Genomic DNA, 71,903 nt, shown 5'->3' with positions numbered 1-71,903 from the left:
TGGTGTTTCCAATGCAGAGCAGTTAAGTTTCAATCTGCTTCTATTAACTAAAAACTTCCAAATAAACCACATTACTTTATGTAATTAACACTCCTAGAACTGTTGGGGCTATTTATGTGATTGTATTTCCTCACCCTGCGAAGCTATTGCAGAGGGCAACAAAAAAGGCAGACAATAAGAGCCAACAAGAAGAGGGTGCAATTTTAAGGTGAGATGGGCAAAGAATAAAAGAGATGTACAGTGCAAGTTTTTTTACATAGAGATTGGTGGGTGCTTAGAACGTGTTGCTAGGGGTGTTGGCGGAGGAAAATACAATAGTGGCTTTTGGATAAGCACATGGATATGCAAGGAATACAGGGACGTGGATCGCAGGCAGGCAGAGATTAGTATGGCTTAATGTTCAGCTTGAGCATCGTGGGCTGAGGAGCCTCTTCCTGCCCTTTGCTATTCTATGTTCCACATATCCATTTTATTTTAGGTATGTCATGCTCCTCAGGTAGTGCAAGGCGTTTGAAAGGTTAGCGCAGTGTATGAAAAAGACACCTACATGCAACCGACAATCTTTTTTGGTGTTTCCAATGCAGAGTGGTTGTTTCATTTAACTGCTACCCACAAAAATAAATTTTGTAAAACCATTTGTAAAGCACGCTTTTCCTATGTAATTCAGGCTCCTACATCCATTGGAGATGCGCATTTGATCATAAGCCCTTGATCTGAAGGTAGTACAAGATGTATCAAAAAAGTTCCCACTTGGTGTCTAATTTGAGTTTCCAGTACAGAATAGTAATGTTTCATTCAACTGCCACTACATTAAATGGAGTTTGAAATAATTGATTATAAAGGACTTTAGGTTAATTTATGTTCCATCCAATTTAATCCTTTATTTTATTGTAGAAACTTTACCCAGAAACGTAGTGCAAGATTTATCAGAGACTTCCACTTGTAGCAAACAGCCTAATTTGATGTTTCCATTGCAGTCATTGCTGTTTCATTCAATTTCCACTAAGAACTTTGAAATACCTGGTTGTAAAACACTTCATTTTATGCAAATCGTGCTCTTGCATTCAATGGAGGCATTTATTTGATTATACACTTAGAAACAGACTAATTTGCTATTTTCAATGCTGAGTAGTTATCTTGCATTCAACCACCACTAACTGAAATGAATTGTCAAACGACTGGTTGAAAACCACTAAATGTTATGTAATTCATGCTCCTGAATCCATTGGACATGTTTATTTCATTGTAAAACCATAACCTGAAATGTCAGTGTAAGTTGTCTCAGAAAACAACTCACTTGCCACATACAATTTAATCTGGTGTTTCCATTGCACAGTGGTTATGTTTCATTGAATGGCTACTACCTAAAAATAACGTTGAAATAACAGGTTGTAAATGACTTTATTGTGTGTAATTCATGCTGCTGAATTCCCTGGGAATGTTTATTTTATTGTGAAACCTTACCAAGAAACGTAACTGTAAAATGTACAAAAAAGATTCCCACATGTTGTAAATGATCTAATTTGGTGTTTCCAATCCAGAGTAGATGTTTTTTCAACTCCCACTTAGTAAAAATAACTTTGAAATGACTAGTTATTAAAGTGTGATTCTACATAATTAAAACTCCTGCATTCATTGGGCAAGTTTATTTGATGTTAAAACTTAAACCTGAAAATGTTCAGTCATTTTCGTCATTTTCAATTATCTAACACCCATTGTCTCCTTTTCAGCTCTAGTCTTTGTCACTTGCTCTACCCATCTGACAATCGCGACCACTCCCCAACCCCCCTCCCATCTTTCCTGTGTGCACTTATCACTTGCCAGGCTGTGCCCCATTCCACCTTACCGTCTAATTTTCTCCCCCTACTCCAAACTGTTTGAAGGTTCTCATCCAAAACTTGTCCATTCCATCCACAGATGACCCGCTGAGTTGCACCGGCACTTTGTTTTTTGCTTCAGTCATCCCCCTGTCACTTTCAAACATTTTCAGTCACCTACAGTCATTTGCTTGTCATTTGTTTGTCATATTCCAGACCCACTACCTGCTCCCTCGACCCTCTCCCCACTCCCCTGCTGAAGTCCTGCCTCCCCGTTCTCTGCCCCTACCTCACTAATCTCTTCAACTCCTCATTGTCCCAAGGAATTGTCCCCTCCACTTTCAAAACTGCTACTGTCACACCAATCTTAAAGAAACCTGGTCTTGATCCCTCCTCTCTCATTAACTACCACCCAATCTCAAACCTCCCCTTTCTTTCAAAAACCCTGGAGCGTATCGTTGCGTCGCAACTTCATTCCCACCTCCTTGCGTATAACCTACTTGAACCCCTCCAATCTGGCTTTCGCCCCCTCCTTAGCACAGAAACTGCTCTCCTCAAAGTCCTCAACGACCTCCTCACCTCTGCTGACACTGGTTCCCTCAACATCCTCATCCTCCTCGACCTGAGCGCAGCCTTCAATACAGTGAACCATAACATCCTGCTCACCAGACTCAAAGACCTCGGCATTGAAGGCTCTGCACTCAGCTGGCTCCGTTCCTACCTTTCCAACAGATCCCACTTCATCTCTCTCCACAACCACACCTCTGCTACAGCCACAGTCACTCAAGGCGTTCCCCAAGGCTCCGTACTCGGCCCCCTCCTCTTCATCATCTACATCCTCCCCTTTGGTCAGATACTCCGCCACTTCAACCTGGACTTCCACTGTTACGCCGATGACACCCAGATCTACCTCGGCACCAAATCCCCCCACAACTCCCCCCACTCTCCAATATCAACACCTGTTTGTTAGCTATAAAAACCTGGATGCAACATAACTTCCTCAAACTCAACAGCGATAAGACAGAATTCCTCCTCGTAGGCTCCAAAGCCACACTCGGCAAAATCAATAACCCCACTCGAGGGCACCACTGTCTCCCCATCTCCCCAGGCCCGCAACCTTGGCGTGATCTTTGATTCCACCCTCTCCCTTGAGCCTCACATCCGCCATGTCATTACAACCTCCTTCTTTCATCTCTGCAACATCGCCAAACTCAGACCATCTCTCACACCTCCCGCTGCTGAAAGACTCATCCATGCCTTCATCTCCTCCCGACTGGACTATTGCAACTCACTTCTGCTTGGCAACAGCTCCACCTACATCAACCGACTCCAACTGGTCCAGAACGCAGCCGCCCGACTCATCACCCACACCAAATCCTGGCATCACATTATTCCAGTCCTCAAACAACTTCACTGGCTTCCCATCTCCCACCGGATCACCTACAAAATCCTGGTCCTCACCTACAAAGCCCTCCACCATCTGGCCCCCCCATATCTCACTGACCTCCTCTCCCCCTACCAACCCTCACGGTGCCTCAGATCTAGGTATGTTACAAAACCTTCCTGAATCGTGGCTGAGAATCTGCCCTACCCCGTGTGCGCGATTTTGGCGCTGATTAGAGGGGGCGGGTTTAAAACGCGATTTTTACTAGGCTGTTGCAATCGAAAATGTTCAGCCTAGTAAATCATTAACGGAAAATCGCTGGAAGACCCCGTCGCAAAAGGTATTATTAGTTTTTATGGCCTTGTATAATAGTTATAGTAGTTTAAAAATCACTCTCTCAACCCGCAACCTCTCGCAGCCCCAGGGTTTTATAAAGCAAACAATTAAAGGTATGTACCTTATTTTTACATTAAAAGGGGCTTCTTAAGAACCCTGGATATAAAGTTTTCTATAGCGAGTAGCTCATTTTGGGCTCTTTATATCTCGCAGTATTTTTCTGGGCATTTGAGGGCACAAATCCAGCGCAATGTGAACGTTCTAAACCAGCGCATTCACAGGAACCCACTAGAAAGCTGATTTAAATTGACTTTAATTTACAGCAATTGAACACTAAATTCCTTCCATTTGGCCTATAAATTGATGTAAATGAGATTCAAAAATCATGTTTTATTGTGAATTATTTGTGAATATTATTTGGACACTTAGGCTATTTAAAAATGTTAATCATTTATTAAGAAATGGATAGATGTTTAGATCTAGTAATTGAAGTTTGAAATTAGCTACAATTGGGTAACTAACTAATTATATGCTTTAATTTCAGGTCATCCAAGTAAGATTATTTTATATTTGTTTCAGAATGCTTCAATCTATGATAACTGAAAATTTCATTCAGTTCTCTTAATTTTTAAGAAGGTTATGGGCTTTTGACTGTCCATGATCACAGCTTTTTTGTTATGTCCATAGAAAATCAATAGGGAACAAGATGCTAATTTCCGAGTATGAAAATGGCCATAACTTTTTTATTACTTGAGATATGAAAGTGAATTAGGTGTCAAATTAAACTTATTGTTATGCTTTATCTGATGGGATAAATTGCAGACTTGATTTTTTAAATCTCAAAATTTTGTAACATTGCTACTCAGATCCACATCAGCCGGTCTCCTCTCCATCCACAAGTCCAATCTCCGCAGTTTTGGGGACAGAGCCTTCTCCAGGGCAGCTCCCAGGCTCTGGAACTCCCTCCCCCAACTGATCCGCAATTCCGTGTCCCTCACCATTTTCCAGTCCCACCTCAAGACCCATCTCTTCACCTCTGCCTATCCTTAACCCCACGTCCCCCTCCCTTTTCATCTGTGCATTAATTGCCTCATATTGTGCTTTGAATTGAATTCTGTCTTTACTTTGTGTACTACTCATGTCTCTACTATTTATTTCATTCCCCTTACATGTTTTTCCTCTACCTGCTAAATTTTTGTAAGGTGTCCTTGAGACTCTTGAAAGGCGCCCATAAATAAAATGTATTATTATTATTATTATTTCCAACCATATTCAGTCATATCCATTCATTGGTTAGTCTTATTCAGTAATTCTCAGTAATACAGTCAATTTCAGTCACTTTCATTATACCCAGTCATACACAATCATTTTCAGCAAAGCCCAATCATTCTCAGTGAAACCCTTCGTTTTTCATTCACATTCAGTCATACTAAGTCATATTTGGACATTGTGTGTCATATCCGAGCATTCTCAGTCATTGTCAGAATAAGTTATTTTCACAAATTTACAGTTATACCAACTCTTAGCATTTTCAGACATTTTCAGTAATTCCTAGCCATTTTCAGTCATAGCTATTCATATGCAGCCATCATCAGTTATCTCTAGATATACCCAATCATTTTCAGTGGTTTTCAATCACTATCTTCCTTTTCAGTCAATTTCAATATTTTCAGTCATATGCAGTAATTTCCAGTTAATTTCAGTCTTTTTTAGTCGTTGATTCACTTTCTGTCATTTTCAGTTATTGTCCACCATTCAGTCATTGTCAATCATTTGTTGTCATTTTCAATCTTAACCAGTCATTTTTAATAATTCTCATTCATAGCCAGACATTTCTGCTCATACCCAGTCAATTTCGGGCATTTGCAGTAATATAACATTATTTTCAGTAATTTTCATTCATACCCAGTAACTTTTAGTCTTACCCCATCGTTTAAAGTTGTCATTTTCATTGATTTTCACTCATTTTCTGTCACGTGCAGCTATTTTCAGTTACATCCCATTTCAGTCATACCGTCATTTTCAATCATGCCACGCCATTTTCAGTCTTTTTCAGTCATACCCTACCATTATTAGTCATTTTCAGTCCTTGTCAGTCATACTAGTCATTTTAAGATATCTCAGTCATATCCTGACATTTCAGTCATTTTCAGGAGTTTTCAGTATAATCATTTACTGTGATTTGTAGTTATTTTCTGTCACTTTCCTCATTTTCAGTCATTTTGATTGATATGTAGTCATACTTCAGTTCTTTGCAGTCTTTTTCAGTTATTTTGTGTCGTACTCAGTCATTTCCAACCATTTTCAGACTTTCCCCAGTTATAACCATTCATTGTCTATCATTTATTTTGGTTGTACCCAGTTATTTTCAGTAATTTCAGTCATCACCTGCCCTTTCAGCCTTTATTTAGTCTTTGCTGTCATACCTAATAATTTTCTGTGATGTGCAGTCATTTTCTGTCAATTTCAGTCAACTGCAATCATTTTCAGTTATTCTTAGACTTTATAGTTATATCAGTCCCATTTTCACTCAGACCCCATCATTATCCATCATGCCCAGTCATATCTATTCATTGTCAGCTATTTCCATTTATTTTCTATCAGAACCAGTCATTTTCAGGCCTACCTGGTTATTTTCAGCCAAATTCAATCATATCCGTAATCATATTGTACAGGGTCTTGGTGAGGCCACACCTGGAGTATTGCGTACAGTTTTGGTCTCCAAATCTGAGGAAGGACATTATTGCCATAGAGGGAGTGCAGAGAAGGTTCACCAGACTGATTCCTGGGATGTCAGGACAGTCTTATGAAGAAAGACTGGATAGACTTGGTTTATACTCTCTAGAATTTAGGAGATTGAGAGGGGATCTTATAGAAACTTACAAAATGCGTAACGGGTTGGACAGGCTAGATGCAGGAAGATTGTTCCCGATGCTGGGGAAGTCCAGGACAAGGGGTCACAGCTTAAGGATAAGGGGGAAATCCTTTAAAACCGAGATGAGAAAAACATTTTTCACACAGAGAGTGGTGAATCTCTGGAACTCTCTGCCACAGAGGGTAGTTGAGGCCAGTTCATTGGCTATATTTAAGAGGGAGTTAGATATGGCCCTTGTGGCTAAGGGAATCAGAGGGTATGGAGAAAAGGCAGGTACGGGATACTGAGTTGGATGATCAGCCATGATCATATTGAATGGCGGTGCAGGCTCGAAGGGCCGAATGGCCTACTCCAGCACCTAATGTCTATGTTTCTATCCCATGTTTATCAGTCATTTTCCACCATACCCAATCATTTTCTACCATACCCAGTTATTTTCTGTCTTTTATAGTTATAACCTGTCATTTTCAATTCATTTCAGTCATCCCCATTCACTTGCAGCCGTTTTCAGTCAGTCATTTTCTGGCATTTCCTGTTATTTTTAGTCATGCCCAGTTATACCCATTCATTCTCAGTCATTTTCATTCAGACACAGTCATTTTCAGTCTATTTCTGTCAGCTTATATCATTTTCAGTCACACACAGTCATTTGTAGTGTAGCCCAGTCAAACTCAGCCAATTTCTGTCATAACCAGTCATTTCAGTCAATCATTTTACATAATTTTCAGTCATTTCCAATCATGTTCAGTTTTGCCCAGTCATAACTATTCATTATTCAGTCTTAAGCCACCCTGTTTGTAATTTTCGGTTGTTTTGTAGTCACATTGACATTTGCTGTAATTTGCAGGCATTTTCTGCCATTTTCAGTCAAACTGTCATTTTTATTTTTATTAAGTCGTTTTCAATCACCCAGTCATACTCATTCATTGTCAGACATTTTGAGTCTTACCCACCCATTGTCAGTCATTTTCAAGCATATTCAGTCTTGTTCAGTCACACCCAGTCTTTTTCAGTCTTGTCCACTCAAACCCAGTCTTTTTCAGTCATAACCTGCCATTTCAGTCATTTGTAATCATACCCAATTATTTTTTGCGATTTATAGTCATTTTCTGACACTTTCCATTATTTTTAGTTAAACGCAGGCATTTTCAGTTATTCTCAAGTCTTTTTCAGTTGTTCAATCATTTTGTCCCATTGTCATATACATTCACATTAATGCCCAGTCATAAACTAAGCTATATATAATCTTTTTCAATCATACACAATCATTGTCAGTCATTTTTTGTCTGTTTCATTCACTTTCCATCATTTTCAGTCATCCAGTAATTTTCAGTTACTTCAGTTGCTTGCAGTAATATTGCAGTATTATTCAGTCAAGCTCAGTCATTTTCAATTGTTTACAGCCATGTCCAGTATATTGCAGTCACTTTCAGTCATACCTATTCATTTTCCAATCATTGCTAGTCACTTTCCACTTAGATTCAGTCATTCCCAATCATTTTCAATCATATTCAGTCAGTGTCAGCCATTTTTCAATGAAATGCAGTCTTGTGCAGATATTTTCAGTCTTGTTAAATAGTTTGGCATATGCAGTTATTTTAAAATATTTCCAATCTTTTTCAGGTCAGTCATTCAAAGGTCCTTTTTTGTCACATGTATCAATTAAGGTACAGTGATATGCAAATTACCATACAGCCATATGAAAAATAGCAACAAGACACACAAATACATAAAAGTTAACATAAACATCCACCACAGCGGATTCTCCAAATTCCTCACTGTGATGGAAGGCAAGAAAGTCCAATCCTCTTCCTCTTTATTTCTCACATCGGGGCGATCAAAGCTCCCGCAGCCGGGGTTGATGCTCCCGCATCGAGGCAGTCAAAACTCCTACGGTTTGGAGGTCCCAATGACGGCATCTGACCAGAGACCGCGGGCTCCGTGATGTTAAGTTCGCAAGCACCCACGGTTGGAGCTCCAAGGTCAACGCCTGGAAAAGGGATCACGGGCTCCGTGATGTTACTGTCCCGTAGGCACCCGCGGTGGAGCTCTTAAAATCGGTCTCCAGCAAAGGCCGCTTACTCCTCCATCTTAGGCCGCAGTGATACGGATACGGAAATAAATCACATCTCCGTCGAGGTAAGCGATTAGAAATAGTTTCCCCCACCCCCCACATAAAATAAGCTAAAGAGCACTAAAAACATGCATTTAACACATACATTTAAACACAACGAAGGAAAGGACAGACACTGTTGGCCAGGCAGCCATTGCTGGCGCCACCCGCCATTCGGTATTATATTCAGTCGTACCCAGTAATACCCAGTCAATGTAAGATATTTTCTGCCATAGCCAGTCATTGTCAGTCACACCCAGTCATTTTCAATGTTTTTTGTCAGCATCATATTCAATCACTTTCAGTCATCTGCATTCATACCTAGCTATTTGCAGACATTTTTAGTAATTTCCTGGTGTACACAATGAATTTCAGTCATTTTCAGTCAGAGACAGTCATATCCCATCATTTACAGTTCAGTCATTTTTATTCACTTTCGCTCATTGTCAGTCATTCCCAGTCAATTTCAATCATTTTCAATCATGCGCATGATTACAAATATTATCCGTCATTCTCAGATATACTCTTTCCTTCTCCGTCATGCCCAGTCATTTCCAGTCAATTTTTATCATAACTAGTCATTGTCAGTCAGACCCGCTCATTTTCAGTCAGCTGTTTTAATCATTTTCAGTCACTTTCCATCATCAGTTATCCCGGTTATTTTCAGTCACATCTCATCATTTTCAATCAGTTCCAGTCATTTTCAGCCACACAGTCATTTTCAGCCATATCCTGTTACAGTCATTTCCAGTAACAGTGTCGCTAACAGTCATATATATAAAGTCATTTTCAATTATTTTCAGACTTTTTCAGTCCTGTTCAATCATCTTGCATCATGTTCAGTCATACCCATCAATTTCAGTCATTTTCTGACATAACCAGTCATTGTCAGACATTTTCAATCATACCCAGTCACCTTCATTCACGGTATTTTACAGACATTTCCTGTCATTTTCAGTTGTGCCTAGTCCTTTTCCATCATGCCCAGCACATAGCCAGCTATTGTTAGTCATAACCAGTCAACTTCTATCATGACCAATCATTCTAAGTCATTCCCAGTCATTTTCAGTTAGCTGTTTTCACTGTCATATTCTGTCATTTTCAGTCACTTTCTGACAGCTTCACTTATCCCAGTTATTTTCATTCACTTCCTGTCACCTTCAGTCACTTCCAGTCATTTTCAGCTATACAGTCTTCAGTTACTGTGTCATGTTTAAGTCATATTCAGTCAAACAGTCATTTTCAATAATTTACAGCCATACCCAGTATATTGCAGTCTTTAGTCACACCGAGTCATTATTAATCATTCCCACACATTTGTAGACATACCCAGTCATTAATAGTCATTTTCAGTGATGTTTTGTCATATTCAGTCATGTCTAGTCTTTCACATTCATTTCAGTCATATCCAGTCACATTCTGCCATATTCAATCACATCCAGTCATTCCCATTCAGTTTCAGTCACATCCAGTCATTATTAGTCATTACCAGCCATACTCAGTTATCTTCGGTTATTTTCAGTCATTTTGCATTGTATTCAATCACACCCAGTCATTTTCAGTCACACCTAGTCATTTCCAGTCACTTTCTGCCAAGTTCAGTCATGCCCAGCCATTCTCATCCATTTTACATCATAGTCATTATTAGATAATTTCAGTCATTCTCAGTCATACCCAGTCAATTTCAGTCAACCCTACAGCCCACCTTGTCCATGCCAACCAAGTTGTTATATTGGACTGGTCCCATTTGCCTGCATTTGGCCCATTTCCGTCTAAACCCTTCCTATCCTTATATTGATCCAAATGTCTTTTAAACGTCACAATTGTATCCGCTTCAATAGGTTCCTCTGGCAGCTAATTCCAGATTTTCACTCTGAATGAAAAAGATGCTCCTGAAGTAACTCTTAAATCTTTCTCCTCTCATCTTAAACCTCACCTTTTAATTCCTATTCACTCAACCTATTCATTTTCAATAATACTCAGATATTTTCAGTCATCCTCAGCCATTTGGCATTTTCAGATGTTTTCAATCATACCGAGTTATTTTCAGTCATCTCCAATTATTGTCAGTGCAGTCCTAGTCTTTTACAGTCATTTTCAGTCACACTCAGTCATCTTGCAGCCACATCCTGTCATATTCAATCGTACCCAGTCATTTTCTTTGACAATTTTCAGGCATTTTCATTCATTTAAGTCATTTTCTGTCAGCCCAATCGTTTTCATTCATACCGAGTCATTATCAATTATACCCCATGATTTTCCAACAGTTTCAGTCATACCCATAATTTTCGATCACACCGTAATACCCATAATTTTCAGTCATACTGGGTCTTTTTTTCATTGATAGTCATTTGCACACATTTTCAGACATGTTTATTTATTTTCAGTTAGTTTCAGTCACACCCAGTTATTTTCAGACATTTTCAGTAAAATCCCGGCATTTTTGAGTAATTGTCAATTATATCCATTAATACCTTCTCATTTACAGTCAATTTCAACATATCTTCAGTCCTTGTCCATTTTCAGTGATAGCCAGTCATTTTTAATCACTTTCAGTCATACCCAGTTGTTTCCAGTCATTTTATGTCATGTTTGGCCATTTTCCTTCATAGACAGTCATTTGCAGCTATTTTCTATTACTTTCATTCACTTTCCGTCATTTTCAGTCTCTTTCAGACATTTCCAGTCATCTCCTGTCATTTACCTTCGTAGACAATCATTTGCAGTAATTTTAATTCAGTCTGAAAATTACTGCCTATGACTGAAATCATGGAAAATGCCAGAAAATATCCAAAAATGAATGACAATGACTGAATGCAAAGGACTGGTTAGGAATGAAATGACAGAAACCTACTGAATTTGTGTTCAGTCAGAAAATAATTGTGACATAAAAGTGAATTGAATACTAAGTCAAGAGAATATAGCTTAATAATGAGGGGTAAGTGGTGTAAAGGGAATCTGGAGCACACTGCCTGAGGGGCTGGTTAAGAGAGTATTCTCACAGTATTTACAAAGCATCTGGATGAGTACCTGAATTGCCAAGTATAGTAAGCTATAGATCAGGTGCTGGGAAATTGATTTTGTTTAGATTGTTACTTGATGAATGGCATGAACATGATGGGCTGAAGGGTCTGCTTTTATGCTGCATGACCATGGGTCTGTGACTACCACTGCAGATAGGGCAGCTTCAAAACACAAGCTGAGGGAAGTGACATCATACAATAACCACAGGGTTTGCCAACGGTAATATTTTCTCTTTTATCCCCCCCATCTTCCAAGTAGATTTGCAAAGATATAAGGTGTGATAGAGCAATTGGTGCAATATTTCCATTTGATGAATGATAGTTTGCAAATATTAAATGGCAACTCGATTAATTTGATTGAGATTAGTTCAAGCATTGGGACACAATTCCACTCCGATGGTCGTATTTTCATCATTAAAATATGGTGTATCGATACAAGGTTAGCTTCCAGGTCACCCTTAATCAATACTGAACAGAGAGCATGCTAGCTATTGCGGCCTGTTGATGGTGGGCTCGGCACTGCAGACGCTGGTGTACCTTATAATCGTGTCAAATTGTAAAGAATTTCAAAATTAATATTTGATCCTGGCCATCTATATTTCAAACACGATGAAAGACTGGCTAACAGTAATAGAGGGCCCGCACGGTGGCACAGCGGTAAGGTTGCTGCTGTACAGCGCCAGAGACTCGGGTTTGATGCTGACTACGGTTACTGTCTGTACGGAGTTTGTACGTTCTCCCCATGACTTGCATAGGTTTTCTTTGGGAGCTCCCACACTCCCAGTTTCCTCCCACATTCCAAAGACAAACAGGTTTGTAGGTTAATTGGCTTGGTAAAATTGGGAAAAACTGGCCCTAGTGTGTGTAGGAGAGTGTTAGTGCACTGGGATAACTGTTCAGCATGGACTCAGTGGGCCGAAGGGCCTATTTCTGTGCTGTATCTCTAAACTAAACAATAGGCTATGGCTGGATTGTGTGAGTGAGAGCCAGCTCAGCAAAACCGACCGCTGGAAATTTCCAGGCCCGGCTGGCTGTGATCACATTGAGCCTAACATTGTCTGCTCGGACCAGCAGGACAAGCTGTGCCCAGGACACTGCAGGCTGGTCTCATTCCCTCTGGATCTGGTAACCCTCTGCAGCATCGCAAGGATCCGTTGTCTACTGGAATTGGGGGGAAGCACAACTAACCATTGGTCAGGTGAACTTTTTGGCTTTAGATATTTTACCAAGTTATAGTTCTGCAAACTTGTTTTAGCCTTGCACTACGTGACATTGTTAAAAAGCAACAACTTATCCCAGTGGAACTAAGACCAGCAGTGAGAAGATGACGATGTACACAAAACCATGAGTGAGAGGATACCTCTGCGGCACAGGAGATTGCAACTTGTCTGAAGGTTCTTTCATTGGAAGATGGCAAATTTTCTTTAACCACAATCGGTCACCGAGAAGCTGGAATCAGAGAGAGACGATTCCAAGAACTGGGAAAGGATGGAGAGAGAGGAGGTGAGGGAGAATCCTGGTCAGGAAGAGGCTGTGAGAGGGAAGAGTGAAAGTGTGGTGTGTGAAAGCGCTGGGGAGGTGGGAGTTGGCAAGGAAGTATATAGTGGGGAGGGCAATGGCGAAGAGGAGGGTTGTCAAGAGGGGGGGAATAGCGGGTTGGGGGATGGCCAGGAGGAGGATGGTGAGAAGCGTAATGGAGAGGAGCGGGCCGGTGAGGAGCGGGCCGGTGAGGAGCGGGCCGGTGAGGAGCGGGCCGGTGAGGAGAGGGAGGGTGTGGAGGGGGAGGGTGTGGAGGGGGATAAGGGCGAGGACAGGGCCAATGAGAAGGGGGATGGTGAGACAGGAGACGGTCAGGAGGAGGGGAATGGCATGGATGGGGCTGATGGGGTGGGAGATGGCGACGAGGAGGCAGAAGAGGAGAGGGGAGGTGAGAAGGGGGACGGCGAGGCCGGTTGCAATCAGGATGCGGATAGTGAGGAGATCAGAGAAGATCAGGAAAGGGTCGGTGAGGGGGGAGGCAGTCACGAGAAAGGAATAGGCGAGGAGGAGGGGGGCAGCCTCCTGAGGTGTAGTGTAGTTCCCTATGAGTCCTACACAGATGACCATCCTTTCTCAGTGACCCACAGCAAGCCAGGCGGTTTGAAGACAACTAGGTTTCCTGGGGCATCGCTGGATCTGCAACATCTCAGCACTCCCGGGACCCGGCCTTCATCCGACCATGAAGGCCGTCACTGGCAGCAATCGCTGACCTGCACACTCAGGTCAGAAGACGGGTTACTGAGGATGTTCCAGGTGAAGGGCAGAGCACCTGGGCATTACTCCCATCTACCACCCCACCCTGACCTCAGCAGGGCTGGGGCATTGTGGTACCAGGCCGATATGGTTGACGGGCAACTCATCAGCCACCTCCAGTGGCTGAGCAACGAGGTGGCACTGCCTGTCACTTCAGAGATGGAGGCAGAAGAGGCAAGACTGAGGAGCTTCGGGAACTGGCCATCCCACGCCACCATTCAGCCAATCCGTCTGGCCCAGGCAGGCTTCTTCTACACAGGTAAGGCAATGAAAATCTTCTGGTGGCCATGTGGTGAACTTGGATGAGAGAAGTAACAGAATGCAAGAAGAATATTAATAAATACACAGCAGTAGAGGATTGGAAAACATGGGTATGAAGGTTAAGAAGTCAACATATTCCTCAGAAATAAAAATTGTAAACCGGTTAATGGATCAATAGTCCCAGGTACATAAGGGGAGATAAAGCCAATGAGAGGTCATGATGTGACCAGGGTCCATTCCTTGATGAATTAGAATGAAGAGTAATGTTAAATTCATTCAAAACCACTGATGGAGAGTACACAGGGAATATTGTGAATAGATTTTGTCTCTATGTTAAGGGAAGAGATAAAAAGTACTGGTAAGACTCCCAAAATCTTCAAAAATATGATTTCAGAATTCAGAGGTTATCACTGGAGCAAAGATTGGACATATGGTGTTTTTAATTAGAATAGATTAGATTATATTAGTTACATTTATTGTCATATTTTATCATAAACACTTGAGTGCAATGAAAATTCATGTTCATATGAAGTCTATAATAAACAGTATACATGGTCATGGTAAATAGAATACAGAGATGAATGTGGAATGGCATAATGATTGTTGGTGCAATCTGAAAATCTGGGGGAAAAAAATCTAAATAAAAGAAGAAAACTTATAAAGGACTCGAAATATCTCCAAAATGTCCAAGTGTCATATGGCTCTCTGATGAAGAAACATTGCAATAAAGTTACGATGGAACTTTAGAAATGAAATTTTATAAACTCAAAGAATGGAGTGCGAGACAATAGACAATAGACAATAGGCAATAGGTGCAGGAGTAGGCCATTCGGCCCTTCGAGCCAGCACCGCCATTCAATGTGATCATGGCTGATCATCCCCAATCAGTACCCCGTTCTTGCCTTCTCCCCATACCCCCTGACTCTGCTATTATTAAGAGCCCTATCTAGCTCTTTCTTGAAAGCATCCAGAGAACCCGCCTCCACCGCCCTCTGAGGCAGATAATTCCACAGACTCACCACTCTCTGTGAGAAAAAGTGTTCCCTCGTCTCCATTCTAAGCGGCTTACTCCTTATTCTTAAACTGTGGTCCCTAGTTCTGGACTCATCCAACATCGGGAACATGTTTCCTGCCTCTAGCGTGTCCAAACCCTGAATAATCTTATATGTTTCAATGAGATCCCTCACATCCTTCTAAACCCCAGAGTGTACAAACCCAGCTGCTCCATTCTCTCAGCATATGACAGCCCCGCCATCCCGGGAATTAACCAAGTATAATTAAATCACAGGAGATTGGATCACAGTAACAGTAAGGATGCCTATAGTATGGAAAGCAGAGAACAGTATCAGAGGAACAGACAGAGAGACAGATATGGGGATGCAGAGAAACAGATACCAGGATATGGAGAGATGGATACAGGGATACAGAGAGCTGGATACTGGAATATGAAGAGACTGATAAAGAGAGAATCTTACCGCGATACGGAGAGATGGCTACAGGGATATGGAGACACAGATACGGAGAGACAGTTACTGGGATATTGAGAGATGAACACCAGAATGTGGAGATGGATACCAGGATATGGATACTGGGATATCAAGTGAAGGATACCGGAATATAGAGGACACCCGGATAGGTAGAGATGGATGGTACATATGGTACTGGAATAAGATAGATACCTGGAAAGACTCAAAATGCTGGAGTCATTTTCCAGACTGAGAATGGGTAGATTCCTTCTATCCAGAGGTGCTGCCTGCCCAGCTGAGTTACTCCTGCATTTTGTATCTACCTTCAGTTTAAACCAGCATCTGAAGTTCCCTTCTATACAGATACTGGATATGGATACTGAATGCTGGAATCATAGGTACTGAGAAACGGAGAGATGGCTAAAGCAATACGGAGAGACATGACAGATGAAATTTAATGTAAAGCGTGAATTATATTTTTGTAAGAAGAATGTAAATTAAACCAGTGCTAAGGAAGTACTGGAATGGTGAAACTCTGTGCTTCCATATGTTTGGACCAGTTGTGGTTCAGTGGGCAGATCAACACTCCACAGCTCTGGGTTCTGCAGACTGCGTGAGGGAGTGTGTCACCCTGCATATTACCGCTGGGCTTCTCTGTCCGACAGGTCACCAAGACAACGTAAGGTGTTTCCATTGCGATGGAGGACTCCGAAACTGGGAGCTGGGCGATGACCCGTGGATGGAGCACGCAAAATGGTTCCCTCGGTACTTTCTGTGTCTGTGTGTGGCAGGCTGTAGTGTGGCAGCCTTGGCTGAGTGAGTGTCTGCCTGACAGCTGTGTGAGCATGTGTATGTCTGGATGGTCTCGAGTGGGATCAAACTGTGGGCCTACATCTAGGTGCGCATTTGAACCTGTGTGCTCACATTTCAGCCCTGCAGTTCCAATGCACCAAATACTTGCACAATTGCTTATGATGAAGAAGGAGGATATTCACCCATCAAGTCTATACTAGCTCTCCAAGCATTACATTAGTCTCATTCCCTCAGCTCTATTTCCATATTACTAATATTTCTCATCCGCCTCCCCCAACACCTCCCCATTCTCCTGTCCCCACCAACACTGAGAATAATTTCCAGCACCCAATTATACGACCAGCGATCTTTAGAGAGTGGGAGAAAACCTAATTAGCTGGAGAAGCCCCCAGCATCACAGGGAGAGCAGCAAACTCCACACGGATAGCACTTGGGGTTGGGATTGCACCCAGGTCTCTGGTGCTATGAGGCAGTGCCTCTACCCGCTGTACCATTGTTAAATGTGGTCAGCCTTTCGCCAGCTTATCCAACTCTTCCTCATCATTGCATTGCTTGGTTCTGAGAAGATTCTAAGACAAGTACCCAGAACGGGCAAGTTGTCTGGGAGGTGAGGGTGGACAGGCTGAGTTTTGGATCAGCAGAAGTTAAACACAATGACAGGGACTTGTTGGCATGATTTTACTTCGGAGTCACGTGAGTGACTACATGAAGAGCCCGCTAGTACGCTTGCGTGTCATTATCGCTACACGCATTGCAACGAGTCATTGGGGGAGGAAGGACGTTCCTCCCAAACGGCAGGTTTTTGGAAACCTGCAACAGTCGGTAAGAGAACTTCGTTTCCTTTTTACTTACCTTTGTTTACATGAAGGCTGTGGAAAGCTGGCGGGGGAGAGCTGCTATATAGGAGCAGGCAGCCAGCAACGGCCGGTGGCACGACAATCTCCCTTGGCGGGAGCCAGTGCGACTTCAGCTCCAGTAAAGGTACAGGTCGCCGACAACCGGTGGAGCACTCGGGAGCCGTCAACCTGACGACTCGGAAAACAGCCCAGGGACCTACAGGGTAAGGAGCGCTACGTGGGTCCGTGGGGCTGAGAAGCTAAAAATAGCAGCGAGCGGTCGGTGCCCGTGAGCACCGGGTACGCGTTGGAGCTGCTGGGCCTGCGTCGCGAGCGGGACTACACCGCGTTGGAGCACCGCAGGCCCGAGTGAGGAAAACAGCGGCACAGTGGGGAGCACTGCACCGCGTTTAAACCACTTTACCTGCGGTTGCGAGCGGCCAGTTCCCCGAGAGGACTGTACCGCGTTGGAGCACCGCAGGCGCAAGTGAGGGGGGAGCGGCACAGTGCAGAGCACTGCACCGCGTCCAAACCAACATACCTGCGGTTGCGAGCGGCCAGCTCCCCGAGAGGACAGTGCCGTGACCACTGCACCGCACTTTGGAGCACCGCAGGCCAACGGCACTACAGGGAACTCAGTGCCCGTGAGCACTGCGACGCGTGCGGGACCTGCACCTGCGAGAACATACCGCGTTTACAGCGATGCAGGTCCAAAACAGAAGAACAAATCCTCGAGTGGGTAAGTCCCATAGCAGCACCTTATACAGGGCTGTATCTCACTTCTACTATTATAGGGAAGTGCTGGAGGAAAAGACAGGGAGAAGGAAGCAGCACCGTTTTTCTTAGGGCTATAATCATGCTTCTCTCCCTCCAGTAGACTCTTTTGTCAGAAGAGTGCTGGGGTCTAGTCTAGGGCAAACCTAGAGCTGTAATAATGAGGTAATGCTTTTTCTAAGTCACAAAGTACATAGAGTGCATTATTGGTCTTTTCCTGATAGAAATACAGGAATACTTATGTTGTGACTGAAGGATTTAGCAGTCCAAAAAATTTACTGACAGATTCCATTCCCATCTGGGAAGTCACATGGGAATGTCTGTCTATGTTTCAGGGGGAACAACAGTACAGCTGTGAGTAAAGCTAACTGGGAAAGATCTACAAACCAGGTTAGAAACCAGCATAGACCATATGTTTTCTATCTACTGCATCATAGCGGTCACTTGCCACTGGGGATTGTAAATCCCTGAATGTACTAAACTAATCAATTTATGCAGCTGGTTACATCCAACCGGGATTGACACGGGCCTGTGTAAACCCGAAACCTAGCAATATCTTTTTATTTGGAGGGGACCGATCTAAAAGGTCAAGGAGTTGGACAATGAAGCCAAATTGGAGCTCATCTAAACGTCCAAACATCATCCTCAAAGGTATCGCCCCTATATCTGAAGATGTGTACACCCACAACACACAGCCTCGGGGATCCAGATGAAAACAGTAAAACCAGAAGGAAACAAGGAGGTTGGTGCGAGAAGACATCGAATAAATAATTTTTGACACTCGTATCTTAAACAGTATCCGGGGATACACAATAGAATTTTACAACACATAATCTTCTAGTCCAGCTGATACATCGAGAGAGGAATTTGGAGGAGAACACCAAAAGGATATTGGGCTATAGTATTTGCTGATGTTTCTACACGATATGGAACACCAGATGCCGATCTACTCGTATCCAGACATAATCACCAATTACAAAATATGTCATATGGGATACAGACACTGGACATCAGCAACGGATGGGTTTTAGCTGCATTGTAAGGGAAGAATTATTATCTACGCATCCCCTTCCTAACAAATAGGATATGGCGCTTGACGCATCAAACATAGATCAGATCTCGGCTTTTGGCCAAGATCAAGCATAATATCTGGGGTTTTTTATCAGTTTAAATATCTGATATGTCCCTTATCTAGGGACCATATATTAAAAAATAAAAATAAAAATAAATAAATAAATAAATAAATAATACGATATATTCGTTAAGAACGGAAACCTTTTCTATTGTTAAGTATATTCATTTTAAGAACGAAAATGGCAAGCATTGATTCAAAGGATGCTTACTATTTTCAGTACCCATAACAGGTGATCTAATTGGATGGCTCAGCTCTAGCAGTATAGAGCACTACCTAATGTGTTTACATTAGCACCTAGGTTATTTACAAAATATAACAACCAGCCACACAATGGTAATGGCTTCGTTGGATGACATACTAATTGTGCGGGAACTTAGGACGGGCTGAACAAATGGTAACAGCCACTTAACAATTATTGGAAACTAGGACTCATTATCCATCCAATTAAATCAAAATTGAAGCCTTCAAATTAAAGGGATTATTTAGGGTTCACCAATAACTCAGTTCCTCATGTCAGTAACTTTGCCAACAGAGGTTACAACCTTAATAAAGGCATACAGCAAAATCATTGACATCAGGATAAACCATCCATCAGACTGGTAGCAAGAATTTTGGCAACAGGTGGTACTGGGAATATGGGTTCCAGCCACATAATTCAGACCCTTACATTATAAAGATTTACAGAGGGCCAAAATATGAGCTCTTAAAATTAATGGTGATCATTTCGATAGAATGATTAAGCCATACAGAAGCCATATTGGAACTAAATGGTGGAAAGATAACATTGGGCATTGCTCCAATCCTATCATTGTCAGCAACCAGTCTATGGTCCTACATATGCATGCTATGCACTAGGATGGTGTGTTACCAATTCCATCTCCAGCTGTGGAGGAAGATGGAATACACAGGAAGCATCATTATTACTAACACTGGGCATAACTACCTGGAAATGTTGGGTGTTTTTTCATGGCCTAAAGTCATGTTGCTCTGGAATATGTTAAACAGGTTATTAGATTATAAATTAACAATACTACTGTGGTAGCACATATCAACTGTGGTAGCACATGGGTGAAAGGGAATCTACATCATGTAACAATCTGGCCAACACAATTTGGCAACCTCATCAGTAGGGGTGTTTTTAATAGTACCCCACTGACCTACCCAACTATGATTCTCGGCGGTACAGGGAATGAGATTAGAACCATGCAGCACCATCCTAAACAGACGATGAAGTATGGGGAAAATCACCCGTGCCATGAACATATAAATCGCTTAAATTGTAGTCTGAAAGCGCCGCTATTACATCTGAGACTGACGGCCAGAGCAATGGACATGATCACAGCGGGCCACAGACAATCAACCTAAAGACAGTGTCTAATATACATAAACTAATGGGAGATGTGTTGCAACCATAATACATCATCCAGCCTGTTTGGCAGCTTTGTTAACCTACAGGGGCTTAGTATTAGTGACATCAACTGTGCCAGAAGTGGTCCATCTACTTACCTATGGCAAGAGAACGGAACAACAGCTTATGGAGGACAATTTTATGGGAATTCCCCAAAGACCGAGTATTCCCAAATATGGGACATCAGCATCGTCTTAACGTTGTTAAAGAACTGGGCTCCAGCAACAGCGCTGTCATTACAGGTTTTGACATTTTTTCAAAACTATCATGCTGATGGCTTAGGTCACGGCACTAAGGACTCAGTCCCTACCAAATTAAGGCTGGATAACTAGACCAGTTCACCTGGCACTTACACTTCTATATTCAGGAATTAGGGAACTAAACAGACAGGGGTCAGCGGGCCTTAAAATAACATTTTTAGAGCCTACCCTACAGATGATTGACTGTTGTGAGACAACTACAAATATACATGGAACAAACCAAGACCATCAGTGGCACAGAAGAGGAACTTTTCATCAACTACAGACAGCCTCATTAAAGAATAACAGGCCAGGCCAGCTAAATGGCTAACATAGTATTGACCAAAGTTGGTGTAAACACTAACTGGGTTAAAATCTCACTCCACCAGGCTGCAGCAATGTCAGCAGCATTTTAATTGGAGGTTTCCTATGAATAAAATCCTCAGGACTGCAGGATGGCCATCGGAAAGAACATTCTAAAGATTATAACAAACCAGTAATGGAAACTGGAATTTTTTCAGAAACATTGTTAAGTTTCTATACCATAATTTACCCCAAAAAACAGGGGCTATCAATTATTATTAACTTTATGGATATTTATATATATCATATTGATGTTTAATATGTTATCACTATTCTCCCCAAAACCAAGGCAGACGTGATGATGGACTCGTTCCACGGCTTGAATCACAGAGCTTTGAAATCTTCATGTAGTCATTCACGTGACTCCAAAGTAAAATAGTAAGATTAAACGAGAACTTACCAGTTCGAAGTTTGATCTGTATTTTATGAGGAGTAACGTTGAGGGAATACATGCCCTCCGCTCCCACCCTTGATCATAAACACGACTGGTATCTTTTCTCTAATCTTACTACTCTTAAGTCATTACAGGTATCTGTGATTCACTCCGCTGCTTTGAATAATGACACGCAAGCGTACTGGCGGGCTCTTCATGTATTCCCTCAACGTTACTCCTCATAAAATACAGATCAAACTTCGAACTGGTAAGTTCTCGTTTAATCTTACTATTAAAGCATGGAACATTCTGAATCATATTTGCCCAGTTACCTTCTTACCCTTAACATACTGGTAAAATGCCTTGGGATTTTGGATGAGGTCTCTACAATCAGTCCATTGCCTAATACAGAGTTACAACTGTCAATGGCAATCCATTGGAAACCCAGCGTATTAATATTACATTTGGGAAAATAATTCAGGAAGGAGTATTAATTGTTAATAACATTTTGGTTGCTTTCTGTAACTTGTATTTACTGCTCTGTTTTGACAGCTGCCAATACTTACTCCAGGTGAAAGGGATCGATTATATTAACAGCATCCAGGAGTTGCACTCCAATATCTTGGAGTCAACGGTAGGCATGTTAACATTTGTGTGGCCTTAATCTGTTTGACTTTTAGTATTGAATTTGAATTTGATTCCTTTATTGTCATTCAGACCTTTTGGTCTGAACGAAATTACGTTGCCTGCAGTCATACACAGTAACAATAAATAACAAAACATACAATAAACACAAATTAACATCCACCACAGTGAGTTCACCAAGCACCTCCTCACTGTGATGGAGGCAAAAGTCTTAGTCTCTGTCTCTTCCCTCCTTGTTCTCCCTCTGCGCTGAGGCAACCGATCCAGGCCGAAGATGCCGCCCTCCAGGCCAGCGTACCTCCGTGGTGATGTCGCCGCTGCCGAAAGCCGGAACGCCGTCTCCGCTCCGAGTCGGCCCGCCACAGCCTCAGCTCCGAGTCCCGCTGCATTAGCTCCGAGACCCGCTGCATCAGCTCCGAGTCGGCCCGCCACAGCCACAGCTCTGAGTCCCGCAGCCTCAGCTCCGAGTCCCGCAGCCCCAGCCCCGGGCCGCTGCATCAGCTCTGAGTCCCGCTGCAACAGCTCCGAGTCCCGCTGCATCAGCTCCGAGTCGGCCAGCCACAGCCACAGCTCCGAGTCCCGCAGCCCCAGCCCCGGGCCGCTGCATCAGCTCCGAGTCCTGCTGCAACAGCTCCGAATCCCGCTGCAACAGATCCGAGTCCCGCTGCAACAGCTCCGAGTCCCGCTGCAACAGCTCCGAGTCCCGCTGCAACAGTCCCGCAGTCTCAGCTCCGGGCCGCTTAGTATTAACATGTCTATGTACATATCTCTGTAAACATATATGAGCATGTGTGTGCATGTGTTTTTTTACTGCGAAGGTATAATAAAAAACTCATGTCTAGTATGCGCTTGCAAATGCATGTATGTATGTCAGTGTGAATGTGTGTTCAGCTGAGAGCAAGAGAAAGAAGGAGAAAGGAATAGAGAGAGAAAATGTAAAATATATTGTGAATATGTTTGTATGTTTGTGTTTATATTGTGATGTGTGTGTGTGTCTGTTCATATGTATGTCTGTGATGGGTAGATGCATATTTGATTATTTTTATGCAAGGTGCTTCAGGGTGTGTTTGTGTGTTTATGCTGTGCATGTGCACACGTGTTTGGGGTGGGAGGATTTGTCTTTGTGCTGGAGCATATGCCTTGTACAAGGCAACTAACCCTGTGTTTTCTTGTAGTTTCAGGGTAGCTCACAGCCTAGAGCAACTACCAGCCAAGGTATACATCTCATACTAAGATTTTACACAAAGTTATTGTTTGCACCAAGTTATTGTTAAAATGCTTTCTTTTGATATACAAGATACAAGATACATTTAATTGTCATTTGGACCCCTTGAGGTCCAAACGAAATGCCGTTTCTGCAGCCATACATCTGGACGTTTGGGTAGTCTTCTGCTTCTTGCTCATGGCGTGCACAGCCTAAAGTTGTAGGTCAAGGGTAGACGTCCAGGCCAGGACAGCATCAGTTACTGGGTGGATGGGCTTTGATGCCACCAGGGAAAAGCCTCAGTGGGCAGTCATTCACGATGTGTGGGATGGTCTGGTCTGGATGTCTGCAGTCACAAGCAGGGCTGTCTGTCATCCACCAGCAGGTGATGGGCTGTTCTTGCATGGAGGATGCGGACTCTGTTCAGGGTTAGCCATTGCTTGTGAAGGAGGCCAAATCCCGGTCGTTTCACTGTGGGGTCTGTGGAGTATTGGAGTCAAAGTCTTCCAGGGATTTGACTGAAGACCAGAAGGGTTTGCGGGAGTTCAGGCGCATGTTTGGCAGATTGTTCAAGCCGGCGCGAATGGGAAGGTCAGTGTTAGGCTCGATGGTGCACCAATCTTTCAACATCCTCTCCCTTCTGTGTATGCTGGGAGGGGCGATATGAGAGAGGACAGGGAGCCACTGCAAAGGTCCCTGTCCTTATGCGTCCTGTGATGACCTGGTTTGCAGAGTTAAGGACAGTGTCAACTCGTTTGGTGTGGCAGCTATTAGCCCAAGCTGTTGAGCAAAACCCGGCCTCTGAGTAGACTAGTGCTAAGCTTATGTTATGGACGGTGTGTGCATTGGATCTGTTGCCTGCAGGTTTCCTGATAACGTTGACCCTTGCTCTCAGTTTATCAGCCACCCTCTTCAGGTGTTCACAATAGATGAGGGTACGATCCAAGGTGACTCCGAGGTACTTGGGGAATTCTTCATTCTTCACCCGCTTACCACAAAAGGACACTCGGAGCTTTCCATTGACGAGCCGACTGCTGAGGTGAAAGGCAGTGACAGTTGGCTTTGATGGGTTGGGGCGAAGTCGCCAGAAGGTGATGTACTCCTCCATCCCCTTCAAGTCTTGGGTTAGCACTCTGCTGATATCCTCAAGAGCAGCTCCCTGGTAGGCAAAGGCAATGTCATCTGCATATGCAAACTTCCTGGATGAGGTAGTTGGCATGTCACTCACATAAATGTTGCATCTGTCTGGGAGAGGCTGTCTAGGGAGAGATTTGGAGAGTGTGCTGGAAGAGTCTGTGCGAAGAGAATCTATCCGCGGAGTGTCCGCCCAGGGTATCTGTCCAAGGAGACCCTGTCCATGGAGAATGAATCTGGGGGAGACTCTGCCTGAGGAGAGTCTACCCAGTGCAACCTCACTCATTGATGAGACCATACTTGAGTAATGTGCTCCGTTTTGGTCGCCCAGGTTTGAGAAGATGCCATTCTGCTGGAATGAGTGCAGGGAAATGTTTCTAGAATGTTGCCAGGATGTAAGGGCCTGAGCTACATGGAGAGTTTGGGCAGGCTCGGACCGCATTCCTTGAAGTGCAGGAGTCTGAGGAGAGCATTGGTTTAAAGGGAAAGAGGAAAGATTTAATAGGAACCTGAGGGGTGCACACAGGGGATGGTGAGTAAATGGAACGGTCTGCCGGAGGAAGTAGATGAGGCAGGCACAATAACAATAATTAAGAAACATTTGGACAGGGACGGTTTAGAGGAATATGGGCCAACCGTAAGCACATAGGCTCTAGCTTATTTTCTACATCTTGATCGGCTTGGACAAATTGTGCCTAAGGCCCTGTTTCAGTGCTATATGATTCTATAACTCTATAACTACATAGGGCTTGGAGATGGAAATGTTTGGTGAAATAACCCAAGCAAATGTGTGAATATTTCTGTAATTCCTAACATGTTCCTCTTGTCTGAGGGCAAATGTAGTTCCAAGGCAGAGAGGAGAGAATGGAAAGAGACGATAAGAAGAGGAAGAAGTTGATGTCCTTTGTACATGTCTCATTTCAGCAGTAAGTGGAAATGCGCAGCTGCCTCCTCTCATGCACTCCACCGTAGTTCAGAGGGCCCTGCAGATGGGGTTTGATGGCTGTATGATAGAGGCCCTGGTAAACAGCAAGTACCTGTTAACTGGGGTACAGTACGGCTCAGTCAGTGAATTACTCTCAGACCTACTAGAAGCTGAGGAGGAAGAAGGAGAAAGGAGACAACCAGTAACAGGTACAACCAAAACCATTGGTACTTTTCCTAACCCAATGGAGAAAGAGTTATGCTCTATAGGTCAGTTACAGTCGCGGGTTTCTCTGTGATCCATTAATAATCCATTGCAAAATATTTAAAGTTATTCACCTAAAGGTATGTTCTTGCAAGACTTCATTCCAAAACCTCAATCTGATTGTCAGTTTTATTTCTTGCAGAGGTTAACCTGAAGTCAAGAGAAGGCAGCCGTGCTTCTAATGGAAGGAGAGAGCCGTCAGCTCAGGAGCAAGGTGAGGCTGCAGAGTGTCAACACAAAGCCCATGGCAGCAGGCCAGACTGTGAGGTGGTCTGATTTACTGAGCTCTATTGACCCGTCATCCCCAGGACAGAATGAGATTTGGATGAGAGAAAATGGATTAGGGGCTAGGTGGGATGTGCAGAATCAGCCAAAATTTATTTTTTATGATGCTAGCACTGACCATTCATCCAACAGCTCTACCAGTCCAGTTCTAGGGAGAGCACCATTGATATCAGTTATTCTGCTCTTGACTAAACAGCCTGCTTATGCTTACACATTTTCTTACAGATTACTTCTTCCACCAGAAAGTGTGATAATGACATTCTGTCAACAAATGCACCACCACATTATAAAGGCTAATCTAAGTTACTAAAAATACCATGGATGCCACATTGCTGTCTCATGAGTGAGGGAATTTGTTCTAATCACCAGCTACAGGATAGTGCCAGCAAAGATCAGCAAGGACATGGTATCATATTGTTACATTGAATGTGGTGGCTTCTCATCATTATAATTAGTCTGAATATAAATGCATCTCTATATTTTTGCAGGTTTGAGTGCTGAAGAACAACTCCGCCAGCTGAAGAATGAACGCACCTGTAAAGTGTGCATGGACAAAGATGTCTGCATTGTCTTTTTACCTTGCGGACATCTGGTGGTGTGCAGAGAATGCGCTCCAAACCTCCGGAGATGTCCCATCTGTCGAGCTCTCATTAGAGGAAGTGTGAGGGCCTTCATGTCCTAATGATCACAATTGGAGGAGAGCCTACACACAGAGACACAAGCGACTACAATTGGCAGAATCTGGAACAAAAAACAAACTGCTGGAGGAACTCAACGGGTTGAGCACCATCTACAGGAATTTTCACAATTATCCTGAGACAGACAATTAACACGAACAAAACGACACACAGAAATACGCACAGAGTTTTGTATGGTGCAAATGAATCCTGACCATTTAGAGGGAAAGAAGTGAATGTAGTTCTGAGGTATGATGAGGAATACAAGCATGTTTCAATGAAACATAGAACATAGAAGACAGACATTAGCAATCAGAGTGTCTTTACAATTGGAATAAGTATAGGATAATTGCAAATTGACCTGGTTAACCAAAGACCCAGTGCTAAAGTCATAGGATTGTACATCATAGAAACAGGCCATCTCAGCCCAACTCCTCAATTTGACCATGATGCTTGTCTAAGCTTGCTTTAGGACTATATCCCTCTAGGCCTTTCCTAGCGAAGTACCTATACAAAGGTATTTTAAACATTATACTTGCATTTGTGCCCTCCACTTCCTCTGACTGTTCATTCCAGATAATCACTACCCTCTGTACCCTTCAGATCTCTTTTAAATGTCTCCTCTCCCCTTAAACCTGCGCCTTCTAGCCTGCCCAGAGAAAAAAATTCAGACCATCTCTTATATCTATGCCCCTTTTATAAACCTCTATACTCTTCAATCTTCTATGTTCCAGTGTGAATAAACCCAACCTATGCAATCTCTACTAATAACTACAGCCCTCCATACCAGGCAACATTCTGATCTTCTTCTGCACTCTCTCTATTGCTACCACATCCTTGTTGATGGTTTGGCAACTGGAACTGTAAACAAGTGCGGCGTCAACAACATCTTTCTTTTAGGAAGGAGATGAGGAGCATTTCTTTAGTCAGAGGGTGGCGAATCTGTGGAATTCCTTGCCACAGAAGGCTATGGAGGCCAAGTCAGTGGACAATTTTAAGGCAGAGATAGATAGATACTTGATTAGTATAGGTGTCATAGAAACATAGAAAACATAGAAAATAGATGCAGGAGTAGGCCATTCGCCCCTTCGAGCCTGCACCGCCATTCAATATGATTATGGCTGATCATCCAACTCAGTATCCTGTACCTGCCTTCTCTCCATACCCCCTGATCCCTTTGGCCACAAGTGCCACATCTAACTCCCTCTTAAATATAGCCAATGAACTGGCCACAACTACCTTCTGCAGCAGTGAATTCCAGAGATTCACCACTCTCTGTGTGAAAAAGGTTTTCCTCATCTCGGTCCTAAAAGATTTCCCCCTTATCCTTAAACTGTGACCCCTTGTTCTGGACTTCCCCAACATCGGGAACAATCTTCCTGCATCTAGCCTGTCCAACCCCTTAAGAATTTTGTAAGTTTCTATAAGATCCCCCCTCAATCTTCTAAATTCTAGCGAGTACAAACCGAGTCTATCCAGTCTTTCTTCATATGAAAGTCCTGACATCCCAGGAATCAGTCTGGTGAACCTTCTCTGTACTCCCTCTATGGCAAGAATGTCTTTCCTCAGATTAGGAGGCCAAAACTGTACGCAATACTCCAGGTGTGGTCTCACCAAGACCCTGGACAACTGCAGTAGAACCTCCCTGCTCCCATACTCAAATCCTTTTGCTATGAATGCTAAGATACCATTTGCCTTCAGAGGTTATGGGCAGAAGGCAGGAGAATGGGGTTAGGAGAGATAGATCAGGCATGATTGAATGGCGGAGTAGACTTGATGGGCCAAATGGCCTAATTCTACTCCTATCACTTATGACTTCATAACAATTTGTACAACGGCAACATGACGTCCCATCTCTTATACTCAATGCCACGGCCTAAGAAGGCAGACATAACAAATGCCTTCTTCATTGCCTTATCACCTGTGTCTCCACTATGGTCTTGCAACCCAAGGTCCCTGCCAGTTACTGCCCCACAGAATTTGACTTTTCAAATGACAGGAAAGAGAGAACATATGGCAAGTGTGTGAGTCATAACAAAGGAGAAACAAGTTAAATACAGGAGAACTGAAAAAAATGACCTAGGGTATAGATTCTCAGCTACAAAAATCAAAATGATTTTATGAACGTATAAATTACAAAATATAAAAGAGCTGTCAAAATGTAAATCTTGGCGGGGAGCTGGAGTATTAGATGTATATCGGAAATGGGAATGTAATTGTAGTGGAGCGGGTACAGATGAGATTCACCAGCATCTTATGGTTCAGTTACAAGGTGAGAGTGAAGAGGCAGGGTCTGTTTTCCCTGGAGAGACGAGATTGAGGGGAGATGAATGAGGTGTATAAAATTATGAGGAATATGGATAGAATAGACTGCAGGAATCTTTTGCTCATATCAGTTAGATAAAGCTAGATGACATGTAAGTGGGAAGACATTTGGAGGTGCTCTGAGGGGGACCTTTCTCATCCAGCTCATAACCTCTGACACCTATACTAATCAAGTGAGCACCAGAGAATTGTGGCAGCTGGTCGCCGACAGCGTTAAAGCCAAGTGCTGGAAGATGGGATTAATACGGCCAGGTGCCCACTGGTCATTGTGGATGTGCTGGGCCTAATGATCAGTTTCCATGCTGAATGAGTCAATAACTACTGGAAATACTTAACATTCTCAACATCAGCAGAGCGAGAAACAGTGTGAAACTCGTGCAGCTTTCGGACTTTTATGCCATGAATATATCACGTTTTTGTAACAAAAGTAAATGCTTTGCAAGGTACCTGAGTGGGCAACGAGCAGGCTGACGATTTGCTAAAAGTGGATGAGGAGGAGGCACTCGAAGGGTTAGCACTTCAGAGTGGGTGAACTGAATCCTCGTTTTCTGAGGCTGGGCAGCTGGAAATAGGAAAGAATGCTGTTGCACTCTTCTTAAACACAAAGCCAGCCTGGTAGCCCAAACATGAAGCCTCTTTCCTAAAAAAAGATTGAAATAAGCTTGGAACGTACAGGCAAATGGTGGTGGAAAGATAGCCTCATTAATTTGGGTTAAAATTGCCGCATAAAATATGGTAAGCGCAATTTAGTTACAATTTGTTAAATGCACCTTATGTTTTATGAGTTCTTGATGAAGTGATGGGGTGGGTAGAGGATGGAAATAGTTTGCTGTTAATTATGGACTTTCAAATATGTCTGATGTATTGGACCATATAGTAAAATTAAAACTCATTGGATTAAAGAGATAATGACCACACTAATGTAAACTGGCTGTGGAACAGAGAGAGCACAATGGGGAATATGCAGACATTTACACTTTTTGATAGTGATAAATGGCCTTCATTGGACATACATTTAACATCCAAAGCATGCAAATTATACGTGTGGGAAATGTAGTAACATCGAGGAGGATAATGAAGTGGCCAGAAACAATGCAGAATAAACTTAATGCCAAATGCTTAACTGAAACAGGCACAGGATCACAGAGATCTGGGGTGTGTCATGCATTCTTGGTCCGTGGATGATGAGATGTTTATTGAAGGTTTTTTTGTTTCTAGGACTTTTGTAACTGAGCAGAGAGCACCAAAGCCCAGAGGTTTTCAATCCCCCCCCACCCGTCTCCCCACTTAATTTGCCCTGTCCTCCCCACACACTGGTCCCATACACCCACTCACATACATTCCCCCCACACCCAAGCGCAAGCATTCTACAGCACTGGACCCCATACACCCACCTGTACACATATTCCTCACACACCTATCCCATACACACACCTGCACACGTAGCCCCACACAGCCACCCCATACACCCACCCATACATATGGTCCCCCACACAGCCGCCCCATAGTCCTATACGCTTGTTCCCTGCACAGCCTATCCCCAAAACACCCGTCCTGTGCACCTATTTTTCACAACTCTTACACTTGTCCTGAACGACTGTTCCCCCAACCCTGTTCCACACACATCCATCCTGTGTACACATCCCATACTCCTGTTCCTCCCACGCCCTGGCTTCGTACACCCACCCTATACACCTATTCTCACAAGCCATGTCCCGCCCCATAGCTGTCCCATACACCTGTTCCTCCCACACCCTGTTCCTCCCACAATTTTTTCACACAGCCACAGTTCAGGAGACATGCGTGCGTGGAAAGAACAAGTTGAATAGAACTAAGGTAAGGATTCTCATGAGTCCACTTATCAAGTGGCTTCGACTTGAAGATCCTTACCAGAAAGGAAAATGAAGGAATGATTAACCAACAGTGACACTTAACAAGTTCAGAGAATTCCATCTACTGCAGCTGGGTAGTGAAACGAATGATCAACGTAAACCGCTCATGTATCTACTCTCGTCTGAAAATGGGCACAGGTATCCCAAGAGAAAGACAGGCCAAGGGAGCTGCAGTGAGTGGGTGTGAGAGGAAAGGTCCTTTATACTTGGAGCTCTGGCTGTTTGTTGTGATCAATTCAAACACAGAACTGATGTAAAACTGCTGCCACGTGTGCTCGGTGTGTCTGAGAGCTGCTGCAGACAGCTCATTCTGATGCATCAGCTAAACACTTAGTCCAACACAATGTAAATGTGTCAATGTACAGACATACCAGTCCTAGCATTATCAAGTATCAATTTCAACTGAGCTCTTGTAATTTTGTCTAGATTATAAGAATGGGCAGACGATCAGTTGCCGGAAAATCGGTGTTTAACCTGTAGTATGTAGGATATTTGATGGTTGTCGTGGACACATGATCAATGAAAACATTTATTGGTTCCTTTTTTTCCATATTTCCATGCTGTTTCTTCAAAGAATTCCAAAAAATTAGTCAAACATGATTTCACTTTCACAAAACTTTTGCCTGATGACATTGACATTTTCTAAATGATAATTTGTCTGATCTTTAATAATATTTCTAATATTTTCCCAGTGACAAATGCCAGGCTAATTGGACTGTAGTTTTCTGCTTTTTTCCACAATCAAATTGAATCTTTGGAATGCTCCTGGCGTTGAGCCCCAGGGTGAAGTTCAGCACAATCCTGAGACTTGTCAGCTCATAGATCCAATACCTTTCTCAGTAACATAAACATTTTTATGTTCTAAACGTTAATAAACGTTCTAACATGACAATAAAGGCTACTTTACTTTACTTTATTTTAGCATGATCACTCGGCAGGTGATTGATGTATAGGGCCGGAGAGGGGGCGGGGAATAAGGGATTAAGGTTTAAATAATGATTGACCCCGTTTTAAATGAAGATGACGATAATTTTTTTTGCTCAAAGGGTGGTCAGTCGTTGCAATTCTCCACGTGGAAGGCAGAGGAGGCAGGGCATTGGGCTCGTGGAAAACAGAGATGAATATATATCTGGACTAGTGCAGAAAGTGGATTAGTGCAGGAACCTGGCGCTGAGGTCAGCAGGCCTGGCTTTGAAGCGGACACAAAGAACCAAAGATCATAGAGTTCTATGATCTTTGCAAAGAACGACAGAGGTTCAACTCTTCAGCAAAAAAAAAAGTGCTGGAATAACTCAACCAGATTCGTTGAATTACTCCAGCACTTTGAAGCAGTTGAGTTGTCTCGCTGCCGCTCCAACTCACATCCAGCTTTCTACCCCCTTTCTCCTACAATGATCCTGAAGGATCTCGACTCGAAAAGCCGCCTGTCCAAGTTCTCCAGAGATGCTGTCTGACCCGCTGAGTTACTCCTCCACCACGATCTACGCAAGACTCGTCCTGCTCCTGTTAGAATTATGTTCTAACATCCTTACATTCCTGTACTTTGCCCGTACAACGCGTACAGGAACATTGGCTTCTCTTTGCTGTTTGTTCCGCACTCTCTCCGGGTTGCTCTCTGTCCATCTTTGCTCTCTATGAGATCTTTGCCTTCAGCGACGCTCTGAATTTCCCGGTGCGCATGCGCACCTCTTGCGCATTGTGATCCTCGGCTGACGGTGTAACCTCACTGCGCCTGCGCCCTCTTCCTCTCGTCGGAAGATAAGCATTCTGGGAAATCGTTGTTTGCTCCGGTTGTCCCTCGGCATTCTGGGAGTTGTAGTTCAGGCGCCATCCTTGCATCGGGGATGGGGCCACGCAGGCGCAGTGTGGCACAGTCGCCTGGGACCCGAATGAGCAGCAGCAAAGATCCTATAGCAAAGGATCTTTGAGCAGCAGTGCTCTGGGGTCGGGTGTGCGCATGCGCAATATGCTGGGGGATCGGGCGTGCGCAGACACACTGTACTGGGGGCCGGATGTGAGCAGGCGCATTGTGCCAGGGGCCGGATGAGCGCAGGCGTGGTATGGCGGGGGCCGGGTGCGCGCAGGCGCGGTCTGCCGGGGACCGGAGCCGGGCCGGGCCGGGTGGTGGATGGAAGAGGCGAAAGGCCCGAGCGGATCATTGATGGCTGGTCACGGCCCTGAGAACTGGCTGTCCCGTTGGGAGCGGCAGTGCCTGGACGAGGACGAGCGCCAGGGGCTCTTGCCGGAGAGCGGCGCCGAGACGGATCCTCAGAGGCAGCGGCTGTGGCTGTCGTTCCAGAATTCGGCCGGCGCCGTCGCCCAGCTGTACAAAGGTGGGGGGAGGGGAGAAGCGGGCGGTGAGGGTAGAAGAGGGGGGTTGAGGGTAGGAGAGGGGGGTTGAGGGTAGGAGAGGGGGGTCGAGGGTAGGAGAAAGGGGTCGAGGGTAGGAGTGGGGGGGGGTCGAGGGTAGGAGTAGGAGTGGGGGGTTGAGGGTAGAAAAGGGGGAAGAGGGAGGGGAGGAAGTGGGGAGGGGAGGGTGAGAATGAGGTTGTGGGAGGAGATGAGGTAAGAAAGAGAGAAATGGGGAGGGGACAGAACGGGCTGGGGGAAGGGACACAAAGGGAGGATGGGGGGAGCGAAGGGGTAGGTAGGAGTAGGTGAGTGCGGATGGGTGAAAGTGCAGGGTTGGGAAGGAGAGGGGGTGGGAACAGTTCCAGGTGGTGGCTGGACCCCATGGGTCTTCATCAATGCCATGGGACGGTTATTTGCAGGTTTTGCAGTGGTGCCCGTTTCAAAACCTGCGGTGGGGAACATCAGTAGTTTCATTGAGGCCTCCAGTTCATACAGTTCTACTTCTTTCAGATCGTGTTTACGAGCAGCAGCTGGGTATCCAGAGCCTGTGGAAACCATTTCAGGCTGCAGCTACTTCTGTCACCTGCCTCTATAAAGGTAAGTGTGCCTATTCACTGTGGAACTGCTGTGGTGATATGAAACTGCAGATACTGGAATTTTGAGCAAAACTCGTAGTGCTGGAGGAACTCAGCAGGAGAGGCAGCACCAATGTAGAGAATGGATAAGCTGGGTGTCATGGCAGAGGCTGGTGATGAAAAGGTTGTAGATGTTGGCCAACTTGGGGAATGTTGCAGATTATCCAAATGAGGCTCTATAGGTAGAACCTGAAAACAGGAAGGGAATGATGACTTTGGGACTGTATTAAAGCTCCCCCCCCCCAAGTGGGAATTAGAGAAGTGTAGGGAGATTACAGATGCCTGTAAAAATAATGTTCGTATTTGTGGGAGATTTGACTATCCCTAATATGAACTGGGTTTCCCAACATGTAAAAGACCTTGGATGGGATGGAATTTGTTAAATGTGTTCAAGAAAGCCTCCTTAATCAATATGTAGATGGCCTGACTGGAGAGGGCATCTCCTCTTAGTAGATGAGGTAAGAGTGGAGGATCACTGTGAGACTGTGCCTATATTGGTTATAAAGTAGTTATGGAAAGGGATCGGGCTGGCCCACATGTTACGTTCCTTAATTGGGGCAAGACCAAATTTGGAGAGTCTGTTTTAGGTAGAGAACAACTGACAAGTGGTAAGCTTTCAAAGCTGAGATAGCAAGAGTACAGTATCAGCATGTTCCCATTATGATAATGCGTAAGGTTGGCAAGTTTAGAGACCTATCTAAGGCATGGTAGAAGAATTAAAGGCTATTTAAGGCATAGTAGACGAATTAGGCCATTCAGCCCATCAAGTCTACTCTGCCATTCAATCATGGCTGATCTATCTCCCTCCTAACCCCATTCTCCTGCCTTCTCTCCATAACCTCTGACACCTGTGGTTGAGGGTCTCATTTGAAAAATGGAGGCATATGTCAGATTTGGGCAATCGTACACAAGTATAGCGTGTTTGTGTAGACGCAAGAAGACTATCGGGAGGGTAAAGAGAGAACATGAAATGGATCAGGCAGGCAAGGTAAAGGAAAATCTAAATAGATTCTGCAGGTATATTAGGTGTTTAGGGAAAGAATAGGTCCCATTAAATATCAGCATGGCAGTCTGTGTAGAGCCCCACAAGAGATGGGGGGAGATATTAAATGAATATTTCCCATCCGTTTTTACTGAGAAGATTATGGAAGCTAAGGAATTAAGGGAAATTAATTATGATGCCTTAGATCAGATGCAAATAACCAAAGAGGAGCTATTGGCAGTTTTAAAGTGGATGAAATCCCCAGTGCCTGACCAAGTGCATGCTCAACCTTGTGGGAAGCTCAGGAAGACATTAAGAAGGCCCTTGCAATGATATTTGCATCGTACCATTATTAAAGAGCAGCAAGGACAAGCCAGGGGACTACTGGCCAATGAACTGACGAGGGTGGTTGGAAAGTTGTTGGAACGGATTCTCTGGGACAGGATGTACTCGCATTTGGAGTGGCACTTACTGATCGGGTAGTCAGCATGGCTTCGTCCGTGGGAAATTGTCTTGTGTATCTGTTGGAGCTTTATAAAGAGGTCAAGAAGAAAATTTGTGAGGGCAGAGCAGTCAGTGGAAGTTGACTATAGAGGTCCTTCATGGTTGATTAATCTGGAAGGTTAGATCACATGGGATCCAAGTTAAGATAGCCAATTGGATTCAATTGGTTCGGGGGTAGTTGTGGAGGGTTGTTTTTCTGAATGGAGGCCTGTGATCAGTGCAGTGCTGCAGGGGTCCTTGCTGGGCCCACTGTTATTTATCTACATAAACAATTTGGAAGGCGGTGTAGTTATCATTGTTAGTAAATTTGCAGATGACACTTAAGGTGGGATAGGAGACTTGTTTATTTTAGGAAAGCAGACTGTCATCTTATTGAGGTGTACAAGATCATGAGGGGCATGGATAAAGTGGATCTCAGCCTTTTTCCAAGAGTAGAAGATTCTAAACTGGAGGGCCTATGCTTAAGGTGAGGGGGGAAGATATTTAAGATGGACCTCAGAGGCAACCATTTCACTCTGTTTTGTGAGTCTAAAACACTCTAGCTCCCAACCCAGTTTTCTCCAATTTTACAGTGTTTTTTATAACATAATTTTCTATAATGCCAAGCTTCTTTAGAATGCAACTATTGCAGAACTACTTGTACATGGGTTGCATACCACAATTTATATCTTGGCTGATGTTGCAGAGATGGGCATCTGGGGGCCATCCCCAAAGACCCCAGGTGCTGGCCCGTCACCATGTCAGCATGTCCTCCACATGCAGTGTAACACTGATGACAAGCAGAAGGCTGCAGCACTTAGAAATCTAAAATAAAAACTAAATGCCGAAAGCACTCAGCTCTGTGGAAAGAGAAATAGTTAGGCTTTCAAGTAAAAAAAAGAGTAAGTTAGTATAACTAAGTTAGTATAAACGTACATTGTAGTTAAAGGATGATCATGCAATCTATGTATAAAATACTGTAAACAGGATTTAAGACATGCCCAGTAGGTTGGTATGTATTAATGAATAGGAAAAAATACTAATGGATGGCTTGCAGCAGAAATGATCAGTTCTGGTACAGATGGAGAAAGAGTGTCTTAAACTTACGAAATTCAGTATTGCAGCCTTGAACATACTCGGAAGGAAGATGAGATACAGTTACTTGCTTGGGATGGGCATCATTATAATAATGCAGAAGGACTTGGATAGAAATCAGAGTAGAATGGTGCAGCAGGAAGCCCAGGGTCACTGCTGTGGGCAGTGCCTTGTGCTCCTCAATGTGGTCACCCTATCTGCATTGAGTGACTACACTGCGAATTCCAGATAAAGTGAAGTAAATTGCTGCTCCACCTGGAAGGGCTATTTGTATCCCAGGATAGTGGGCAAGCAAGAACAAACGGTGCTGGCATTGCATTTCTTGCAGTGGAATGGAAGGTGCCATAGGATGGAGAATGGTTGGTGGGATGAAAGAGTAAACCCAGAAACTTTGAAATTATGTGGATAGATGGGCTGAGATACGTTGGGGGCAAAACCATATATTTTTTGGGGACAGACTTCTCACCGACATACACTACAAACGAACTGACTAACATGGCTATCTGGACTACACGTCTTCCCACCCTGCCCCCTGTAAAGACTCCATCCCCTACTCCCAATTCCTCCGCCTACGCCGCATCTGCTCCCAGGATGAGACGTTCCACACCAGGGCATCGGAAATGTCCTCGTTCTTCAGGGAACGGGGATTCCCCTCCGCCACCATAGATGAGGCTCGCACCAGGGTCTCTTCCATACCCCGCAACACTGCTCTCTCTCCCCATCCCCGCACTCGCAACAAAGGCAGAGTCCCCCTAGTCCTCACCTTTCACCCCACCAGCCAGCAAATACAACAAATAATCCTCCACCATTTCCGCCACCTCCAACGTTGACCCCACCACTCGCCACATCTTCCCGTCTCCCCCTATGTCTGCCTTCCGCAAAGACCGCTCCCTCCGCAATTCCCTTGTCAATTCTTCCCTTCCCTCCCATACCACCCCCTCCCCGGGCAATTTCCGTTGCAACCGCAAGAAATGCAACACCTGTCCCTTCACCTCCCCCCTCGACTCCATTCAAGGACCCAAGCAGTCGTTCCAGGTGCGACAAAGGTTCACCTGTATCTCCTCCAACCTCATCTACTGCATCCGCTGCTCAAGATGTCAGCGGATTTACATCGGGGAGACTACGCGGAGGTTGGGCGATCATTTCGCCGAACACATCCGCTCAGTCCGCAATAACCTACCTGAACTCCCGGTGGCTCAGCACTTCAACTCCCCCTCCCATTCCCAATCCGACCTCTCTGTCCTGGGTCTCCTCCATTGCCAGAGTGAGCAACACCGGAAATTGGAGGAACAGCACCTCATATTCCGCCTGGGTTGCTTGCGTCCGGATGGCATGAACGTTGAATTCTCCCAGTTTTGCTAGCCCTTGCAGTCTCCTCCCCTTCCTTAACCCTCGAGCTGTCTCCTCCCATCCCCCCCCCCCTCGGGCTCCTCCTCCTCCCTTTTCCTTCCTTCTCCCCCCCCACCCCCCATCGGTCTGAAGAAGGGTTTCGGCCCGAAACGTCGCCTATTTCCTTCGCTCCATATATGCTGCTGCACCCGCTGAGTTTCTCCAGCATTTTTGTGTACCATATATTTAGTTTCTGATTGTTATCAAAATTCCAAGCGATAGAAATTGTGAAGGATGATTTGTTCAATGCAGCACCTAGTCCAGGAGAAGAGGAGGATGAAAGTGGTCAATGTGAAGGATTCTGTCCACAATGACAGAGGGGAAGCCATGATCCACCATTTGAGAGTTCCCTGAAGAGCCCCAGAATGGGACAGAGGCGGAGAAACTATGAGAATGGAATGGAGTAGAGTGGGAGAAGGTAGAATAAAGTTTGTGATCTTGAAATGGATGTCTGGTGCTAGCCTATCTCCTGAGATAGAGATAGTGACATGGAGATCCAAAAAGAGAAGGGAAGATGTGGGTTGTATGAAAGTGAGAAATGGATGAAATTGGTAGCAAAAGTGTTGAAATTTTCATGTTCATTGTGATGAACCTTTCCCCTTCAGATGGTCTTGAAACGTACCGAGCAAGCTTGGATTTGGGTGTGCAAGGAGGCTATCAAAGGCGAAATAAGGAAATGCTGGCCTGGGCGAAAAAAAGGAGACATGTCATACACCGTGAGGACTTGCTCAGCTTCCTGTGCAGGAAGTCACCGCCATCAAGAAGCAGCAGACTGGCTCCTCGGCTAAACATCCCCTCAGGACTGGGAGTGCAGGAGGATGCAAGCAAGACTGCAGAGGGTGACCTCCAGGCATTTACTGACGCCATTGCCGTGAACGGTAAATGAAAGATTTTCTGCAAGTTCTCGAGTTGACCTTAACCTCAACATACTGCTCGCATGCTACTCTTTTTGAAGACTGAGGTTATGACCTTGTTATGGACAGCTTTGTACTTTGAAGGGTAAAGTCACGCTGGATAGTACATCCCAATGCCTCTTGGTATTTTATTTAGTTTAACCTCCGTCACAAATTCTTTCATGGTTTTACCGAAGCCACCTCCCAGTCTTGATGTTCAATTCTAGCCTCCTTTGTCAAATTATTGCCTCCCTCCACTGCTCTCCCCTAGCCCGCACACACCCTTGTTGCTTGAGCGTTCAGAACAGTTTTCAGTCATAGTTCCTAGTCTCCATTGTTTTCCTCCCACCCTGGTTCTCCTTCTCCCCTCTAGTCTGAGCTCCCCAACTTCTGTACCTTGGTCCTCCTCTCCCTACTTAAAAGTTCAAACATTCTATGTTTTTTAAATCGTGATTAAATGTTTTGTCAACTCCAATTGTATCCCTCCTTCTAGCAATCCTTATCATCCCTATAATCATTGACATTCACTTCCCCTCTTAAAGTGGACAGCAATGGGCCACTTGACCCCCTCAAACATGCTCCACGTTCAATAAAATCATGTTTGGTCTAGTCGTAAACCAGATGTTTGCCTAGTTCCGATAACCTTTCATCCTCATTTAATTAAGAATCAATATACTTCTGCTCTAAAATATTCAAATACTTTATGAAATGCCTTCTTGAACTCAAAAGTACAGTATATCCAACATTCCATCCTTATCTACTGCTCATTATGTCTTCAAAGAATGACAATACCTCTATATCTAAACCCACCAGACCTGGTGACATTCTTGCAATTTTCTTTTGCGTTATTTCCAGTTCTTCCTATAGCAGGGCAACCAGAACTCCACACAGTACTCCAAATGTGGTCCTACAGTTATCTCGTACTGCTAGAGTTGCACAGTACGGGGACAGGCCTTTTGGCCCAATTTGCCTATGCCAGCCATGATGCCCCATCTACACTAGTCCCGTTTGGCCCATATCCCTCGAAACCTTTGCTATTCATGTACCTGTCCAAAATTAAATATTGTTATTGGAGCTACCGTAACTACCTCCTCTGGCAATTTTATCTCCTTGCCTTAAACCTATGTCCGCTGGTTCTTGATTACCCTACTCTGGGTAAAAGACACTGTGCATTACCCTATCTGTTCCCCTCATGATTTTATACACCTCTATAAGATCACACCTCAATTTCCTGCACTCTAAGGAATATAGTCCTAGCCTACACAACCTTTAGAATAAAGTCCTAGCCTAAATACAGCTCCGGCCCTCCTGGCAAGATCCTTGTAAATCTTCTCTGCATTTTTTCCTGTGTAATTACATGGCAGAGTGACCAACCTGGACACAAAATTCCCAGAGTGGCCACAGCTATGTCTTGTACAGCTGGAACATAACGTTCCAACTTCTATACTCAAAACTGCCTTCACTATCCTATCTATTTTCTAGTGAATTATATATGTACTCCCAGATCCCTCTGCTCTACAACACTCCCCAGGGCTGTACCATTCACTTGCTCTGGTTTGACTTCCCAAAATGCAACACCCAGTCCTTATCTGAATTAAACTCCATTTGCCATTCCTCAATGCACTTGCACAGTTAGAATAGAATAGTTTCTTTATTGTCATTGTAACATGGGCCATGTACAACGAAATTTAAATAAGTTGATCATGATCTCGCTGTAATTCTTGGCAACCATCCTCACTCTCTACGATACCTCCTATTTCAGTGTCATTTATAAACTTACTATTCATGACTTGTACATTCTCATTCTAATCATTGATATAGATGGCATGCAGCAATGTGCCCAGCACCAATTCCTGACACACCACCAGTTACGAGCCTCCAGTCTCAAGTAACAACCTTCTACACTCGCCCTCTACTTCCAACTATGAAGCCAATCTATATCCAGTTAGCGAGTTCTCGCTGGATATCATGCAATCTAACCTTCCAAAGCAGCCTATAATGTGTGACCTTATGAAAAGCTTTACTGAGGTTAAGCTAAGACTACATCTACGAAACTGCCCTCGTCAAACTTATTTGTTACTTATTCAATCAACTCAGATCAAGTTTGTGAAACACAATCTCCCACACACTAAACCATGCCCACTATCCCAAATCAACCAATGTTTCCAAATACATGTGTATCTTATCCATTAGAATCCTCTCCAGTAATTTGCCTGCTGCAAATGTTGGGCTCACTGGTCTGTAATTCCCAGGTTTTTCTTTGCAGCTGTTAAATTGAGGCAACATTAGGTATGGTCCAGTCTTCTGGCACTGCGGCTAACAGTAATTCATGTATCTCAGCCAGGACTTCTACATTTTCTTGTACTGCCACAGTGTTCTTACTTGGAAATACCTGATAAGGCACCAGAGATTTATCTACCTTCTTATGCCTAAGGACATCTACCACCTCTTCGACTGCAATGTGGACTATCCTGAAAACATTGCCATTAACTTTTCCAAGTTTCCTAGTCTTCATGTCTTTCTCCATGGTTAAAATAGAGAAGTATTCATTGAGGACCTTGGTCATCTCCTGTGGCTCTGCACATAGATGACCACTTTGGTTTCTATGGGGTCCTCTTCTCTCCCTAGTTACCCTTTTACCCATATAAAGACATGCTGTATACTTTGGTTTCCCCTTAATCAAATCTGCCAGGTGCATCCCATGCTCCCATTTTGCCATTCTGTTTTCCTTAAAAATGCTCCTTAATCCCCTATACTCCAAAGATCCACTTGATCTCAACTGTGGATACCTGCTCAATGCCTCTATTTTGTTTCCTGGTCAAAACCTCAGTTTCTCGTCATCCAGAGTTCCTTACTGATGGATGTCTTGCCTTCGCTCTAACAGGAATGTTCAACTCTCACTTTTAAAAGCCTCCCACTTTCCAGGCATCTCTTTGTCTACCAACCTATTCCGTGGAACCTTTGCAGGTTTCTGTCCAATACTATCAAAGTTGGCCTAGCCCCTATTTAACACTTTTAACTTGTAGACCATCACGTGCCTTTTCCATAACTATTGGGAAATTAATACAACTGTGATCACTTGTCTCAAAATACTTGCCTGCTGACACCTTGGTCACCTGTCCTGGCCTATTTCCTAAGAGTACGTCAAGCTTTGCCCTCTACCTTTTGTAGGCCCCACTATAGCCTGAGAAAACATTATTTAACACAATTGACAAGTTCATACACATCTAAGCCCTTGGCACATTGACAATCCCAGTGTACATTAGGAAAGTTCAAATCCTGTACTATGACAAACCCATTAGTCTAGTATCTGTCTAAAATATCCTCTCATATTTGTTCTTCTAATTCCTCTTGACTCTTTAGGGTCCTATAGTACAATCCCAACAAGATGACCATCCCCTTTTTATTTCTAAGCTTTACCTGATTAGCCTCACTGGGCAATTCTTCAGTAATGCCATCTCGGGCTATTACTATGATGTTCTCCTGTGATGTCATGTTCCCCCCCCACCCCCAATCTCAATCACTGCCTGTAGCACCTGTACCCTGGAACATTAAGCTTCCAATCCTGATCCTCACTCAGCCAGATTTCTATGGCTGTAATTGTCCCACATAACTATCCATACCTTGAGTTTAGTACATCTGTCAGGCTTTTTGCATTGAAATAAATGCAATATAATCCTACAAATTTTCCTCGTTCCTTGCCTGTCCTATCTATCGAACATGCCGTAATTGTCCAATTCCAGCTTGCCCCCACCTCGCTACTACTTTGGGTCCCATTCCTAGGCCAAGCGTGTTTGAACCCCCAGTACCACAATATTTGCCTCCATCCAGTTCAGGTGCGACCCGTCTATCGTGATGGATTTTGAGAGCCCTATTCTCTCCCAAGTTATGCTTTTGCACTAAATATATTGTTAGAATTTTCTTTACCTTATCTGCCAAACCTACCTCGTGTCCCCTTTTTGTCCTGCTGATTGTTCTCGAGTATACTCACACATTCTCTATACTTAAGAGATTCACTTGTTCCACTTGCATATACCTGACCTGCCTCCTTTTGCATAACCAGTGCCACAGTATCCCTCATCAGCCAGCATTACCCTACTCCTACCAACCTTGCCCCTCACTCTAACAGGAACATTTTGGCCCAGAACGCTCATTATTTTATGTTTAAATATATATATTTTTTAAAGATAATCTTGCATATCAAGCACTTCCTTACGTGCAAATAAGGAAATCAACTTTTAAAAGTTCCTGATTTAATACCATTGACATTTGTCTTTTCCCAATTCAGGACTTTAACCTTTGTTAGTTTTATAATATCAATCCTTTTCCATCACTATTTTAAAAATAATAGAATTATGTTCACTGGTCCTACAGTGCTTCCCTGCTTTGCTTTATCTCCCAAGAGAAGGTTGAGTGCCATTCTCTCAGGCCATCTACATATTGATTGAGAATATTTTCCAGAGAAGCATGGGAGATTTGGATCTATTATTTCTACCACTTATACAATGATAATCCCTTACTCAGTTACAGCGGACAATCGACAATAACGGGCACCATTCTCCTCTCTCTTCCCATTCCCACCCCGATATGGTCTGTTATAACAAGGGGTTACTGTATAGATAACAAACAAACCAGCACTGATTCCTGTGGCACACCACAGGCCTCAGATCCGAAAAGCAGCCTTCCACAACTGCGCTGTAACTCCTTCCCCCAAATCCATTTTGAATTGGGGTGGCACAGCGGTAGAGTTGCTGCCTTATAGTGCCAGAGACCAGGGTTTGAACCTCGCATGTTGCTGTCTGCCCAAGATTGGTGCATTCTCTCTGTAACCACGTGGGTTTTCTCTGGGTGCTCCAGTTTCCTCCTACACTCCAAAGACTTGTAGGTTAATCGACTTCGGGAAGATTGTAAATTGTCCCTAGTGTTGGTGCACGTGGCGATCGCAGGTCAGTGAGGATTCGGTGGGCCGAAGGGCCTGTTTCCACACTGCATCTCTAAAACAAAAAGTAATCGATTATCTAATTCACCTCGGATTCCATGTTATCCAACCTTCCAATCTAACCTGCCATGTGGAACCTTGTCAGAGGCCATTTAGACATCATCTACCTCTTGATAATCTCTTCAAAAAACATTCATATTTGTGAGACGTGATTTCCCAAGACCAAACCCATTCTATCTAATCACTTGCTGCCTGTATAAAAGCTAGTAATTCCTGTACCACAGAACTCTATCATTGAATACAGGGTCACTCACCGGCTTGCAGCTGCATATTGTCTCTAACTATGGCTAAATGTATGCCTCCTGTCTGGAGTTGTAAACAGTTTCTATGGGGTACAACTCTAAGTGATATATATTGGGCAGCCTATTAGGTGCATAAAAATGGCCACTGCTGCTTTTGCCCATATACAGTGTCCCAGTGTATCCCCCAGCTTCAACCTGCCTCATCCCGCTGGGGAATTTAGTCCCCTTCATTATCCATCAGCTTGCTCTATCAGAGTGATGGTTATTCTGAGGTCTCTCAGCTGCGTCCCCCAGAAGGATTCAGTAATTGATGTGCAGAGGGGGAGACCATTGCTGACATTAAAAGTTTCTGTTTGCACTTGCTGTCCTGTAGGCCTCAGTGGAGCCATGGCGAACGTCAGCGTGCGCTCAGGAGCACCTGGGTCCCCGTCGCATACGGGCAGCAATTCTGCCTCAGCACGCCGACGCAGCAGCCTGCAGGATGTGGACCTAAATAGCTTTATTGCAGAAGAGATGGCCCGGCATCTGGAGAGCTCAAGAAAGAGAGCTCCAGCCCAGTGTAATGATGTTATCACTGAGCCTCCCAGTCACAAACGAAGCCGCATGCTTTGAAGAGACACAGAGAAAGCTCCCAAATGACTGGAGGTAATCCTGCAGCAGGCGCCCGGCAGACGTAGGAACCAAAAAAACAAGTAAACCTTTGGCCAAACCTTGGAGCAAATGTTTATAATATAAAAGTGTATTGTGATTATTTCAATATTGCCACACACTTGTACTTGAAAATGCAAATTCAGAGTGCATTTTGGAGGGCATTGTGAAGATTTCTATCTGCACATTGCCTAAATAGTGCATTATACATCATTCTTGGTAATTTTCCTTTGGCACTTTATTTAATGGAAGTTTGGAGACTGATTTGTGATGGACTGGCTCATAGGTACCCGATCCTTGATCTTCAATCTGGTGCCTGTGCCTAGGACCCCGACCAGCCCTCCCTTCCTGATGTTAGTGTTCTGCTTTATTTTGTAAACCAGGAATTCAGACCTTGGACATGAAGGTGAACATATTTTCAGGTATGTTTTTATGGATGGCATAGGAACGGCAGGTTGACAGGTCACTTCTTCCCTGAGGTTCTAAAAAAAAATGGGGCTAAGTTTGTATAAAGAACAGCAGTTAAGGGTGCTGAGGGTGGTTGCTCTCTGGCTTATCTGCAAAGATCCCGGTATTATGTGCCTGCTTTCTTGTTCCTTAATGTCTTCATTTAAAAGCACATTTACCTTGAACTTGCATCTCAAAGGTTCAAAGTATTAAGAGTGTGGTACATGTTTTAAAGCAATGTGACTCTGGAGAAAGCCGTGCTTGAATGTTCAACTATCGAAAGGTCAAGGAATTGAGAAATGGTTTAAAAGTATGAATTATATCTGTTTGAATTGTGAAAAACTTTAAATTGCAATGCTCTGGCTAATCACAGTTGTGAATCCATTAAATACTGACGCAACAAATCTTTCAACTTGTCCAGTTTCTCATTCCTTCGTGAAGATACAAGATACAAGATACATTTAATTGTAGAAGAAGAGTCCTGAAAGGATATGATTCCAAGACTTCATCCCCATCTCGGATAACTGGTTCTTCTTTCAGTCTGATTGTATGAGGGTCAAGTGTTGTACCTTGACTTTGGCAAGAGCCTGACATCGACCTGTTGAATCACATTTGATGTGCACACAAACGTATTTGCCTCCTTGTATATTGCTAGTGAATATAGGCCAATATTTTACTTAAAGATGCCGGGTGGATGTATTTACACCAGCAGTGCCCTCCATAATGTTTGGGAGAAAGACCCATCATTTATTTATTTGCCTATGTACGCCACAATTTGAGAGTTGTAATAGAAAAAAAATCACATGTGGTTAAAGTGCACGTTGTCAGATTTTATAAAAGGGTGTTTTTACACATTTTGGTTTCACCATGTAGAAATGACAGCGGTGTTTATACATAGTCTCCCCCCCCCCCCCCCCCCCCCCCCCCCCACCCCCATTTCAGGGCACCATAATGTTTGAGACGCATGGTTTCACAGGCGTTTGTAATTGCTCAGGTGTGTTTAATTGCCTCCTTAATGCAGGTATAAGAGAGCTCTCAGTCTTTCCTCCAGTCTTTCCATCACCTTCGGAAACTTTCAGATTCAACTTTAATTGTCAGTGTACAGTACAGAGACAATGAAATGCAGTTTCATTGCTGTTTATCAGCATGAGGGCCAAAGTTGTGCCAATGAAAGTCAAATAAGCCTTTATGAGACTGAGAAATAAGAATAAAACTGTTAGAGACATCAGTCAAACTGTAGGTTTACCAAAATCAACTACTTGGAACATCATTAAGAAGAAAAAGCACTGGTGAGCTTACTAATCGCAAAGGGACTGGCAGGCCAAGGAAGACCTCCACAGCTGATGACAGAAGAATTATCTTTATAAGAAAAATCCCCAAACACCTGTCTGACAGAGCAGAAACACTCTTCAGGAGTCAGGTGTGGAATTGTCAATGACCACTGTCTGCAAAAGACTTAATCAACAGAAATACAGAGGCTACATTGCAAGATGCAAACTGCTGGTTAGCTGCAAAAATAGGATGGCCAGGTTACAGTTTACCAAGAACTACTTAAAAGAGCAACCACAGTTCTGGAAAAAGGTCTTGTGGACAGATGAGCTGAAGATTAACATATCAGAGTGATGGTAAGAATATGTAGGAGAGAAGGAACTGCCCAAGATCCAAATCATACTACCTCATCTATGATATAGGGGTGGTGGGGATGTTATGGCCTGGGCATGTATGGCTGCTGATGGTACTGGCTCACTTGATGGTAGTAGTATAATGAATTCTGAAGTGTATACGCACATACTATCTGTTGAAGTTCAAACAAATGCCTCAAAACTCATTGGCCGGCGGTTCATTCTACAGCCAGACAATGATCCCAAACATACTGCTGAAGCAACAAAAGTTTTTCAAAGATAAAAAATGGTCGATTCTTGAGTGGCCAAGTCAATCACCTGTTCTGCACCCAATTGAGCACGCCTTTTATATGCTGCAGAGAAAACTTGCCCCCAAAACAAGCATAAGCTAAAGATGGCTGCAATACAGGCCTGCTGGATGTCCATGAATCACAGTCTTCAAGCAGTCATTGCATGCAAATGATATGAAACAAAATACTAAACATGACCACATGTATCTACATGGTGAAACCAAAATGTATAAAATTGGCCTTTATTAAAGTCTGACAATGTGCCCTTTACCTATAAATCTCAAGTCTATCACATGATAAGCAACATATCACTAGCAACTTTCACAATCAGGAAATGTATCAAAGTCCTCCAACAGACCTGAGCAATTACAAACGCCTGTGAAACCATGTGTCTCAAACATTATGGTGCCCTGAAATGGGGGTGGGGGGGGGGGGGAGAGACTATGTATAAACACCGCTGTCATTTCTACATGGTGAAACCAAAATGTGTAAAAAACACCCTTTTATAAAATCTGACAACGTGCACTTTAACCACATGTGATTTTTTTTCTATTACAACTCTCAAATTGTGGCGTACATAGGCAAATAAATAAATGATGGGTCTTTCTCCCAAACATTATGGAGGGCACTGCTGGTGTAAATACATCCACCCGGCATCTTTAAGTAAAATATTGGCCTATATTCACTAGCAATATACAAGGAGGCAAATACGTTTGTGTGCACATCAAATGTGATTCAACAGGTCGATGTCAGGCTCTTGTGATTTTTTTTTTCTATTGCAAATCCCAAATTGTGGAGTACAGATGCAAATAAATAAATGGTGGGTCTTTGTCCCAAATATTGTGGAGGGCATTTTAACGATGCTTTATTCTCAAGCAATATACAGAATCACAGGACATTAATATTTTTTAGTATAATAGAAATTTACAACCATTGTGGTTAAAATATCTTTTCCATGGGTCATCGAGAATAATCTCTAAGGTTTAATTTAGAGCGCCAGCGTGGAAACGGGTCCATTGCCCCACGGAGTCTGCACTGGCCACTAATTCTATCCTGCACACTAGGGATAATTTACAGAAGCCAATTAACTTACAAACCAACGTGTCTTTGGCATGTGGGAAGAAACCGGAGCACCTGGAAAGAACCCTCACGGGGAAATGTGCAAGCTCCATAAAGGCAGCACCCAGTATCTGATGCTTTCTATGATGCATCTTTAGTAATATGCAAGTGCTTCCCTCATTGCGATCATGCACTTCCTATCTGTTGGAGGACTTTGATACATTTCCTGATTGTGAAAGTTGCTAGTGATATGTTGCTTATCATGTGATAGACTTGAGATTTATAGGTAACATTGTCAGTCTTGCATTTTGATGGAATGGGTACTTAGCCTCCGGTTTACATAAACAGGTTCTGCTGAGGGATGAGAGCCAGCCCCCTAGATCATTGGTACGCCTCTAATCAGTAGGTAATTCAGCACAGTTCCCACTGAGGCCGTTTTCTTGTTTGAACGCTGATTCCAACACTGCTAGCAAGATATAGTGAGTGGAGTTCTATCTCCAGGAAAATATCAATTTATCTGTATAACTGAAGCCCTCCAATCCTGGTAACATCCTTGTGAATCTTTTCCAGACCATTTCCTGTTTAATTGCATGCTCCCTGGAGCTGGGCAACCAGAAATGTACAATGTATTCCAAGTGCCTCGTCCTTTCATAGTTTCCTTCATCTAGTTTAGTTTATCACGTGTACCAAGGTACAGTGAAAAGCTTTGGTTGTGTGCTACCAGTCAACAGAAAGACAATAAATGATTACAATTGAGCCATTCAGTGTAGATACATGATAAAGCCGGTAAAGTCTGATCAAAGATGGTCCAAGGGTCTCCGAGGTAGATAGTAGTTCAGGACTGTTCTCTACTTGTGGTAGGATGACTCGGTTGCCTCATAACAGCTGGGAAGAAATTGTCCCTGAATCTGGAGGTGCGCGTTTTCATACCTTTTGCCCGATGGAAGAGGGAGTGCCCAGGGTGCGACTCGTTCTTGATTATGCTGCTGATCTTGCGGAAGCAGCATGTGGTGTAAATGGAGTCAATGAAAGGGACAAGGGCCACAGCAGAGTTCTCCACTGTCCTTCCTTGCTATTGCACTGGTTCCCTCTTTTACTCCTTCCCATTTTTGCCTATACTTGCCAAAGATCAAGTGCCACATCATGTCCAGTTCCCACCCCTGGTTAACGTGCATTTATTTGTATTTACGTGACAGTCTGCATCTGTTTAGTTGATAGTCATACAGCATGGAATTAGGCATTTCAGCGCAACTCATCCATGCTAACCAAGAAGTCCTATTTATCTAGGATTGGCTCATATACCATTAAACCTTTCCTATTTATTTATCTGTTTAAACCTTTTGTAAGTGTTGCTATCGTCATCCAATGTATTATGAATACATTTCATGTTGGGACACAATGTCTCCCTGATCGCCCCTTTCACACTTAGTCACCCTGGAATGATTTTACACTGTGGTCCTGCTTTCCCCCCCCCCCCCCCCTCTCTTATACTCCACCTTATCACCTTATCAGCCTTTTAGTTTCATGTCTCTGCACTGATCTCTCTTGAGAGTGTTAGCCTGCATGGAAAAGGAAGGCATTAATCAACTGTCATTGACATTACTGTTACGGGGAAATCTACCTGATCAGCTTGAATCTTTCGAAGAGTTGGTAAATTTGATGAGGTCTGTGTGGTTGATATGGGACTTCGTTAAGGCCTTTGACAAGGCTCCACATGGGAAAGTGGTCCAAAAGGGTAGATTCAATGCGATATGTGCGAAGTTAGCAAATTTAATTCAAAGGTGTCTTCATAATAGAACACAGTGTGACGATATGCAGTTGTTTGTGTGACTGGAAGCCTGTGCAGAGTACTGTACCACAGGCATTGGTACTGTGATCATAACAATATATTCTAGATCGAAGATTTGGATGTGAATGAAGGAGGTATGATTATGTCTGATGATGGCAATCATTGTGTTGATAGTAAAGTATAAAATGATATTGATTAGTTGATAAGATGGTCATGTTTATTGTCATATGGACAAGTACAAAGAACTATGGGTACAATTAAATACTTGCTTACAGCATCACAGGCACATAGATTCATACAATAGTCAAAAACAAATTATACATTCTACAAGACAGAGAACAGACACACTGTACAAACAAATGGTCAGGGCAATGGCAGGCTGAGTTTAATCGTGATAAGTAGGTGATTTACTTTGGCAGGTTCAATAAGGGTAAAATGAATACCAGGGCCCCAGGGAGGCCTTGCTGTATATAAGCAAGTCTGGATCAGAGACTGAAGAAGGATCCCGACCCGAAACTTCACCTGTCCATTCCCTCTCCAGATGTGGCCTTACATGCCGAGTTCCTGCCACATTATGTTTTGCCAGACAAATCCTGCAGGTGGCAGCATATGTACAGTGTCCTCCATAATGTTTGGAACAAAGACCCATCATTTATTTATTTGCCACTGTGCATCGCAATTTGAGATTTGTATTAGAAAAAATTACCCATGTGGTTAAAGTGCACATTGTCATATTTTACTAAAAGCCCATTTTATACATTTTGATTTCACCATGTAGAAATTACCGCTGTGTTTATACATAGCCCCTCCCCCTCCCTATTTCAGGGCACCATAATGTTTGGGACACGTGGCTTCACAGGCGTCTGTAATTGCTCAGGTGTGTTTAATTGCCTCCATAATGCAGGTACAAGAGAGCTCTCAGCACCAAATCTTTCCTCCAGTCTTTCCATCACCTTTGGAAACTTTTATTGCTGTTTATCAACATGAGAACCAAAGTTCTGCCAGTGAAAGTCAAATAAACCATTATGAGTGAGAAACAAGAATAAAACTGTTAAGAGACATCAGCCAAACCTTAGGCTTACCAAAATCAACTGTTTGGAACATCATTAAGAAGAAAGAGCACTGGTGAGCTTACGAATCGCAAAGGGACTGGCAGGCCAAGGAAGACCTCCACAGCTGATGACTGAAGAATTCACTCTATAATAAAGAAAAATCCCCAAACACCTGTCCGACAGATCAGAAACACTCTAGGAGTCAGGTGTGGAATTGTCAATGATCACTGTCCGCAGAAGACCTCATGAACAGAAATACAGAGGCTACACTGCAAGATGCAAACCACTGGTTATCTGCAAAAATAGGATGGCCAGGTTACAGTTTGCCAAGAAGTACTTGAAAGAGCAACCACAGTTCTGGAAAAAGGTCTTGTGGACAGATGAGACGAAGATTAACATATCAGAGTGATGGCAAGAGCAAAGTATAGTGGAGAGAAGGAACTGCCCAAGATCCAAAGCATACCATCTTAACTGTGAAACACGGGGGTGTTATGGCCTGGACATGTATGGCTGCTGAAGGTACTGACTCGCTTATCTTCATTGATGATACAACTGCTGATGATAGTAGCATAATGAATTCTGAAATGTATAGACACAAGTGTATAGACAAATGCCTGAAAACTCATTGGCCGGCGGTTCATTCCACAGCAAGACAATGATCCCAAACATATTGCCAAAGCAACAAAGGAGTTTTTCAAAGCTAAAACTTGGTCAATTCTTGAATGGCCAAGTCAATCACCTAGAAACATAGAAACATAGAAATTAGGTGCAGGAGTAGGCCATTCGGCCCTTCGAGCCTGCACCGCCATTCAATATGATCATGGCTGATCATCCAACTCAGTATCCCGTACCTGCCTTCTCTCCATACCCCCTGATCCCCTTAGCCACAAGGGCCACATCTAACTCCCTCTTAAATATACCTGATCTGAACCCAATTGAGCTTGCCGTTTATAAGCTGAAGAGAAAAGAGGACAAGCCCCCAAAACAAGCATAAGCTAAAGATGGGTGCAATACAGGCCTGGCAGAGCATCACCAGATAAGACACCCAGAAAATGGTGATGTCCATGAATCGCAGACCAAGCAGTCATTGCATGCACAGGATATGCAACAAAATTCTAAACATGACTACTTTCATTTACATGACATTGCTGTGTCCCAATCATTATGGTGTCCTGAAATGGGAGGGGGGGATGGGGAGTGGAGGGGGGGGGGACGACTATGTATAAACACCGCTGTACTTTCTACATGGTGAAACTAAAATGTATAAAAATGGCCTTTGTTAAAATCTGACAATGTGCACTTTAACCACTTGTGAATTTTTTTCTATTCTCAAATTGTGGCAAATACGTAAATGATGGGTCTTTAACCCAAACATTATGGAGGGCACTGTACATGAAGTGGTGAGAAAGCGACTGGGATTCTCACCTTCGTCTGCTTCAACATCTCGGGTCGATGTGCTGGCCTCTATACAAAATGAAGCTGCTATGAGCCAACAGCAAGGTTAGGCGGGAGTTACAATCCGAACCTCGGGTGAGAATCTGCACCTGCAACGCTCCTTTCTCTGAATATGCTCAATGATCGGTATCAGAGCAGTGACCACCTGCTACAGGTAAGGTCATTAACAGAGCATGTCCTATTGTGTGAAAGGTGGAACAATCTCTCACTCTTTCATGGGATCCTTTTGATTTTGATTTCAATTTTACTTGCGGGAACAATGTCCCCAAACATTGGAGCAGCGGATAAACTGGGCGAGACATGACCTGCTTCAACTGCCATGGTGTGTGTCAGGGAAACAGGTAGTCATGTGGAAAACATTGGCACAGATTGGGCAACAGGAAGGGCTGCTCCAGAACAGTCACAGGCAAAGGCTCCAGGGGAGACGGGCTGTACTTTTTACTCGGAAAAAGAGGTTAGGACAGAGGAGACCAGTCGGCATACACCAACCCCTTTGAGTGGCAGAGGAGAGGTTGGAGGTCGGGGAGGAGGATCAGAGTCGCGGGGAGGGATGTGGAGTGGATCAGGAAGGAGGGGATCAGGAGGTGGCCAGATAGTCGGGATCCGGGAGGAAGATTTTGGAGGTCAAGGGGGAGGGTCGCGGAGTTGTGAGGAATTTAGAAAACAGGTACAGGAGTAGGCCATCTGGCCCTTTGAGCCAGCTCTGCCATTCAATATGATCATGGCTGATCATCTCAAATTGTGGCAAATAAATAAATGATGGGTCTTTAACCCAAACATTATGGAGGGCACTGTACATGAAGTGGTGAGAAAGCGATTGGGATTCTCACCTTCATCTGCTTCAACATCTCGGGTCGATGTGCTGGCGATGGGCAGAGACATTGCCCGTCTCCCCAGCTCAGTGAAGGACATCTCATCTCAGAACTCAGCGTCAACAGGAAGTCGAAGGGGAGACCAGCGGGCAGCAAGTGTCAATCCTTCCCTCCTCCCTCTACACCCCTCCTGCCATACACCTCCTATCTCCTACTACCCTCTCTATACAGAGAGAGGCTTTTTCCCCATATCCCTTGATTCCTTTAGCCCCACAAGCTAAATCTCTTGAAAATATCCCGTGAATTGGCCTCCGCTGCCTTCTGTGGCAGAGAATTCCACAGATTCACAACTCTGGATGAAAAACGTTTTCCTCATCTCAGTCGTAAATGGCCTACCCCTTATTCTTAAACTGTGACCCCTGGTTCTGGACTCCCCCAACATCGGGAACATTTTTCCTATATCTACCCAGTCCAATCCTCTTAAGAATTTTATATGTTTCAAATAGATCCCATCTCATCCTTCTAAATTCCAGCAAATACAAGCCCAGTCGGCCCATTCTTTCGTCAAATGTCAGTCGCGCCATCCCGGGAATTAACCTGATGAATTTACACTGCACTCCCTCAATATCAATGATGTCCTTCCTCAAATTAGGAGACCAAAATTGCACACAATACTCCATGTGCGGTCTCACCAGGGCACGGTACAACTGCAGTACGACCTCCTTGCTTCTAAACTCAAATCCTCTCGCAATGTACGCCAACACGTTATTAGCTTTCTTCACTGCCTACTCTACCTGCATGCTTACTTTCAGTGACTGATGTACAAGCATACCCAGGTTTTGTTGTACCTCCCCTTCTAATCTGACACCATTAAGATAATAATTTGCCTTCCTGTTCTTGCCACCAAAGTGGATAACCTCACATTTATCCACATTATACTGCAACACTGTCATGCTTCTGCCCACACACCCAACCTATCCAAGTCACACTGCAGCTTCATAGCATCCTCATCGCAGCTCACACTGCCACCAAACTTTGTGTCATCTGCAAACTTAGAGATGTCACATTTAATTCCCTCATCTAAATCGTTAATATATATTGTAAACAACTGGGGTCCCAGCACTGAGCCTTGCAGTACCCCACTAGTCACTGCCTGCCATTCTGAAAAGGACCAATTAACTCCTACTCTTTGCTTCCTGTCTACCAACCAGTTCTCTATCCATGTCAATACCCTACCCCCAATACCACGTGCTCTAATCCTACACACTAATCTCTTGTGTGAGACCGTCAAAGGTTTTTTGAAAGTCCAGTTCCACCACATCCGCTGGCTCTCCCTTATCTATGCTACTTGTTACATCCTCAAAAAATTCCAAAAGATTAGTCAAGCATGATTTCCCCTTCATAGATCCATGCTGACTTTGACCGATCATATCACTGCTTTCCAAATGCGCTGCTATAAGATCTTTAACAATCGACTCCAGCATCTTCCCCATCACTGATGTAAGGCTAACTGGTTTATAATTCCCTGTTTTCTGTCTCCCTCCTTTCTTAAAAAGTGGGGTTACATTGGCTACCCTCCAGTCCACATGAACTGATCCAGAGTCGAGAGAACATTGGAAAATGATCACCAATGCATCCACAATTTCTAGGCCCACTAAGGATTTATCTGCCTTCAGTCCCAACAGTTTACCTAGCACCATTTTCTGACTAATGTGGATTCCCTTCAGTCCCTCTCTCCCACTAGATCCTCAGTCCCCTAGTATTTCCGGGGAGATTGTTTGTGTCTTCCTTAGTGAAGACAGAACAAAAGTACTTGTTTAACTGTTCTGCCATTTCCTTGTTTCCCATTATAAATTCACCTATCTCTGAATGTAAGGGACCTGCATTCATTTTCACCAATCTTTTCCTTTTTACATACCTAGAGAAACTTTTACATTCATTTTTGATATTCCCCTTGGGGCGGAGGGGGTAGGGTGGTCAGGAGGGGAGGTAGGGAGGGTCCTAGCGGGAGGTTAAGGAGTTGCTTGGTGGGAGGCCAGAAGAACAGCAGTCCGAGTGGTCAGACAAGGGTCGAGAAGAGTCAGGAGAGGACTCAAGGGTCTGGTTCCAAGCTGCATGGCTCCTTCATGGGCAGGCTGCATACTCGTTGGATGACGGATCTTCATGGTCACAGGTGGAGGGAAAGGTCGTCGGAGGGTGACCTGCAGGAGAGAAGCAAGAAGCTACACTGAAGATGAACCAGTGGAGAGCAACATCACAGCCCTGCCGAGAGAAGGAGGGCAGGAGGGTTCGAGAGAAAGGGAAGAGGGAGGGGGAAGGCTAGGAGGGGAATGCGATGGGAAAGAGAGGGGGGGAGGACAAGAGGGAGCTAGAGGGGTAAGAAGTGGGAAAGCGTGTGGATAGCGGGGAGAGAGGAATAGAGATGAAATGGGGGGGGGGGTGGGGGGAGAGAGAGAGAGACAGAGACAGAGGAGGGAATTAACCATAATGCGGTTGTGCAAGCCCCCGGAAGTCGGCACCAGTAGATAGCGTAAACACCTAACATCAGTGCTTGCTTACACCACCGGCCAAACAGACCAAATCCTGCACTACACACCCAGCCCCATGTACCCCCTCACACACACACCGTGCCCCGTCCTGAACTCCTCCCCCACACACCGTGCCCTGTACCCCCCCCCCCCCCCCCCCCAACCACAGCGTGCCCGTCCTGTACCGATCCCCCACATACTACGCCCTTCTGTATCCACCCCACACACCAGACCACTGGCCGAGTCTAGTCTCACACACACACACACACAGTTCTCCATTTCACCAACACTGCACCAAGTCACCGCCAGGACCCACCTCACACACTGTGTCACGGAACAGTTCAGTCTCACACGGGACCCCTCCCTGCAGCGCACCATTTAACTCCACACATCCAACACCCAGCCACCATGCACAATGTGCCCTTTCCAAAAGATACTGACCCGCAGCTCACACACTACTGCGTTCAACACTCCAGTCGCCTCAGATTCTGCACCCGTCCAACTGCCCTCCCCCAATTCTCAGCGAGAGGGAAATTTACCATCAAATAGCGGGTCCGTCCTGGAGACCTGCGGCGCCACACGAAGGCAGCAGCTTCGCATGTGGAGGCCCTTCTTGCAGTCTCCTGTCCTGTAGCTCCTGTCACCGCCGCGTTGCCCCGGGTGGCGGCGATGGTGCCAGGTCTCTGTGGGGATATGCCGGCCTCCGGTGTCGTGATTCACCGCACCCCGGAGAGGTGGGCTCGTCGCCGGCCAGCGGAGGGTCCGCAGCCGCGGGCCGACTCACAGATTCGTGTCCTCCAACCTGTCGGGCTGTCCCAGCGCCTGCTGCCGCCTCTGAACGCCCTCCAGGATTTTCTTCCTGGGCCCCAAAGGAATTTTTATGCTTTTCAGATCTTCGTTGGAGCAAAGCGTGAGCGCTTCCAGGTCGATCTTTTCCTTCTTGAAGGTTGGCACGAAATCGAACATGCTGAGGGAGGCCAGGAAGGTGTCGAGGGGACTGGTCTCCGGCTCAAGGTCGTCGTCTAGGCCCAGGTCGAGCTCCTCCCATGGCAACCCGCCTCGGGCCTGCTCCTGCAGGCTCTGTGCGCTGCCGATGCTGTCGTCCATGCTGATGGACCTCTGGAGACGGCTGCGCAACCTGACGTCCGAGCCCCTCAGCCCCACCTGATCCCCCGCCTCGCTGCCATTGTGTCCCAGCCCGAAGAGGCCGCCGTTGACATAGTTCCTGCGGAAGACCATGGTGCCCAGGCCGGGCCTGTTGAAGAGGGACTCGTGGCCCGAGTCGGTGCTGACTTCGGAGTAGGCGGTGTCGGCCTGCAGCCCCGGGTCGCTGGCGGCGTGAGACATGGTGTCGCCCTCGGCCGCGAACATGTCCCGCACGTTGCAGCGCGGTCTCTCCCTGGCTTGGCCGCCGCTCTCCTGCTTGACGAACATCACGTCGTTGCTGAGCTGTAGGCCGGAGAGCGAGCGGACGCTCTTGCGCCCATCCTCGTATATTTTGAAGCTCCCGTCCACCTGCTTCTTCCTCTCCAGCTTCTTCTGGATCTTAGTCTTGCCCTTGGTGGTGGCGTTGAGCGTGGCCTGGGAGTAGGGCAGAGCGGCCGCCATGGACAGGCGCTGCAGCTGGTGGCTCAGCGAACTGCTGGCCGAGCTGCTGAAGCTCATGGTGTCCGACGAGTCCAGCTCCCTCTTGTACCTCTTCTCCATTCTCTGCTGGTGCTTCTTCTGCAGCTTGGCGCAATCCTTGATGCGCTTCTCCGCGTCCCGGTAGGCCCTTTGCTTCAGCTTGCTCACCAGCTTTGGGTTGAGGGCGCTCTGCTTTGCAGCGATGGAGTCCAGATAGCGGATGCACTCCATGTGGTTCTTCATGGCCGCCATGTCGAGTGGGGTGTGGTAGTCATTGTCCAGGCACCAGATGTTTGCCCCAAAAGACACCAGAAAGGAGAGGATGTCGAGGTGGCCATTGGAAGCTGCCAGGTGAAGCGGAGCATTCCCCCAAATGTCACACTTGTCAGGATCACCCCTAGAAAGGCAGAAGACACGGCATTACACAAATATGTTACGAGACTTGTCAAAAGACAACAAAAACCTTGCAGGAACTGTGATTTAACAGATCCAGAGGAAATATGATGGGGGGGGGGCATTGATAAAACATTTGCATTGGAGAGATCAATGGGACCCAGAGATGCAACATAGAACTGGAACATAGACACAAAGTGATGGAGTAACTCAGCATGTCAGGCAGCATCTCTGGAGAACAAGGATGGATGGATGGTGTTTCAGACAGGACAACACGGGAACAATACTGATATATTCCAGGGTTATCCTCAGCTTCTGAAGGTTGTCATCTTCCAAGAATCTGCAGATTCTGAAATGGTTTCTGCTGACATGCAAGTTTAATCCCAGGGTACAAGGAAAAGGGGGAGAAAAGACTTGGAACAGACAGAGTAGCCTGGTATTAGCGGGAGGGAAATGCTGGTAGGTATTTTTAAAGACAGCAGATTTGTCTAAAGCTGAAGAAAGGGATGTGGAAGGTTTAAAGGGAATCTGATGCGGATAAATTTCATCCAGAGGGTGATTGGAATCTGGAACACACTGCCTGGGGGTGACAAACACTTGAATGGCCAAGCCCCTTTAGACTATGGACCAAATGCTTGTAAATGGATCAACACAGATTATGAGCCAAAATGTTAGTTTATGTGCTGTGTAACTGGACACTTAGAAAATTATAAAAAAGGATTGGGCAGAATCAACGTGGTCGAGGTGGGAGTTTTCTGTGGTTCCAGTCAGCGGGATTAGAGGAATCAGTGGCTGCGGGAATATGAACACTTGAAGACCATCAATGTGACACACAAGAGTTCAATAAATAAACTTGGAGCACTTGGGCTTCTGGGGTGTACATTCTCATCCAAATCGTTGATATGATTGACAAAAAAACAATGAGCCCAGCACCGAACCCTGAGGCCCACCACTGTCACAGGCCTGCAGTCTAATAAACTACCTTCCACCACTACTCTCTGCTTTCTACCATGAAGCCAATTCTGTATCCAGTTAACCATCTCTCCCTGACTCCCATGTGATCTAACCTTCCAGGGCAGCCTACCATGTGGCACATTACCATCTGGCGACGCTGTATACGGTCTCAGGGTACCACTGATAAACACTTGTACTGTATCTGAGATGTTTATCTAATACTATCTAAGTGCTTATGTATAGTGATACTGAACTGTATAAAAATGAATTTCACTGTACCTCGGAACATGTGGCAAATAAGTACCATACCATTACCAGAGGTATAGTGAAGTCCATATAGACTTGTACTGACACACGACCTTGTACAAAAAATGATCCAATTTTCAAACAATGTCCCACGCACGGAAACATGTGGCAAATAAGTACCAAATGTGTACCATTACAGAGGCCTTTGACCCATCAGGTCTCTCAATTAATCCCTGCCTTCTCCTGACCCATTCTGACTTCTCCCATAATCTCTGACACTCATACTAATCAATTAATCTCTGCCTTATAAATATCCACTGACTTGGCCTCCACAGCCTTCTGAGGAGGCTGCCTCACTGTCGTTAATAATCTTGCTCATTGATTATTTCTCTTATTTATTCAAAAGAATATCAGCCCAGTTTATACAACAGCCCATCCTAATAATTTAGCTCGGCATCATTTTGGTGAGTGTGTATTGCACAAAGTTGGTGCCTGAACCGAGCAGAGTGGTCCCAACGGAATTCAACCAGAGCTGTGCACTGGTCCAAATCTCTCACCCGCCCCCTCTTCTATGAAAGGCCAGCATCCCATTAATTTTCCTGATTGCATTTGATACCTGTCCAGCAGTGACACAAGTGTATGAACCTTTACTCCAAGTTATAATTTCAGCTCCTAAGCAGGAAATGTAATCTTTTCAATTTGACCCACTTTTGAATTTGAAGTAAAGTGGGCTGGTATATGGGGTTGTATTATATCAGACAATAGATGATAGACACAAAAAGTTGGAGTAACTCAGCAGGACAGGCAGCATCTCTCCAGTTTAAACCAGCATATGTAGTTTCTTTGTGCACAAATAACCTTTGGGCAGCTGTGAAATGGGGAATGATGTAATAAGGGTGGATCAGGGCAGACTCTGGAAAGAAACCAAGCACATGACGTATTGGAGCTAATACATATGATGAATGGACTGGGCATTTATGGGACACGAGGGTTTAGAATGATTGAGTGTCTAAAAGGCTGTGTGTGTAATTGGAGATGCTTCGGTCACGGTTTACTGGACCAGGGTTATATAATGGAATGTACAATCAGCTATCCCATCAGCTGTGATCCCAGTTATTTTAGCACGGTATTTCTTAAACCAGGCAGTATTGGATGTTTCCTTTAATGTCCGAATCTTTCCCATGGTCTTGAGCCCACAGATAAGTAGGCCTCAAAGGAATGCAACAAAAATAGCCGTATCATAGTGGGGATTTCAGTTTCCTAAATATTAACTGTGATTCCCTGTGTGTCAAAGGCTCCGTGGGATGGGGGGAGGGTTGGAGTTTTGAGCTGCATCTCCTGGGGAAAGTAGCCAAAGCATTTTAGAGATAGTGACCATATCTCTGTATATTTCAAAGTGGCAAAGATAGTCGAAAAGGATTGGGAAGGTGTAAATTTGCAAATCAGTCTACACCTGCACCCAGGGGAGCATTCAAATGAGAAGTAATAAGGGTTCACTGCCAACATGTTTCTATCAGGCTATGGAAACACTGGATGTGGAGGGCTAGTAAAGGTTCGCTAAAGATTACAAAGGAAGCATATGACAGGTATAAGGAGCAAATGATGGGGCTGGCCTTCAAGAATGTAAAAACAGTGGGGGAGCTCTATAAAAGGAAATTATGAAGGCTAATTTTTCAAAAATCACATGGTCGCAAGGTACCATAGGATTCTGGCCATTAGTCGGGCATCAAATGAAGAAGTAGGGAGGTTATGCTCCCTCTGTATAGAACTTCGGTCAGACCTCCGCTGGAGTACTGAGTGCAGTGCTGGTTACCGCACTACAGGAAGTGTTGGAGGGGTTGCAGAGGAGTTTCACTGGGATGTTGCCTGGGACAAAGTGTTTCAGTTATGAAGAGTGACGAGGCTGGGTCTGCTCTCCCTGGAGCAGAGGAGGTAAGAGGGTACATGACTGAGGTGTAATATTATGGATAGGATAGATTGTAGGAAACATTACCCCATATCAGGATAGATACAACTAGAGTGGACCTAGGTTTTGGGTGGGGGGGGGGGGGGGGAAGATATAGAGGGGATTAAATGCTGAGGCTCTACAAGGTTCTGGTAAGGCTGCAAAGGAATATTGTGAGCAATTTTGGCCACCATATCTGAGGAAGGATGTGCTGGCTCTGGAGAGGGTCCAGAGGCAGTTTACAAGAATTATCCCAGGATTGAGTAGGTTAACATGAGCATTTGATGGCACTGAGCCTGTACTCTCTGGGATTTAGAAGAATGAAGGGGACCTCATTGAAACATACAGATTAGTGAAAGGCTTGGACCTGGGAAGGATGTTTCCACTAATGGGAGAGTCTAGGACAGAAGGTCATAGCCTCAGAATTAAAGGACGTTCTTTTAGGAAGGAGATGAGGAGAAATTTCTTAGTCAGAGGGTTGTGAATCTGTGGGTTTCTTTGCCACAGAAGACTGCGGAGGCCAAGTCAGTGGATATTTTTAAGGCAGAGATAGATAGATTCTTGATTAGTACGGGTGTCAGAGGTTATGAGGAGAAAGCAGAAGAATGGGGTTAGGAGGGAGAGATAGATCAGCCATGATTGAATGGCAGAGTAGACTTGATGGGCCGACTGGTCTAATTCTGCTCCTATCTCTTATGATACGAGGAGGAATGTTCTTCGCCTAGAGTGGTGAGAAACTGGAATGCGCTGCTTGTGTGTGAATGGTGGAACCGGGTCACTGACTGTGCTTAAGTTGTTTCTTAATGAGTACTTGAATTACCTACGCATTGAGGACAATGGATCAAGTGCTGGGAGATGGGATTGATATGGAAGGGAGGCCTCTGGTCAGTGTGGATGAGATGGGCCAAATGGTCTGGATCCATACTGTATGATTCTATGACTTCACAAATGTGTCTAATAACTTTTCATTTCATACAAAACCACCACCACATGGGAAAAGTTAAATTCTATATTGAGTAAAAAAAACTAGGAATTCTAGTCTTTAACATTTTCTCAATCTTAATATTCTGTGAACATATTCTCCAAATCCCTCCACTATTCCCAGCAATGCTCTTATTTCAGTTATCAAAGTGCATCCACATGCTCCTACAGTGGGATTGCTGTGTGAAAATTGGCTCTCATGTCCCACCTTCTATCAGCAACAACCACTCACTGAATGTATTTTTAGCAAGTCTTCACGTTCTAATTTACTTGTACACTTATCAGTCTGGTAGCTATCCGAAATAGAAACCCCTCCCCCTCTTTAAGCATGGTGGGAATTTTTTCTCTAAATGAATAATTTATCTAGTGCAGTAATTCATTCTTCATTAGTTCATTAATTATTTAGCCTAAACATTGCAGGTCGATCAGGAAAAAGACCCAACATGACGAATGCAACACAGGGCAGTACTGGGCAGTACTGGGCAGAGAGGTGAGTCACTGTCAGCAGGCCCAAGCACAACTACTCTGCATCTCAGGTTTACCAAAAGGAATCAGAGTGTAGGTTACAATTATCATCATTTCTCAGCAATAAACAGCTAGCAAGGAATCAGATTACAGCACAATGTAACTTGAACAAGTGCAAAGTTCTACAACATGACCACAAACATAAGTGCATCTATCTCCTGGGTCCAATAAATACTATGGGGTTCTCAAACATGCAGGTTTTTTAATTAGCCAATGGCTCAGCAGCCATGGAGACACACAGACCGGTAACATGTCCTTTGGCCCAACTTGTCCATACTGAAAAAATTGCCAAGCTGAGTTATCATATTTGCCTGGGTTTGGCCCATATCCCTCTGACCTTTCCTATTGATGTGCCCAAATGTCTTCTGAATATAGTAATTGTACCCACCCCTACTTCATCCTCTTGCAAATTATTCCATATACCTACCACCCTTTGTGTAAAAAAAAAGTGTGCCCTCAGGTCCCTTTTAAATCTTTCCCCTCTCACTTTAAGCATATGCCCTCTAGCTTTAGGCTCCCCTACCCTATGGAAAAGATCGTGGCTTATCTTTGCCCCTCATGATTTTATACATCTCTATAATGTCATCACTGATCCTCCTTTGTTCCAGGCAATAAGCCGCAATCTCACCTGAAGCCCTCCAGTCCAAGTAATATTCCTGTGGATCATTTCTGCATCCTCTCCTGCTTAATGATATCCTTTCTGTAACTTAGCAATCAGAACTGCACACAACACCCCCAAGTGAGTTCTCACCAACGACTCGTACAAATGTTGTACTCTTGTACTCAATGCCCTGACCGATGAAGGCAAGCTTATCAAATGCTTCCTTCAGCTTACTTGTATCGACACTTTCAGGGAACTACAGTGCCCTCCATAATATTTTCAACATGTTTATATCCTGCTGTGTCCCTTCATAACTTTCCTCAATATCCATAATTCTACCAATTCTTGCGATGAGTGCAAACTTAGTAAACAGCTTATGTCCTAGGTGTGTATATACATCACAAACAACAGAGATCCCTGCATCATTCCCTGTGTAAAAACAACACTGGTCACCACTGCACATTATCTTCCATGGTTAAGCCGGTTCCGAATCCAAACAACAGATTCACCTTGGATCCTCGGCATCCTAACTGGCCTTTAAATTGCAGAGAGTTGTGGAAATAGCCCAGTCCATCACACAGGCCAGACTTCCCACCATTGACTCCATCGATACACGCTACCTCAGAAGAGCAGCTAACATAATCAAAGAGGTTCCAACCCGGTCATTCCTTCTCCCTGGTCCCATCCAGTAGAAGATACAGAAGCTTACAATGCTGACCATTGAACCTACTGACACAAATCTTACATCCACATTATGTACCCTTCAAGTACTTGGCTGGATGCTTGTAGAATGTGACAAGAGTATCTGCTTCCACCATTAACTTCCCGACAAATGTGACAGCACATTCCCGACTCCAGATACCTCTGTGTGAAAACCTGGCGCCTCTTGCATGCGGGCTTGCTCAGTATATTTCTGTACCCTTTTCCTGTACACTAATTGGGGATTGTGCTTAGGTATGGCAATTCTCTACTGGTCTACATGTAGAAAAATAATTTCACTCTGCATTGGCACATGTCTCAATAAAGAATCAATGAACCATCGAGTACTGGATACAGCAAAGGCTGGGAGAGGACAACATCCCCAGCCGGAATGCTGAGGACCTCCACCTCGAACAAGCTGCATCTCTTGCCAAGCTGTTCCACTATAGTCACAACTCTGGCATTTCTCTGACAATGCAGAAAACCGAACATTCACAAAATCCAAGCTGGGTAACAGGAACATGTAAAGTAGAAACAGGAGTCGCTCCCCTGTCTGGTCCAACTTTCAGTAAGATCACCGCTGACCAATAATGACAACTACAACCCCACATTCACCACCCCATCCCCCTAGAAATGTTCACCTCCACGTTATCAAAGAATCTAGCTGCTTTAAAAAAAAATTCTGGGACTCAGCTTCAGCCATAGATTATCTGAGCTTCAGTATTTAGTTTTAAAATGCTAGTTTTAGATTCTCCCACAAGAGCAAAAATTCTCTCCATATCCAATCACTCTATTCTCAACATCAACAAAATAATTAAAGCTACGATACACAGTGCTGTCCAGCAGCATTCGCTCACCGATATTGTCCGTTTCCGATTTCACCAGCAAAGCCGGGGCCCAAACACGGACCAAAGAGCTGAAGCCTTGAGGTGAGGTCAGAGTGACTACCATTAACATCAAGGCAAGGCTTGACCAAATGTGGGATCAAGCAGCCCTGGAAAAACTGAAATTCATGGGCATCGAAGAGAAAACTCCAGTAGTTGGAGTCAGATCTGACATTCAGGAAGATGGTTGTGGTTGTTGGAGGCCAATCATCCCGGTCTCAGGACATCAGTGCAGGAGTTCTTAAGGGCAGTGTCCTGGGCTCAGCCGTCTTCAGCTGTTTTATCAATGACCTTCCACCATCGTAAGGTCAGAAGTAGGGATGTAGGCTGATGGTTGCGACATGTTCAATTCCATTTATAATGGAGCAGCCTGTGCAACATTTCGACAAAGTTTAAGTGAACCCATGACATTCATGCCATGTGAACAACCAGCCAATGATCAGTTGCAACACCAACAGGTTCAACCACCAACCTTTGTTATTTAACAGCAAAACCATCACTGAGAAACCCACCATCAACATTTTCAGGGTTAACGTTGACCACAAACTTAACCTGACCGACCCAATAAACACACTGGCTTCAAGGGTAGGTCAGTGACTGGTTGCAAAGACTGGGATTTAAATATTAATTTATAGTTTTTGAATAAAGGTACAAAATGAAAAAAATTGGGGACGTCGTGAGAATGAAGAATAAGGTGGAGGCAAACGGGTTTGGCTCAGAAGGAGAATTGTATTTATGCTCCTTGAACTTTGGGAGATGCTGACGAACGGATAATCAGACTGATGGTACAGAGTGAGCGGGGAGGCTCAAGTAATGACTGCTGCTGCGATTGACCAGGTTGGAATGGATGTAGAGCCTTCAATAGCAGCAAATATGCAAAAGATGTATTTCTGAATGAAGAATTGAAGAGATAATATTGAATAGAAAGGAGAACAGCAAATGGAAATGCATCAGTTGATGGAAGACCATGATCTGTCCTCCAGTGGGAATCAGCGTCTGGTATTGTTCCCCAATGAGTGTCACTGTGTATGGGACTGTTCTCCAGTGATTGGTGTGTGCGTGCGTGAGACTGTTCCCAGTGAGAGTGGATATATGAGAGACTTATCACCGCAAGGGTAGGTGTGCATGTTGTGTGTGTGTGTCTGTCTGTCTGTCTGTCTGTATGCTTGCCCAATGAGGGTCACTGTGTGTGGTGCTGTTCCCCAGTGAGGGTGTATGAGTGTGGGACTGTTACCCAGTGATGGTGGGTGTATGAGGGACTTATCCCAGCGAAGGTGGGTGTGCATGTTGTGTGTGTCTGTCTGTCTGTGTGTATGCTTGCCCAATGAGGGTCACTGTGTGCCGTGCTGTTCCCCAATGAGGGTGTATGAGTGTGGGACTGTCCCCCAGTGATGGTGGGTGTATGAGGTACTTATCCCAGCGAAGATGGGTGTGCATGTGACCCGTCTCCCTTGAGGGTGGGTGTGTGCAGGACTGTTCCCCAGTGATGGCCAGTGGTTGTGCAACTATTCCTCAGTCGGAGTTAATGTTACTGACACTGTACCACATTGAGAGTGACTGTGTACTGAACAGCAACCTGGTGAAAGGCAGCTCTACAAAGTGTAGAACAAAGGCATTTTTAATCATTACAATCACATTTGGTTCAAAATAGCAACAAATTGATTGTTGGAGGTAAGTGTTTCTGTCGGAATCTCTCAATCACCTTCATCTCAGCCTCCTTACTCCTGTTACTTTAGCTTGAGACTAAGTGTATTGGCTGATCTACCGTTACTGTGTCTGTGACCTTTGAGTCTTTCTCTCTTATTAATGCCTGACTACACTCAGCATGTTAAACCTTGCAGTCTGTTTTATGAACACATCGACTTCAAGCTGTCCCTGAAGGTCACTCATTTGAAGAACCAGCAACTGCAATGTCCTAATTGATTCAAACCTGACTTGCAAAGAATCTCCTTCCTTAAAGCAATCTGGAATTAGAACATAGAATAGTACAACACATTGTTTTGGTCTCCAAATCTGAGGAAGGACATTATTGCCATAGAGGGAGTGCAGAGAAGGTTCACCAGACTGATTCCTGGGATGTCAGGACTGTCTTATGAAGAAAGACTGGATAGACTTGGTTTATACTCTCTAGAATTTAGGGGATTGAGAGGGGATCTTATAGAAACTTACAAAATTCTTAAGGGGTTGGACAGGCTAGATGCAGGAAGATTGCTCCCAATGTTGAGGAAGTCCAGGACAAGGGGTCACAGCTTAAGGATAAGGGGGAAATCCTTTAAAACCGAGATGAGCAGAACTTTTTTCACACAGAGAGTGGTGAATCTCTGGAACTCTCTGCCACAGAGGGTAGTCGAGGCCAGTTCATTGGCTATATTTAACAGGGAGTTAGATGTGGTCCTTGTGGCTAAGGGGATCAGGGGGTATGGAGAGAAGGCAGGTACGGGATACTGAGTTGGATGATCAGCCATGATCATATTGAATGGCGGTGCAGGCTCGAAGGGCCGAATGGCCTACTCCTGCACCTAATTTCTATGTTTCTAACACACGAACAGTCCCTTCGAAGCAATACGTCCATGCTGAACATGATGGGAATTTAAACAAATCTTCCCTGCCTGCACGTGATCCAAATCCCTCCATGCCTACATATTTATGACCCTAACCGAAAGCCCCTTAAGCACCAGTTATAAATCTTCTACCTTCACCAATGACAACACGTTCCAGACACCCACCACTCTGTGTGTAATAAAACTTGCCTTGTAAATCTTCATCAAACATTCCCCCTCTCACAGAGCAACGCCCACGTCTTTGGCATTACCACTCTGTGAAAAGGGTTCCCCACTCTATATCCAATCTGTGCTTCTCATAATTTTATAAACTTCGACCAGGTCATCCCTCAACCTCCAGTGCTCCACAGAAAACAATCCAAGACTGTCTGCAGCACTCTAAATTCAGCCCAACCAAAATCATATAAAGGTGCATCATGACTTCCTGACTTTTATACTGAATGCCCCATCTGATTAAGGCAAACAAACCATATGCCTTCTTTACCACTATCTACATTTGTTGCCACTCTCAAGAAGCTATGGGCTTGGACACCAATATCCCTCTGTACACCAATGTTGTTCAGGGTCTTGCCATAAAATGTATACTTTCTCCTTACATTTGACCTTCCAAAATGCAACAACTCACACTTCTCGTATTAAACTCCATCTGCTATTTCTCTGCCCATATCTGTAACTGATCTATATCTTTCTGTTTGCTGTGACAGCCTTCTTCATTGTCCACAACTCCACCACATGTTGTGTCATCTGCAAAACGTACTAACCAACCAATCTACATTTTCATCCAAGCCATTATATATATATATATATCCCAAACAACAGAGATCCCAGCACTGATCCCTGAGGAACACCACTGGTCAGAGACATTCCTTCCAACATTACCTTCTATCTTCTATGGGTAAACCTGATAGGAATTTAAACTACAAAGTCATGGATTCCATTCATTTTAATCTTTTGGATCAGCCTACCATGAAGGACCTTCTCAAATGCCTTACTAAAGTAGCCCATGTAGACAATAACCAGTGCCCATCCCTCATCAATCACCTTCATCAGCACCTCAAATAACTTAATACAATTTGCAAAACATGACCTGCCTCAGAAAAAACACACTGACTACGCCTAATTAGTCCATTCTCTTTCAAATGTGAAAATATCATAACCCCAACAACCCCCCCCCCCCCCCCGGTAGAATTTTCTACTGTGATATCAGACTCATCAGATTACAATTTCCTGCATTGTCTCAATTTAAACAAGGGCACAACATTAGCTAACTACCAGTCCTCTGCTACCTTGCCTGTAGCGAGAGAGGATAGAAAGATCTTCATCAAGGCTCCAGCAATGTCTCGTCTTCGCTTGTCTTTCTCAATAATCTGCGATAGATCCCATCATGTCCCATCAATCCTCCTTAATGCTCTGCAAGAGACCCAACCACCAGCAACTTGATTTTCAAAATACCCCAACCCCTTCCCCTGTCTATTCCCTTTCCCTACCCCATTCCCTTCTCCTTACCCTCTGCTGACGATCAGCCGCATCGCCTCCAGGTTTCCGTGATGAGCCGCCCATAGGGCGTGGGTCATGCCGTCCTCATCGGCCGCGTTCAACTGCCGCCGGGTGGCTTCCCGTAACGCGTCCATGCGGCCGTCCCGGGCCGCGCCGTGCAACCCGCCGTTCATGGCCGGCTGTCCGCCTTGGCACCTGCCTCCGTCCGGCGGCGGAGCAGAGCGGAGCGGATCAGATCAGCTCCCAGAGCGCACACAGCGCCGGCTCCGCCCGCGATCCACCCACCCTAGTGCTCCCTCCGCCCACTATCCGCTCTGCAAATTCAAAAATCCTCGAAACCAACATTTGTTGTCGCCCCGTTAATTCGTTCAATAACTTTGCACAGGGGCTAAGAATGTCCCTACCACGGCTACGCGCCTCGACTTTGTTGACAACTCTATTTGGCACCTGATTAAAAGTCTTCTGTGTGGATTATTATTATTACCATCGCCCGCTCTATCACTCCATCAAAGAGAGATGCATGGACACTATCATTATTGAGGAGCGTTCCCCCACCACAGTTTCTGTAACTAACACCGGAGGCGCAACGTGTTCACACAGAATGCAATGTGGGTACATGCAATCAACTTCTGAACCGTCTGAATTTTGTAGCCGGCATATCGCCAACTTGGACAATTTTACTTTTTTTTTTAATCAAGCCAATTAACCTGTACGTCTTTGAAGTGTGGGAGAAACCCCACGCAGATCACGAGGAGAACGAACAAACTCCATACAGACAGCACCCGTAGTCGGGATCGAACCCGGGTCTCCGGCGCTGCATTTTGCTGTAAGGCAGGGAGAACGGCATTGGCGGTGTGCCACCGTGACAACCAGAATGAGCTGCCAGAAGAGCGAGGAGAGACAGATACCACAACAACATTTAAAAGACACTTGGGCAGGAACACGTTGAGAGCGATGTGGGGCCAAAGGCAGGCAAATGGGACTTTCTTAGATGGGATATCTTGGATGAGTTGGACAGAAGGGCATGTCTAGTCACGCTGTATGACATCATATCAGAACATTGTAGCGACACCTAGTGGTGAAGCTGGGCATTCGTTTCCCTCGTCATTGGTCTGGACTGTCACGTGACCTGGGTTCGTTTTGGGGTCGGTAACGCGGTAGTTCGAGCATTTGTTGCCATGAATAAAGAATATTTCGCTCAACCTGCAAGGTCTCACTACATTGGTGACCCCGTCGATCCGAACGTTTTTCAGGTCCGATCATGAACGCCGCCGAGAAACTTGACGCCAACCCCACCCAACAGAACGCGGTTTCGCTTAAACTGCACGTTTTCTGGGCGCTCCAACTTCATGTGTGGTTCCAACACATTGAGACCCAGTTTCAAATCCGGCAAATCGTCACGGATTCCACCAAATACTTCTACGTGGTCAGCGCGTTCAACCAAGAAACCGCCACCCGATTGCTTCCTTACCTCCAAAATCCGCCTGCCGACAACAAATACGAGGGCCTCAAGGCGCTACTGCTGCGTAGTTTCGTGTCGCCTGGATCCTGCACGTGGACGGCCTCGGTGACCACAAGCCGTCGATGCTGATGAGCGAAATGCTTTCACTGATGGACGGCCACCAGCCTTGTCTCCTCTTCGAGCAGGCTTTCCTCGAGCAGGTGCCCGACGACATCCGCCTGCTCCATACCCCCTGATTCCTTTTGCCACACGGGCCACATCTAACTCCCTCTTAAATATAGCCAATGACTGGCCTACAACCCGCCGTGGCAGAGAGTTCCAGACGATTCACCACTCTGGGGGTGCCTGGAACAGCACCACGCCGTCTCCTCATCGAGCAGGGTGTCCACGAGCAGGTGCCCGACGACATCCGCCTGCTCCTCGCCGGTAGCGACTTCACCGACTCTCTACAACTCGCCGTGCGGGCGGACGAAATGTGGCTCGCCAAACAGCAGGACGGCGCTTCCATCAGCCGGGTGTCCACAGCTCCACGACAGCCTCGATAGTCCGTTCCACCTGCTACAGACAACGCCACGCCGCAACCGACTGTTGCGGATCCCAATAAACGCCTGTGGTGTTATTACCACCAACTCTGGGGTGCGGAGGCCCGCCAATGCCGTTCTCCCTGCTCGCATCCGGGAAATGCATCGGCCGATCGCCGGTAGAGGCTATCGCAGTCGGCCAGAAACATCGCCGCTACGTCTGGGACCGCCATTCCAGCCTCAGATTCCTCGTGGACACGGGGGCCAAGATCAGCATACTGCCCCAGTCCGAGATCGACACCCATTCTGATAAGCGATGACCCACCCTGACCTCCGTCAACGGCAGCCCCATCCAAACTTATGGGATTCGTACGGTTCCCCTTGTTTTCGACTCCCGCCATTTCACGTGGCCGTTTACCAACCATTGTTAGGCGCCGATTTCAAGGGCCAGCGCCTCGTTCATTCTGAGACCCTCCAGCATGCATCGCCGTGGCCCCCTCCAGCCCACACCTCGGCTCAGTGTCTGACGCGGATGATGATGCGTATACCCACATTCTGACCGAGTTCCCTGAGATCCTGACCCCCCAGTTTAAATCAACCATCCCGAAGAACAGTGTCGTTCAACACATCGCCACCACCAGCCCTCCATTCCACGCACGGGCGCGCAGGCTCCCGCCTGACAAGCTGAGGCTGGCCAAGGAGGAGTTCCAGCACATGGAGGAGATGGGGATTGTGCGACGCTCCGACAGCCCATGGGCTTCCCCACTCCATATGGTCCCTGTTGTCCGGTGGGTGGAGACCGTACGGGGATTACGGCCGCCTTAATAACACCACGACTGCCGACCACTACCCCGTCCCGCACATTCAGGATTTCACGGCCCGTTTGGACGGGGCTAAAAAAAATTCTAAAGTTGATCTGGTACCTCCAGATCCCCGTCCACCCCGATGATGTGCCTAAGATCGCTATCATTATCCGTTTTGGCCTGTTTGAATAGTTGCGGATGCCGTTTGGCCTCAAGAATGCCGCACAAGCTTTTCAGTGGCTTTTAGACATGGTCAGCCAGGGGTTGAACTTTGTGTTCATCTATCTCGATGACATTCTGGTCGCCAGCCGCTCCTGCCAGGAGCACTGCGTGCACCTCCAGTTGCTGTTCCAGCGCCTCAAGGATCATGGCCTCGCCATTAATCCTGCCAAATGCCAGTTCGGTCTTGACTCCATCTCATTCCTCGGCCACCATGTTACCCAACAAGGCACAACTCCGCTCCCCGCCAAGGTGGAGGCGATTCGGCAGTTTTGTCCGGCATGATCAATTTTTATCACCATTTTGTTGGCCCGGATTATGCAGTCTTTGTTCCAGTGTCTGGCAGGCAAACAGC

General features: G+C 44.9%; 3 protein-coding genes and 1 pseudogene across 4 annotated transcripts; 3 read left to right on the top strand and 1 right to left on the bottom strand.

Annotated features, from left to right (window-relative positions):
* The first annotated feature begins 13,036 nt into the window (after positions 1–13,036).
* On the top strand, positions 13,037–30,196 carry LOC129708256 (baculoviral IAP repeat-containing protein 3-like). The gene is made up of 7 exons (XM_055653901.1): positions 13,037–14,099; positions 16,233–16,332; positions 22,061–22,142; positions 24,253–24,412; positions 25,416–25,702; positions 25,825–25,894; positions 26,454–30,196. The coding sequence occupies exons 1-7, from the start codon at positions 13,037–13,039 to the stop codon at positions 26,645–26,647; spliced, it is 1,956 nt and encodes a 651-aa protein (XP_055509876.1). The 3' UTR covers positions 26,648–30,196.
* On the top strand, positions 19,102–19,213 carry LOC129708508 (U2 spliceosomal RNA; annotated as a pseudogene).
* A 2,723-nt stretch (positions 30,197–32,919) lies between the features above and the next one.
* LOC129708375 (HUWE1-associated protein modifying stress responses-like) lies at positions 32,920–45,428 on the top strand. The gene is made up of 4 exons (XM_055654073.1): positions 32,920–33,192; positions 33,722–33,808; positions 38,401–38,673; positions 44,303–45,428. Exons 1-4 carry the CDS (start codon positions 32,988–32,990, stop codon positions 44,539–44,541), a joined length of 804 nt encoding a protein of 267 aa, XP_055510048.1. The 5' UTR covers positions 32,920–32,987; the 3' UTR covers positions 44,542–45,428.
* A 2,296-nt stretch (positions 45,429–47,724) lies between these two features.
* Positions 47,725–68,774, bottom strand: ush1ga (Usher syndrome 1Ga (autosomal recessive)). Of its 2 annotated transcripts, XM_055654072.1 has the most exons (4): positions 68,553–68,774; positions 56,171–57,654; positions 51,757–55,304; positions 47,725–51,575 (listed from the first exon to the last, which is right to left on the bottom strand). In XM_055654072.1, exons 1-2 carry the CDS (start codon positions 68,714–68,716, stop codon positions 56,412–56,414), a joined length of 1,407 nt encoding a protein of 468 aa, XP_055510047.1. In that variant the 5' UTR covers positions 68,717–68,774; the 3' UTR covers positions 47,725–51,575; positions 51,757–55,304; positions 56,171–56,411. The 2 variants fall into 2 exon arrangements, with proteins under 2 accessions (XP_055510047.1, XP_055510046.1); XM_055654071.1 differs by having other exon boundaries at positions 47,725–55,304.
* Positions 68,775–71,903: the final 3,129 nt, after the last annotated feature.

Source organism: Leucoraja erinacea, chromosome 23 (genome assembly GCF_028641065.1).
Source record: "Leucoraja erinacea ecotype New England chromosome 23, Leri_hhj_1, whole genome shotgun sequence".
Taxonomy (NCBI): domain Eukaryota; kingdom Metazoa; phylum Chordata; class Chondrichthyes; order Rajiformes; family Rajidae; genus Leucoraja; species Leucoraja erinaceus.
Note: the sequence above shows the minus strand (reverse complement) of the source record. Positions and strands in the feature narration are given on the sequence as shown.

What these genes read in the sequence shown, in the direction of transcription:
- LOC129708256 (XM_055653901.1), top strand. Translation starts at nt 13,037, where the DNA reads ATGGAGAGAGAGGAGGTGAGGGAGAATCCTGGTCAGGAAGAGGCTGTG. An exon ending in CACGCAAAATGGTTCCCTCG is followed by an intron (nt 16,333 to 22,060) that starts GTACTTTCTGTG and finishes CTGTTTTGACAG; the next exon opens with CTGCCAATACTTACTCCAGG. An exon ending in TAGGTCAGTTACAGTCGCGG is followed by an intron (nt 25,703 to 25,824) that starts GTTTCTCTGTGA and finishes TTTCTTGCAGAG; the next exon opens with GTTAACCTGAAGTCAAGAGA.
- LOC129708375 (XM_055654073.1), top strand. Translation starts at nt 32,988, where the DNA reads ATGGAAGAGGCGAAAGGCCCGAGCGGATCATTGATGGCTGGTCACGGC. An exon ending in TGTCACCTGCCTCTATAAAG is followed by an intron (nt 33,809 to 38,400) that starts GTAAGTGTGCCT and finishes TTTCCCCTTCAG; the next exon opens with ATGGTCTTGAAACGTACCGA. An exon ending in TGACGCCATTGCCGTGAACG is followed by an intron (nt 38,674 to 44,302) that starts GTAAATGAAAGA and finishes GCTGTCCTGTAG; the next exon opens with GCCTCAGTGGAGCCATGGCG.
- ush1ga (XM_055654071.1), bottom strand. Translation starts at nt 68,716, where the DNA reads ATGAACGGCGGGTTGCACGGCGCGGCCCGGGACGGCCGCATGGACGCG. An exon ending in CGGCTGATCGTCAGCAGAGG is followed by an intron (nt 57,655 to 68,552) that starts GTAAGGAGAAGG and finishes CTGCCTTTCTAG; the next exon opens with GGGTGATCCTGACAAGTGTG.